This window comes from Phyllobates terribilis, unplaced genomic scaffold, assembly GCF_046119375.1.
Source record: "Phyllobates terribilis strain yellow unplaced genomic scaffold, ASM4611937v1 Scaffold_199__1_contigs__length_3552030, whole genome shotgun sequence".
In the NCBI taxonomy this organism is placed as follows: Eukaryota; Metazoa; Chordata; class Amphibia; order Anura; family Dendrobatidae; genus Phyllobates; species Phyllobates terribilis.
The window spans coordinates 3,111,591-3,183,679 of NW_027362959.1; positions in this window are offsets into that span (position 1 = coordinate 3,111,591).

The following is a 72,089-nucleotide window of genomic DNA, read 5'->3' on the forward strand; positions in this document are numbered from 1 at the left end:
TATGTAATCTATGCAGTGCGTCCGGTAAAACATACCTGCCACACGGATTGTGTCTGATTGTTGTGCAGCCTTTGAAATCTACGGTTATATCTCATTTAAAAAACGGATGGATGAGATAAGCGCCTGTAGCCATTATTCCCCCACAGTCTGGTGGTCAATCCATTCATGTGGAATATTACACTGGGTGACATGGACATCACACAGACCAAAAACACAAATGGAGGAAATCTTTCTTGATGGTGCGGCCAGAAAAAGCAAAAAGCCTCATTCACACATCATGTTGCACGTGGAGGTTTATCCCTTTTTTCATGGATACATCACATACCCAGTATAATCTATGGTGCTATTCACATGTCCGTCTGTCTGTCTTTTTCCGATATCACAGATGAAAAGAGCCGATACAAGTCTATGGGTCTGTGCAAAAACATTCAGCACCCGGATGGCAAAGAATAGGAGAAGCTCTGTAATTCAAGGATTTATTTATCCATCCGTCAAACATTGATGGGAAAAACGGACCCACAGACCAAACACTGATGACACACGGAACAAACACTGCTGACACCAGGGCCATTTTTTCCATGTAAGTGGTTAAATATGGACATGTAAATGAGAAAATTTGTCATACTTTAGACTCTTTTGCTGGCTTGCCTTGCATCACTTTTTTTGCCCCCCAATTTTCAAGCAATTTAGTGCATGCTGTTGTATTTAAAGCCATGCCCCTTCTGTCAAAGCCATGCCCTATCTTTCAAAACTATGCTCCTTCCTCAAAGCCATGCCCCTTCCTCAAAGTCATGCCCCTTCTTTCAAAGCAATGCCCATTCTTTCAAAGCAATGCCCCTTCCTTCAGAGCCATGCCCCTTCTTTCACAGCCATGCCCCTTCTTTCAAAGCCATGCCCCTTCTTTCAAAGCCATGCCCCTTCTTTCAAAGCCATGCCCCTTCTTTCAAAGCCATGCCCCTTCTTTCAAAGCCATGCCCCTTCTTTCAAAGCAATGTCCCTTCGGTCAAAGCCATGCCCCTTCTTTCACAGCCATGCCCCTTCTTTCACAGCCATGCCCCTTCTTTCAAAGCCATGCCCCTTCTTTCAAAGCCATGCCCCTTCTTTCAAAGCCATGCCCCTTCTTCAAAGCCATGCCCCTTCATCAAAGCCATGCCCCTTCTTTCAAAGCCATGCCCCTTCTTTCAGAGCCATGCCCCTTAATTCAAAGCCATGCCCCTTCTTTCAAAGCCATGCTTAGAAACAATTAGGCAGATATCTAAAAGTGTAGTTTCTATATGAATCGGTTGGAACTGTGGCGTCCCTGAGGGTTCAGTCGCCACAGGGGTACTGCACCTCAGATCGAGGTGTGGTATCTCCTCTCCGAGGTAAGGATGGAGCACCACACGGGACCCGGCCTCAGAACTCAACACTACACCACTCCTGTCCTGTGGGGGGCTTATATGCACCAGGGTGCAAAACCAGCCGGGATAGAGGAGATGGGGGGACGACCAAAGATAGGGGAAACCATGTAGTGGGTGAGGGTGGAGGACACACTTTTAGGTTACACTTACTGATACATATTTAATACATGGCCATCTTAGGTTCAAGGTCTTTGATTGTGATCTTTATCGCTGATAGTGGCTTTCTGCTGGAACCTGCAGCTTGTTGAAGATACACGGTCCTCGTACTCTGGGCTTGAGGTGAGGAGTGGGTTAGAGTTAACCGCTGTATCTACCCGGTCAAGGTCCCTACCTAAGAAGGCCTGGAGGGGAGCGGAGGAGTAAAGCTCCACAGGCAAAAGGATCCCAGGGGATACGGACGGAGCAGCATACACCATCTGTATTTCTTACTCTGGCCTAGTCAGAGGGATTCCTGCTGCAAGAGGGGTACCGGCCCCCGATATCTGACTCTGTTACTTCACGTCTCAGTCGGAAAAGCCCAGAGGCCTTCTGGATCCCTAAGGGGGATATGGACAGAGCGGCGTAGGCCACCCGTATCTCTTAAACTGCGCTGATGCAGCGGGAACCGGCGTTTCACCAAGTTCATACCACACACACAGTCAGGAGGAGACTTAATGGGAGAACTCACCAAGGAGAGGAACATTCTGGTCCAGGGGTCTCGTTAAGTGCACCTAAACTACCCGGAGTGTGCTGAACCCCTTCCTGGTGGTCGCAGCGCGCCGTGAGGAACAAGGAGAAGCTTTGTGCTTACTACTGAAACAACGTGAGTAAAGCTTGGAAGACTTCACCCCTTGCCTCCGTTATCCTGTCCTGCGCGGCACCGCACACACACCACCAACCTCCAGACTTTCCTCTCTCTCTGCCCTGAGGCCCTGCTCCGCCTGTGGGGAGTAGTACCAGCTGAGCTGCCACGACACCCGCCTCAGAGGACTGACGCAGCGCTGGTGGTAATCACCGGGAACCACAGGTGGTGTAGTCGACAAATAACCACTCATCTGCTAGCCCATATTTTTAATGTGTGCGCCCTGGGCACAGACCGGGTCAAGGCCGCGACTGCATCCCCCTCTTCCACCGGCCCACCGTCTGAGTACACCTTTCCCAGGGAGGGCTAACGCTACCTGAGTAGTAGTGGGTCACACAGAACCATTTGCTTTGGATCGTTATTAAGCCATAGTAAAAAAAAAAAAAAAAAAAGGTATTCACTTTTAAGAAAAAAATATATATAAAAAGTCAGGCAGATCTGTCACACGCTTTACAAATGATTTCATGCAGCAAATATAATCCCACAATGCGGTAACATCATTCACCTACTGTACCTCAGCCTCTTTACTGTCAGATAGCGTGGATCTTCTCACAAGCCGTGTTAATTATTTTATGATGGCTTTTTAACATTTAAATGATAAAATAAAAACCATTCCCTTACCAAAGCCGACTGCAGCTTCAGAGTTTTACTCCTCTTCAACACCAAAGTGTTAAAAAAGGTGAGATCTGGCTGTACTCCGTAGGCGTCCATAGTGGCCAGGACGGCAGATTCTGACCCCACTTCTGCTCTCATGACTGCCGCTAGGAGGGTGAAGGTCTTTATTGTAGGACAGACGTTGTCTTCTTTCATCTTCTGAAGAACGCCCCCTAAGTCGCCAATCACTGCCAATCGGTCAGATGGGGTATTGACATTTGCAAGTGACAAAATTTTTCCCGTATTTACAGACAGGTCCAGGAGGTTTGGCACATTACTGGCATCAAAAGAGGGCACGCTGGGAAAATGGTCAGCCGTACTCACCACGACCAGTGCCTGTGAGCCTGCCAAGTCCTCAGCTGGGCCATAGTTGCCACTTGGAATTGAGGAATGGCCCAGGAGCATGGGCTGCCCACCTCTCCAGGACTATCCTTTCTTTTCTTCACTTGCTGGCTTTTCCTGTCTTGCTTCTCTTTGCCTGCACTTAAAGTCAGGGCTGCCAGTTCCTTAGAGTGCGTGAGTAAATGTAGAGCGTCAGCGGTGTCTCCAATCCCACAGTCTCGGGGGGCACAAAGAAGCAGGTTATAGGTGATTACATGCGGCTTTACCCCCATGTGCCGCATCTGCCTCCAGACCTGAAGCACAAGATGGCGTATACAGTCATTATCCACATTACATTCACGCAAATATGTACACCCCGTCACAGAGAAAGCAGTAACTGGACACGGACTAGCTGGCATGTAAAGGCAGTACCCTATTATAATGATGCTCCCATATGTCAGAGGGTCACATTGGTAAAGCCGGTGCCCTCCAGGATGAAAAGCTTTGTGGAGGGCTTGGGCCATCTACTTATATCATTTCCAAACGTGTGTCTACATAATAAATAGGCAACTCCTACTAGTAAATTCTGTGCTATTTTCTGTATCTGTGAAGCCTTGCCCACTGGTTTTCCCATAGTCTCCGAACAGCGCGCCTACCCGTGTAATAAGACCCCGATGCCAGCGAGCCTACCCGTGTAATAAGACCCCGATGCCAGCGCGCCTACCCGTGTAATAAGACCCCGATGCCAGCGCGCCTACCCGTGTAATAAGACCCCGATGCCAGTGCGCCTACCCGTGTAATAAAGACCTGATGCCAGCGCGCCTACCCGTGTAATAAAGACCTGATGCCAGCGCGCCTACCCGTGTAATAAGACCTGATGCCAGCGCGCCTACCCGTGTAATAAGGCCCCGATGCCAGCGCACCTACCCGTGTAATAAGACCCCGATGCCAGCACGCCTACCAGTGTAATAAGACCCCGATGCCAGCGCGCCTACCCGTGTAATAAGACCCGATGCCAGCGCCTACCCGTGTAATAAGACCCCGATGCCAGCGCGCCTACCCGTGTAATAAGACCCCAATGCCAGTGCGCCTACCCGTGTAATAAGGCCCCGATGCCAGCGCGCCTACCTGTGTAATAAGACCCCGATGCCAGCGCGCCTACCCGTGTAATAAGACCCGATGCCAGCGCGCCTACCCATGTAATAAGACCCCGATGTCAGCGCGCCTACCCGTGTAATAAGACCCCGATGCCAGTGCGCCTACCCATGTAATAAGACCCTGATGCCAGCATGCCTACCCCTGTAATAAGACCCCAATGCCACAGCGCCTACCCATGCAATAAGACCCTGATGCCAGCACGGGTATTCCGACTGGCCATTACAGGTTGCAGATGGAAGTGCCGTTGGGGGGGGGGGGGGGTATGCCAACCGAAGACAGCGAAAATCATGCAAAACGTCAAAAAATAACTTATCAGCATGCTGCCTACTGTAGCAGTCCACCTAAAGTGGCCGACCGCGGTATTCCCTTTGTTACTAAAAATCTGGCACAAAATCCTTATCTACTAGCCAGTCTAATCACTAGCCAGTCTAATCACTGGCCAGTCTAATCACTGGCCAGTCTAATCACTGGCCAGTCTAATCACTGGCCAGTCTAATCACTGGCCAGTCTAATCACTGGCCAGTCTAATCACTGGCCAGTCTAATCACTGGCCAGTCTAATCACTGGCCAGTCTAATCACTGGCCAGTCTAATCACTAGCCAGTCTAATCACTAGCCAGTCTAATCACTAGCCAGTCTAATCACTAGCCTTGTGCCAAACTTCTGACAGAAATCTCCTATCAGAATCGCAAGAAAGGAATCAGCAGGCGATCTCTTAGACCAGTCTGAACTAGGACTAAGTAAAGGAGCTAATACAATATAAAGAGGTGAAACTGTTACCAAAGCCTTGTTATTCCGCTCACAGTAACGTCTGAGCCAGCGTCGCTGACACCTCTGCAGGCCGATTTATGCTTTTAGAAAAGTCACATGAGTATCACTACACATGAGACTTCTGCAGCCGGACAGGAGTCCTGCCCCGGCTTCTGCCCTCCGCCACGCGTCATCTACAAATATGACAGGCGGGTGGGAGACGCCACATCTCTACTTAGATAAATGTCCTGCTTTATCTCCTGGGCATTGGCACAAGGACGGGTATGTGCCTGCGGGCCGTCAGCATCTTCCCTGAGGAGAGCGGGCACCTTCCCGGCCGCCGCACACCGGAGATGCAGGTCCGGTGCAGGAATAACTGTGCTCCTTTGGCAGGATTGCCAGAACTTGTTCCCTCTACTTGTCGGCACCACCTGGACTAACTACACAGCAATAAATCTCCCCTCCTGGCAGTGATGTGGAGCAGGTTGCTCTGTAGCTGCACGCTCCGGCCCCCAGAGCCTGAGTAGTACAGACATACACTACATGGCTGCACTGACCACCAGAGGGAATAACGGACATAATAAAGGTGGACAGGATAGGGGGAAAATAACCACATGGATGCAATTAAAGGGTTATTGCCAAAATAGAAAATCATCTCTTATCCAAAGGTTAGGGGATAACTTACTGATCACTGAGGGTCTGACTGCTGGAACCCCTAGCAAACCCAAGAACAGGCAGCATGCTCAGCCTCCGCTCCATTCACTGTCTATAGGACTGCCCAAAATAGCCAAGAGCAGCGCTCCACTAGTTCTGGCAGTCCCACAGACGATGAGTACGACGCGCCCAGGGGATGGGGACGACTCGGTACCCGGGCCTTTGCCTGGTTTTGGGGATGTCGCGGTGGTCGGCTCCTGGGCCCGTACCCTGGGGTCACTCTTGAAAAAGGGGATTGAAACTTGGATAAAATAAATAAACAGTTTGTGACGCCACCTGTGGTACTTGGTAATAATTACCAGCGCTGCTTCAGACCTCCGGGGGGGTGATGGAATGGCAGCTGAGGTGTTTCTGCTTCCCACAGGTGGAGCGGGCCCCCGGGGCAGTGTGGAATTTGGTGGGAGGTGATGCTGGGACTTGTAGTGCAGGCGGGATGGCGCAGCAGGAGTAACTGACAGAGACAGGGGATTCGCTTCAATATCTTTACTGGTGCGGATGTCAGGTACGCTCCAGGGTACTCAGTAGGATGGGTGCACTTCAGGACTTCTCCCCAGTGAGCGGGTATAAGGCCTCCTGGTCCGTGTCTGCCTCTCTGTATGCTCCTGGCCAGCCTGCAACTGGGCCTAGCTTATGTGTCGTGCTGTTCCTTCACCTGTCGCTCGGTAGTAGAACCTTCTGCTGGCAACCACTATCCCTGGTAGTCGGGGCCATCGTGGTTCCTGGTCCTGTAATGGGTCTAGCTTCAGGTCTGCCAGGGACTTGTAGTCCTCCTGGAATGCCGGTTGTCCCTACTGGGTATAAAGGACCCTGTAGGCGCGGACCCGGTGTCCGGTTTGTATCTTCGGTGTGAGCCTTGTGATGCTCCTCTGCCCCCTCAACTCCTCTCATCTCTCCTCCTTACCGTCGGCCACACTCGTGGCCCTCAGAACCCAGCAGCAGACGCGCTGCGTCTTCGCTGCTCTCAGCGTCAGCACGCTCTCAGACTCTCTCTGTCTGACTACTAACTCTGACTGAACTGCCTGGCTCCACCCTCCATATATATATATCCCTAACGGGCTCCCTCTGGTGGTATGAGGAGGAAGGGTGGAGGTGTTTGTATGTAGTGAGGGCCTCTTGTGGAGAAGTCCATCCATGCACCCTGGGTCCTGTGGTACCTGTTGTAGCAGGGTGCCGCAAATGGAGTGGTGGTTGAGTATACTCACTGCTCCGTTCATTCTTAATGGGAGTGCTGAAGACCAGCCGAGCACAGAGCTTCAGTCGTCCCATAGAGAATGTATGGTGCAGCAATGATCGACCATCACATCAGTCACAAAGGACTCTTCAAATCCCCAGTTTTCAGGATTGGTGAGGCTCCCAGCAGTCAGACCCCATCCATCGGGAAGTTATCCTATGGATAGGAGATATCTTTTAAACTTTGTACACCCCCTTTGAAGGTTTATTCAATCTAATTCTAAAGTCGGGGGATACTGACAGCCGCCCTCCACTAATCACAGCATGTTGGCATATTGTAGTGATATCCCACCGCATTGTGATGGAAAGAAGAATATAACTGTATACAGAATAACATGGAGATGTTTGATAGAATCCAGCAGCCCGGAGGTTATGGGAGCGCCGCCAGCTTCTGTACCTCTGTACTAGATGGTATACAGCAGTGACCGTCCCTACACGGGACCCTGATCATCAGGAATATTGCCTCTTACACCCGAGCCCAGGGAATTCTAATTACTAGTGTACACTGTTATATCAGTTTATTATCACCTCCGGCCATGAAAGAATTGTCACATTATTTATTTTATAGTATTTTGTCTAGCATGGAAGTTATGAAACCTTACAAATCCATGCTCAGTACTCTCTATATACATGTATAAATTAGATACATTGTAAATGAAAACATCATATATTTAGGAGTTTGTGAGCTACATATCCTTATATACTCCCTGCAACCACTTTGATGTTGCACTTTACTGCAATGCTGTGGCAGCCAAAAAAACGTCATTCTGGCATTTTGATTTTTTCCCCATTACAATGTTTACTGATCAGATTAATTAGGAGACTTGGAGCGGCGATCGTCTGATCGCTTGTGCTGTACATACACTGCTATCTATAGCAGAAATCACCATCTTCTATGAACGCCGGCCCATAGGAGGGTCATAATGACATGTATGGGAGGTCATCAGCAGACCCCCAGCTGTCATGACAACCCATCGGTGCCCCACAATCACGTGGCAGGATGTATGACGCGCTTCCAGCCGACGTGCGCTATATCCCGCTGTCAGCGATTGACAGCTGGATTTAACGGGTTAATAGCAGCAGGCGGAGCAACAGTACATCAGCAGCTATTAAAGGCAGATGATGGTTGATTAAATCACTCATCATGTGCAGGGAAATATGTGGGCTCGGTGTGCGAGATCACATCAAAGGCAGGGACATGACCTTTGACGTAAATATACGTCAAAGATGGTGAAGCAGTAGAGCAAAGCACAGGTTGCAGCCTCTTCTCTAATATTCAAAGACTGGCTAAAAATACTCCTGAAAAATACTATGAGGAGGATTTTTACTCTTCTGTAAAAAATGTAGAGCGACCTCTGCAATGCGGTATACATTTCTTTACAATGGGTCCCAATAGTGGACGGATGCCTCATCATCCATCCTGACAGTGGCCACTAGGGGGCACACACCTTCTATGTGTATGCGCCCAACAATGGCCACAAACGTAATGTGCACCGAGCCCAACAGAGTCATCAGAGAATCCAAGAGTCCCACCCTCAGCCGGCATGCCCCATCGTCACTTCAGCAGAAATACTGCAGCAAGAAATATCTGTATTAGTAAAATGAACAGTTGCTCCATGATTCCTCAATGTTTTTGCGTCTCTCATCATGTCGGAAGTGTGAGACATAATTCCCAGGTAAGTGTGCACTGTACGGATATAGGATGTAGGATGTGTGCAGCAAGCCATACCTGCAGAGCTTGTAGGAAGCCCAGCTCTTCATCCCTTATGCATCCCATAAACAGGACGGTGAATGTTTCAGGGCCAACGACACGGAATTTTTGTGCAATTTCCTATAAACCCAAGAAGACCATATTAGCTTGTTATTATCCAGCTCGCGACATCACTGCTTGAGTATTGCAAGAGAAATCTAACCAAAATCAAAATCTCAGGAAAAGCGTCACTTTGCCGTTCCCAGAACAGCCGGGTGGCCAGTGAAAAACACAGTGAAGGGGGCGCAGTGCTGCACCAGTGCCCAGGATCAGTGGGGTCCAGCGCCGGACTGGAGTACCTGGGGCCCACCAGGAAAAAATCAATCTTGGGGCCCACCAGCACCATGCAGTTACCGTATATAGGAATAACATAAGTCCACAAACTCTTTCAAAATGAATCAACTTTATTAACCAATAAATAACCAATATAACGAATAAATAACAAACTAAAGAAACACTCCTGGCGAAAGAGGAACACTGTTATCTTATTCACACCAGTGTGTGATAAAGTGCCATAACAGAACAATAACAAGAAATACTTTCAAGGTACATTCTCTTAAAGTATAAGTGCCACAAATTGAACCTGCATCCATCTGGCATCCCAGCAGCCGGCATCATTGTAGCAGCACCAAACTTGGCCGCTGGGAAAAGTAAAAGAATTCTGTAAGCATTTTGGAAGTTTGTATTGCACGTTTTCCTCTCCTCTATAATACAATACCATTCAATTGTTAGTGAAAGGCCCAAAACAACAAATAAACTCACACTAACAGTCAATCAGCAGCAAAGTTACAAACGTTTTTTTTCAGAACAGAAGATGACATTGCATACGTATTAATAATGTCATCATAGTCTAAGTTCCTTGAAATGTCACACTCAATGTTCAACAGAAGGAGGGACTCTAAAAGCTCCTGTCCAATCGAAGCCCTCAGACGATTTTTTACAATTTTCAGCTTTGAGAACACTCTTTCACATGAAACCTGGGTGCAAGCAAGTGTAAGAAGGGTCTTGTAAACTGCAAAAATGTTTCCATAAGCAGCAGAATGTAAATTGTAGTCATATAAAAGTCTGTAGCAGCAGGAAAGACAGTTTTTTTGCGGGACGAGTTGTACTTTCAGATGCAATCATTTATTTTACCATATAGTGTACAGGGAAATGGCAACAAAAATTCCAAGTGCAGCAAAATTGCAAAAAAAGTGCAATTGCACGTTTGTTTATTGGGTTTTTTAGTCACCATGTTCACTATATGGAAAAACCGACGTGACAGGGTGATGCCTCGGGTCAGTACGAGTTTGTAGATACCAAACATGTATACCTTTACTGGTATCTAAGTGGTGAAAACAAATTCATAAGTTTGAAAAATCACACTTTTCACGCCATGTTCTGCGCACCGTAGTGTTCTCATTTTTTTGGGTCTGGGGCTTTGTGACGGCTTATTTTTTGCGTCTTGAGCTGACGTGCATCTCTGCTGCTCTGTAGTAGTCACAACACAGGGAGAGGTTAACCATCCAAGTATTTAATATGTATTGCAAATAAAGAATGTTCCCATTCTTAATATCCGAAAAAACAAATGACTGACAACTATCCCTAGACTAATAATACCATATAGAAGAGAGAAATACCGCCACACCATGACCAGAACACATACCACCACATAGTGATGAAATACTACCAAGTACAAGGTATATATACTGCCACACCATGAGAAGACCACATATTACCACCACATAGTGACTGTCCGAATAATACCACATACAAGGGACAAATTCCGCCACGCCATGACCATGGCACATAATGGCACCAGATAGTGACTGATAATGAAAATGTAAAAAAGCTCTGTATATAGAGTCAATGTACAGATAATGTAGAGATTATCAGTGACATTATGCACAGGAGTCCTGTGTATAGGGTCAGTGTAGAGGTAATACAGTGATCACCAGTGACATTACACACAGGAGCTCTGTATACAGTGTCAGTGTGTGTGTATAGGTAATATAGTGATCACCAGTGACATTACACATTGGAGCTCTGTATATAGTGTCAGTGTGTGTGTATAGGTAATACAGTGATCACCAGTGACATTACACACAGGAGCTCTGTATATAGTGTCAGTGTGTGTGTATAGGTAATATAGTGATCACCAGTGACATTACACATTGGAGCTCTGTATATAGTGTCAGTGTGTGTGTATAGGTAATACAGTGATCACCAGTGACATTACACACAGGAGCTCTGTATATAGTGTCAGTGTGTGTGTATAGGTAATATAGTGATCACCAGTGACATTACACATTGGAGCTCTGTATATAGTGTCAGTGTGTGTGTATAGGTAATACAGTGATCACCAGTGACATTACACACAGGAGCTCTGTATATAGTGTCAGTGTGTGTGTATAGGTAATATAGTGATCACCAGTGACATTACACATTGGAGCTCTGTATATAGTGTCAGTGTGTGTGTATAGGTAATACAGTGATCACCAGTGACATTACACACAGGAGCTCTGTATATAGTGTCAATGTGTGTGTGTGTGTGTGTGTGTGTGTGTGTGTGTGTGTGTGTGTGTGTGTGTGTGTGTGTGTGTGTAGGTAATACAGTGATCACCAGTGACATTACACACAGGAGCTCTGTATACAGTGTCAGTGTGTGTGTATAGGTAATACAGTGATCACAAGTGACATTACACACAGGAGCTCTGTATATAGTGTCAGTGTGTGTGTACAGGTAATACAGTGATCACCAGTGACATTACACACAGGAGATCTGTATACAATGTCAGTGTGTGTGTACAGGTAATACAGTGATCACCAGTGACATTACACACAGGAGCTCTGTATACAGTGTCGGTGTGTGTGTATAGGTAATACAGTGATCACCAGTGACATTACACACAGGAGATCTGTATACAGTGTCAGAGTACAGGTAATACAGTGATCACCAGTGACATTACACAAGCCAGCTCCGTATATAGTGTCAGTGTGTGTGTATAGGATGTACAGAGATCACCAGTGACATTACACACAGGAGCTCTGTATATAGTGTCAGTGTGTGTGTATAGGTAATACAGTGATCACCAGTGACATTATGCACAGGAGCTCTGTATACAGTGTCAGAGTACAGGTAATACAGTGATCACCAGTGACATTACACAAGGCAGCTCCGTATATAGTGTCAGAGTGTGTGTATAGGATGTACAGAGATCACCAGTGACATTACACACAGGAACTTTGTATATAGTGTCAGTGTGTGTGTATAGGTAATACAGTGATCACCAGCGACATTACACACAGGAGCTCTGTATATAGTGTCAGTGTGTGTGTGTATAGGTAATACAGAAATCACCAGTGATATTACACACAGGAGCTCTGTATATAGTGTCAGTGTGTGTGTATAGGTAGTACATAGATCACCAGTGACATTACACACAGGAGCTCTGTATATAGTGTCAGTGTACAGGTAATACAGTGATCACCAGTGACATTACACACAGGAGCTCTGTATATAGTGTCAGTGTGTGTGTGTATAGGTAATACAGTGATCATCAGTGACATTACACACAGGAGCTCTGTATATAGTGTCAGTGTGTGTGTATAGGTAACACACATACTCACCAGTGACATTACACACAGGAGCTCTGTATATAGTGTCAGTGTGTGTGTATAGGTAGTACAGAGATCACCAGTGACATTACACACAGGAGCTCTGTATATAGTGTCAGTGTGTGTGTATAGGTAGTACAGAGATCACCAGTGACATTACACACAGGAGCTCTGTATATAGTGTCAGTGTGTGTGTATAGGTAATACAGTGATCACCAGTGACATTACACACAGGAGCTCTGTATATAGTGTCAGTGTGTGTGTATAGGTAACACACATACTCACCAGTGATGTCTCTAGGTGAAGTTCTTTATCTGCCGCAGACCGATATATCACATCTTCTATGCAGGACTTATCTCTGCAGAAAATAACATAGTTCGCTATAACTGATCACTTCCAGAGCACAATCTACACTTTTCTCAAGATTTCTACACTGCATGAAATGACAAAAAAAGAAATCTAGTGCCGCACTACACAGTAACATTGCTCCAGTGTCATTCTGTGCCGGCTCATCTCTGTCAGCAGACATATTGTCAGATGGCAAAGATGCAGCAGAGCTGAAGACAGAAGACCTATGGATTACGTTGGATTGAGGATTTTTCTTTATTAAAGATGGAGTCCCTAAATGTGTTTTATTTTTAATAAAAAAAAAAAATTCTGTCTTTTTTTTCTGTTTACTAGAAATTCATGGTGGCTATGTCTAATTTGGCGTGACACCATGAATTTCGGGCTTAGTACCAGCTGATAATACAAAGCTGGCCTGGTACTAACCCTATTATTACCCAGGGTGCCACTCACCACCAGGGCCGCTGGAAGAGCCGGGTAAAGCACCTGGAAATGGTGCTATGAGGAATGCGCCACTTTCAGGGGTGGCTGCGGGCTGAGATTTTCAGCGTGGGGGGCCAAGAACGCTTGGGCCTTACCATGCTGCGAATCCCAGCCCCCAGCTGCCTTGTTTTATCTGGCTGGCGATCAACATATGGCGGGAGCTGGGCAATGGGCATGATTATCAAATAATATATACCTGACAGGGGCCCATAGATTCTGCTGCCTCCAATAATATATACCTGACAGGAGCCCATAGATTCTGCTGCCTCCAATAATATATACCTGACAGGAGCGCATACATTCTCCTGCCTCCAATAATATATACCTGACAGAAGCCCATACATTCTCCTGCCTCCAATAATATATACCTGACACGAGCCCATACATTCTCCTGCCTCCAATAATATATACCTGACAGGAGCCCATACATTCTGCTGGCTCCAATAATGTATACCTGACAGGAGCCCATACATTCTCCTGCCTCCAATAATATATACCTGACAGGAGCCCATACATTCTCCTGCCTCCAATAATATATACCTGACAGGAGCCCATACACTCTCCTGACTCCAATAACATATACCTGACAGGAGCCCATACATTCTCTTGCCTCCAATAATATATACCTGACAGGAGCCCATACATTCTTCTGCCTCCAATAATATATACCTGACAGGGGCCCATAGATTCTGCTGGCTCCAATAATATATACCTGACAGGAGCCCATACATTCTCCTGCCTCCAATAATATATACCTGACACGAGCCCATACATTCTCCTGCCTCCAATAATATATACCTGACAGGAGCGCATACATTCTCCTGCCTCCAATAATATATACCTGACAGGAGCCCATACATTCTGCTGCCTCCAATAATATATACCTGACAGGAGCCCATACATTCTCCTGCCTCCAATAATATATACCTGACAGGAACCCATACATTCTCCTGCCTCCAATAATATATACCAGACAGGAGCCCATACATACTCCTGACTCCAATAATATATACCTGACAGGAGCCCATACATTCTCTTGCCTCCAATAATATATACCTGACAGGGGCCCATACATTCTGCTGGCTCCAATAATATATACCTGACAGGAGCCCATAGATTCTGCTGCCTCCAATAATATATACCTGACAGGAGCCCATACATTCTCCTGCGTCCAATAATATATACCTGACAGGAGCCCATACATTCTGATGGCTCCAATGATATATACCCGACAGGAGCCCATACATTCTGCAGCCTCCAATAATATATACCTGACAGGAGCCCATACATTCTCCTGCCTCCAATAATATATACCTGACAGGAGCCCATACATTCTCCTGCCTCCAATAATATATACCTGACAGGAGCCCATACATTCTGCTGCCTCCAATAATATATACCTGACAGAAGCCCATACATTCTGCAGCCTCCAATAATATATACCCGACAGGAGCCCATACATTCTGCAGCCTCCAATAATATATACCCGACAGGAGCCCATACATTCTGCTGGCTCCAATAATATATACCCGACAGGAGCCCATACATTCTCCTGCCTCCAATAATATATACCTGACAGGAGCCCATACATTCTCTTTGCTTCCAATAATATATACCTGACAGGAGCCCATACATTCTCATGCCTCCAATAATATATACCTGACAGGATCCCATAGATTCTGCTGCCTCCAATAATATATACCTGACAGGAGCCCATACATTCTCCTGCCTCCAATAATATATACCTGACAGGAGCCCATACTTTCTCCTGCCTCCAATAATATATACCTGACAGGAGCCCATACATTCTCCTGCCTCCAATACTATATACCTGACAGGAGCCCATACATTCTCCTGCCTCCAATACTATATACCTGACAGGAGCCCATACATTCTCCTGCCTCCAATAATATATACCTGACAGGAACCCATACATTCCCCTGCCTCCAATAATATATACCTGACAGGAGTCCATAGATTCTGCTGGCTCCAATAACATATACCTGACAGGAGCCCATACACTCTCCTGCCTCCAATAATATATACCTGACAGGAGCCCATACATTCTCCTGCCTCCAATAATATATACCTGACAGGAGCCCATACATTCCCCTGCCTCCAATAATATATACCTGACAGGAGCCCATAGATTCTGCTGGCTCCAATAATATATACCTGACAGGAGCCCATACATTCTCCTGCCTCCAATAATATATACCTGACAGGAGCCCATACATTCTCCTGCCTCCAATAATATATACCTGACAGGAGCCCATACATTCCCCTGCCTCCAATAATATATACCTGACAGGAGCCCATAGATTCTGCTGGCTCCAATAATATATACCTGACAGGAGCCCATACATTCTCCTGCCTCCAATAATATATACCTGACAGGAGCCCATACATTCTGCTGCCTCCAATAATATATACCTGACAGGAGCCCATACATTCTGCTGCCTCCAATAATATATACCTGACAGGAGCCCATACATTCTGCTGCCTCCAATAATATATACCCGACAGGAGCCCATACATTCTGCTGCCTCCAATAATATATACCCGACAGGAGCCCATACATTCTGCTGCCTCCAATAATATATACCCGACAGGAGCCCATAGATTCTGCTGCCTCCAATAATATATACCTGTCAGGAACCCATACATTCTGCTGGCTCCAATAATATATACCCGACAGGAGCCCATACATTCTGCTGGCTCCAATAATATATACCCGACAGGAGCCCATACATTCTCCTGCCTCCAATAATATATACCTGACAGGAGCCCATACATTCTCTTTGCTTCCAATAATATATACCTGACAGGAGCCCATACATTCTCATGCCTCCAATAATATATACCTGACAGGATCCCATAGATTCTGCTGCCTCCAATAATATATACCTGACAGGAGCCCATACATTCTCCTGCCTCCAATAATATATATCTGACAGGATCCCATAGATTCTGCCGCCTCCAATAATATATACCTGACAGGAGCCCATACATTCTCCTGCCTCCAATAATATATACCTGACAGGAGCCCATACTTTCTCCTGCCTCCAATAATATATACCTGACAGGAGCCCATACATTCTCCTGCCTCCAATACTATATACCTGACAGGAGCCCATACATTCTCCTGCCTCCAATACTATATACCTGACAGGAGCCCATACATTCTCCTGCCTCCAATAATATATACCTGACAGGAACCCATACATTCCCCTGCCTCCAATAATATATACCTGACAGGAGTCCATAGATTCTGCTGGCTCCAATAACATATACCTGACAGGAGCCCATACACTCTCCTGCCTCCAATAATATATACCTGACAGGAGCCCATACATTCTCCTGCCTCCAATAATATATACCTGACAGGAGCCCATACATTCCCCTGCCTCCAATAATATATACCTGACAGGAGCCCATAGATTCTGCTGGCTCCAATAATATATACCTGACAGGAGCCCATACATTCTCCTGCCTCCAATAATATATACCTGACAGGAGCCCATACATTCTCCTGCCTCCAATAATATATACCTGACAGGAGCCCATACATTCCCCTGCCTCCAATAATATATACCTGACAGGAGCCCATAGATTCTGCTGGCTCCAATAATATATACCTGACAGGAGCCCATACATTCTCCTGCCTCCAATAATATATACCTGACAGGAGCCCATACATTCTGCTGCCTCCAATAATATATACCTGACAGGAGCCCATACATTCTGCTGCCTCCAATAATATATACCTGACAGGAGCCCATACATTCTGCTGCCTCCAATAATATATACCTGACAGGAGCCCATACATTCTGCTGCCTCCAATAATATATACCCGACAGGAGCCCATACATTCTGCTGCCTCCAATAATATATACCCGACAGGAGCCCATAGATTCTGCTGCCTCCAATAATATATACCTGACAGGAGCCCATACATTCTCCCGCCTCCAATAATATATACCTGACAGGAGCCCATACATTCTCCCGCCTCCAATAATATATACCTGACAGGAACCCATACATTCTCCTGCCTCCAATAATATATACCTGACAGGAGCCCATACATTCTCCTGCCTTCAATAATATATACCTGACAGGAGCCCATACATTTTCCTGCCTCCAATAATATATACCTGACAGGAGCCCATACATTCTCCTGCCTCCAATAATATATACCTGTCAGGAGCCCATACATTCTGCTGCCTCCAATAATATATAACTGAAAGGGCCCATACAGTGCTGCCAATATGATTAGCGAACCAGGGGGGCCCTCTGTTCTCTGTACAGGGCACAGGGGGGGTAGGGGGCGGGGCTTGGGGGCGTGGCCAATGGGACCCAGGGCCTACCGGGGGATTTCCTGATCCTCCGGTGGGCCAGAACGCCCCTGGTGGGGTCCCTGTGCCCCCCTAACAGGTGACATACTAACTAGCTGAAAATTTACACCCCAGCACCATCTTTCTATCTCTTAAGCTGACAGTGAATGTGTTGGTAGTGTGGCGCCCCTGAGGGTTCAGTTGCCACAGGGGTACTGCACCTCAGAAAGAGGTGTGGTATCTCCTCTCTCAGGTAAGGATGGAGCATCACACAAGACCCTACTTCACACTCAACACTACACCACTTCTGTCCTGTAGGGGGCCTAAATGCACCAGGGTGCTTCCCCGGCCCGGGATAGAGGAGATGGGGAGGAACCAAAGATGGTGGGAACCATGTAGTGGGTGAGGGTGGAGTAAGCACTTTACTTTAGCATCATATATATACAGCGGCCATCTTTATAACCTAGTCTTTTGTCGTGGTTCCTTGGGAAGGTCAGTCAGCACAAAGCTGCGGCCGGCTCAGGGGTCACGGTTCCCGGTCTCAGGCCTCGAGACGGGGGGTTGGGGCAGAGTTGAGTTATAGCTAGCTCTGTCCCCGGTCAGAGTCCAATCAAGAAGGCCCAGGAGGGGAGCAGAGGAGATAGGCTCCACAGACGAAAGGATCCCAGGAGGGTACGGATGGAGCGGAGTCGCCACCTGTATTCTTCACTCTGGCCTAGCCTGAGGGACTCCTGCCGCAAGAGGGGACCGGCCCCCGATATCTGACAGTGTACTTCACGTCATCGTTAGAAAAGCCCGGAGGCTTAGTGGATCCCAGGGGGATACGGACGCAGCGGAGTCGCCACCTGTATCTCTCAACCTATGTATATCTAGTGGGACCCGGCCTTACTCCACGTTCACATCACATACAGTCAGGAGAGGACTCAGTGGGAGAATCTAGGAAAGAAAGGAACACCCCAGCGGGGTCTTGACAGGTGCTCCTGATCTACCTAGGAAGTGCTGAACCCCTTCCTGGTGGCCGCAGCGCGCCACGAGAAGCAGAGAGAAGCTTTGCAGCTGCTACTTCATCAAAGTGAGTAAATCTTGGATGACTTCACATACTGCCTCCGTTTGCTCATTCCTGCGCGGCACTGCACCCACCACAACTCCCCAGATCCTCCATACCGCCCTGAGGCTTACTCCGCCTGTGGGGAGTAGTACCAACCAAGCTGTCAGAACATCAGCCTCAGAGGACTGCTGCAGCGCTGGTGGCCATCACCAGAAACCACAGGTGGCGTAGTCGAACATCCACTCATCCAATAGCCCATTCTTTTTATGTGACAGCCCTGGGCACGGACTGGGTCGCGGCCACGACGACACCCACATACCCCCACCATATATTGTCCGGCACCGAGTAACCCCACCGCTCAGGGAGGGCGTCGCAGTAGCAGATAGTTCAAAGCTGTCCACCTTTCTCGAATTTAGTAAGTGACCCCCTGGTCCCCACAGAAGAACTGAACTCTGGTGGTGCCTTCTGATGGCGGCTAAGTCCCCGGCCAGACATGGTGCACTGGTGATTCCCCGTGGAATGATTACAATGATGCTGTTCCCTCCCGGTTAATCTACGATAGGGGCATCTTATAAGGACTCCATTGTGGGTGACCAGGACTGTGACCTTGACTTACCTTAAATAGCTCACAGCTCCCCTGCAGTCCTGAGCTCAGCGTGCAGACCTTCAGCGAGCTCCGGTAAGTGATGGGATTAAGCGCAATGTTCTTGTCCATCAATTCTTTCCGCAGCTTCAGTGCGTGCTGCAGACCCGAGTCTTTCCATGGCGACTCCGCGCAGGCGTTGAACAGGGCAGTATATGTGGCATCTGTGGGAACCAGACCTCGCTTTTTCATCTAAATGATGTAACAAGAAATGAGTCTGTACTGTAAAAACTGTATGTAATAATAGCAATAATAATGTAAGTACATAATATACAGGGCATTATCAGATAATGTACAGGTACTTTACTGCATTACGTTATTGGTCCTCCCAATTAACAGAACAAATGGTCCATGGTGCTCACTGGGGCGCTGACGCCCCTTCACAGCAAGATCCATATAAGTGTGAGTGCCTGGTACTGCCGGCCTCGGCCAGATCCCCACAGCTTGTACACTGATGGACAGCGTACACAATGAATGTTATATTGAGGGCATAACAGTCATGTCAGGTGGCTACTGCTATGTGTATATTCTATTCTGGCCCCTGTGTGTCCTGCAATTGTCACCAGTTCTCCCCTCTGCAGGCTCTAGCGCTAAGCTTCAGTTATCTCTCAGCTAGTGGGTAGAGAATGCTGCACTGTCTGCTCACGTACACATCGCACACAGGCGGGAGGGATTCCCGCTTTCCATTCAGCACATGTTCAGAAGCAGTGGCAGTGATATGGTTGTGTAGAAGTGCTCAGCACTGAAGTGAGATAAACTCCTTACTAGAATAAGCTGCAGCACGATCTGCCCGTGTCTCCCTCTGATTGTCCTATCACTGTGCTCCTGCTCCAGCCTAACCTGATTTCATTAATCAATAGTGCAAGTAAAGATAAGACACTTTGTAATATACATTATCAGATAAACCTTCTTCTTTTGTCACTTAAAAGACATTTTTTGGTCTCCTGCACTAATCATTCACTCTCAATATCGGCTAAATCTGTGGGAGAAGGGAAGGGAACCTGTCACATGAAAAAACGCTATCAACCTGTAGATATGGGGTTACTCTGCAGGTTAATAGCATTCTGAACCTGCCCGGTGCCGGCATTTAGACTCCCTCTGCCAGGAGGAAATGAACTTTATCGTACCTGGTAGCGTTTGGGTATCAGTCATGGGGGCGGCACTGGTTCAGTCACCGCTCTGTGTATAGAGAGTGACGGCTGTCACCGTGCCCCCAGCCCTGATTGACAGCCGGCCCTAATGCTGAGCTGCCGCCAGTCACTACAGGGGTCGCAGTTACAGGCGCCACTTTCTATACACAGAGCAGTGCCACCCCGGTGACTGGAAGTCGAACGCTACCGGGAGGAACGTGACAGGTTCATTTCAACAAAAATGTCTGCGCTGCCCCTATAAACCTATGGAAGGGGGAGATGGAGGGAGAAAAAGCAGAGCACAGAAAAGGTAAATGCTGAGGCTTATAATGCAGAGAAAAAATGCAGGAGACCCATCATATAATGTACACTCCCCATACATTCATGTACACTCAGGAGTGTATAATGAGTGGCAATTATTCCTTATATAGTTCTCCTTATTCTAAAAAGTCATCAGAAAGTGCTGTTAAATCGTAAGGGAATCTGCCACCCGGTTTTAGATGCCCCATCTGAGAGCAGCATGATATGAGGGGTGAGACCCTGATTACAGTGATACCTCACGCTTTTTGCTGCTTACTGCTATTTTGATAAAATCAGTGTTTTATCTGCTGCAGCTCTAGTAGTTCTCTGAATGCTGAGCTTTGTATAACCCCCACCCACACCACTGATCGGCAGCTTTCCTCCAGTCAGTGGTGGGGATGGGGTTATACAGAGCACATGAATACCGAGGACTACTTAGCAGAATTTCATACAATTTGCCCAACAGAAGAAAATTCATATGTAAAAGAATACAACGACTATAATACTGCTCCCTATGTACAAGAATATAACTGCGATAATACTGCTCCCTATGTACAAGAATACAACTACTATAATACTGCCCTCTATGTACAAGAATACAACTACTATAATACAGCTCCTATGTACAAGAATATAAATACTATAATACTGCTCCTATGTACAAGAATATAACTACTATAATACAGCCCCCTATGTACAAGAATACAACTACTATAATACTGCCCTCTATGTACAAGAATACAACTACTATAATACTGTTCCTATGTACAAGAATATAACTACTATAATACTGCCCCCTATGTACAAGAATATAACTGCTATAATACTGCTCCGTATGTACAAGAATACAACTACTATAATACTGCCCCTATATACAAGAATATAACTACTATAATACTGCTCCTATGTACAAGAATATAACTGCTATGATATTGCCCCTGTATAAGAATATAACTACTATAATACAGCTCTTATGTACAAGAATATAACTACTATAATACTGCTACTATGTACAAGAATATAACTGGTATAATACTGCCCCTGTATAAGAATACAACTACTATAATACTGCTACTATGTATAAGAATATAACTGCAATAATACTGCTCCAGTATAAGAATATAACTGCTATAATACTGCTACTATGTATAAGAATAAAACTGCTATGATACTGCCCCTGTATAAGAATATAACTGCTATGATACTGCCCCTGTGTAAGAATATAACTGCTATGATACTGGTATGAGTGGCGGTATTGCCATCATTATTTGAGCTGTTTTTCTCCTGCATTAACCCCTCCTCGTCTTAAACCTGTTTTGGGCTTAGAGGAGGGCTCAGCTCTGGGCGCTTGTATGCGGTGACTTCTCTGGATGCCACATTTCCGGGCACGTGCTCTACAATGGCCTCACTTCTGTTCCTGTATGGCCTCCGCTGGGTGCGGCCTCACTCGCTGGGAGGATGTCAGTTACCGGACTCTGGGCTTGGACCTGGTGCCCTGTAGGTAGCAGGTGTGACTTGGAGGACCCCTGCTATGACTGACTCCTGACAGTGTTCAGGGCCCATCCTGCCGCTATAGTGACTGGCAGACCCGGCCGTACAGGGTTACTGGGCGTTCACCTCTGAGTGATGGAATCAGCGCGCAGACGATTATTGTCTCAGCCCGGAGCGGTGAGAGCCGGGACCCTATAATCCGGCACATTCCAGCCGTTCATCCTAATCCGCCTACAGCGGCCGCTAATGTGCGCCCTCCAGGCAGGAGAGGAGGCGAGTCCCCACACCGGCCTCACATGGAGGCTCGCACCATGGGGATCGAAGCTTCAGCATCCCGCCCGCCCGGAATAAACTGCACTCGCTTTCTTATATACCTTGCGTTTTTATTCTTCACCATTTACTTCGTCAGGGAATAAAAACATTTAAATAATTGTTACGGAAAACAGCGCCACCCTGACCCATGGGTTGTATTTGGTATTACAGCTCAGAGTCCTGCAATACCGGCTGTGAGCAGATGTGGCGCTGTTTCTGTACCAGAGCAGCCATGTTTTTCCACTCTGAGCAGGGCTGTGTCCAGGAAATCTCTAACCATAGGGATCTGGTTTGAGTGGGCATTTCCCCTTTAAATGTTATGGTCACCTTTGGGGTCTTTCTTTTGTATTTAAATGCATTTATTTTTGAGCCAAATATTTTTTGCAAATTGGTTCCATTAAAATTTTTCACCGTTTGGCTTTTACAGGCCTTTTAAGTGGCTGTGGAATGAGTCAACTGAGGACCTGTCAGTGAGCTCCTCTCACTGACACAAAGTTCTGCTCAGCTTTCATGTAGGCTCAGTAAAATGACAGCTTAAAAAAAAAAGCTGCAAGCTCACTGATAAATTCTCAGTTAACTCATTCCGCAGATGTCAGACGCAAAAAATTTAATAAATCCCATTTTTAATAAAATTAAAATATATGCATTTAAGAAAATGTAAAAAATGCCAGGTAAGTGTGAACGATGTCTTGTATGTGGCTAGGTGGATTGTCTGTACTTACTGTACAGGCAGGGGCGTACATAGGAATCATGGGGCCCCATAGCAGAAGCTCTAATTGGGCCCCCCCCCCCCAAAAAAAAAATGTAAATAATTGTCGGGGTCACCAAAGATCAGATCTCACAACTTTCTATCCTTTACATAGTAATTTTCCTCCTGCTGACGTCCTAGATCTCTCTTTCATTGCCCCATAAAGTGTGATGCCAAAAAAAGGGCCCCCCAAACACAGTATGAAACCCCCATGGTGAATTCCTCCATATGCACAGTATAATGACCCTACTGTACCCCAACTCAACTCCCAGGGTAAAATATGCTGACCCCAACACAGTATGATCCCCCAACTGTGAGCCGCTAGAGAGGATGGTACATAATAAGGGACGGCTCTATACATAATGAGTACACTATATACTAAGGGACTGTGCTGTACATAATAAGGCTACATTCCTGCATCTGTGTGCAGTGTCGGTGTGCTGGCCTGTTTTACTGACGCATTGAGCATGTCCTATTCTAATCCTCAAAATCGGATCAGAACAGGACATTCTCTGCCCTCTTAGATCTCATTCTCAGATCCGTGATTTTCATGGATGTGTGAATGGATCTATAAAACTGTACGAGTCCGTGGACCATCCGATAAAAAGATCTGGCAGCACACGGACATTTCACACAAATGTGAGAATGCAGCCTAAGGGATTTTACAGATAACATCATCACTGCAAGTCACACAGTGCAGATACAGAATAATATTTACATCCAGGCACTTACCGCAGACGTCTCATCTGATCAGAGCCGGTTTCTGCTGCTTCTTCTCCATCTGGTCAGACCTTCATGTCGACATCTCCCAGCCACGATGACCAGTACAGCCCTAAAAATAACAAGGTCAGATATTGTCGGCATACATGTGTCTCCCCCGCTCTGCGTCCTCGAATACAGATATGTAACACCCCCCCATTAATATACTATTAGCCACTTAGTAATCAAAATATAAAGTGATAAGCAGCACTGTGCCCCCCATTAACTATAATCTGCACCGGCCAATAAAATAAATTATTCAGTCTCTGTGACTCTCCCCAATTAACTGTAAGGCTATGTGCACACGGAAAACATACAAGGCTTTACAGTACAAGCAAAGTGAAACCCCCATCACTGCTCTCTACCATCACCCCCATCATTGCTCTCTCCCAGCACCCTCGCAATTGCTCTCTCCCAGCACCCCCGTCATTGCTCTCTCCCAGCACCCCCATCATTGCTCTCTCTCAGCACCCCCATCATTACTGTCTCCCAGCACCCCCATCATTGCTCTCTCCCACCACCTCCATCATTACTGTCTCCCAGCACCCCCGTCATTGCTCTGTCCCAGCACCCTCATCGTTGCGCTCTTCCAGCACCCCCATCAATTCGCTCTCCCAGCACTCCCATCATTGCGCTCTCTCAGCACCCGCATCATTGCTCTGTCCCACCACCCCCATCATTGCTCTCTCCCAGCCCCCATCATTGCTCTGTCCCAGCACCTCCATCAATGCTCTCTCCCAGCCCCCCCATCATTGCGCTCTCCCAGCACCCCCATCATTGCTCTGTCCCAGCACCCTCATCATTGCTTGCTCCCAGCAACACGTCATTGCTCTCCCCTTCCCTACCATCCCCATCATTGCTCTCCCCAGCCCTATCAGCCCCATTATTGCTCTTCCCAGCCGCATCATTCCCCTCCCCAGCCCCATTATTGCTCTTCCCAGCCCCATCAGCCCCATTATTGCTCTTCCCAGCCCCATCATTCCTCTCCCTAGCCCCATCAGCCCCATTATTGCTCTTCCCAGACCCATCATTCCTCCCCCCACCTCCCCTCCCCAGCATTTCAGTAAAAAAAAAAAAAAAAAAAAAAAAAAAGAACAACTTACCTCAGCTCGCTCGCCTGCAGCATCCTCCTGGTTGCCGGCAGCTTTCTTCCTGACCCAGGCGCGCGCTGCATGATGACGTCATCAAGCTGCGCGCGCCTGGGTCAGGGAGGAAGCAGAGGACGAACCCTCCAGCTCCGCGGCTATTCTCCTCCTGACAGCAGCGGAGCTGCAGGGATCGCTCCCTGACCGCCGCGTGCAGGGAGCAGCTGCATGGTGGAGACCCGGCGCTGCTGCACCGGCGGCGGTATGTCCACCCCTGGACTGCTATGGGGTCCCCCGGCTCACGGGCCCCATAGCAGTCGCGTGGTCTGCCGCCATTGGCGGTACGCCACTGCGTACAGGAGCTGGGAGCACTGGCTGTAGCCTCCTCCATCTCCTCGCACTCGTCTGCCGCCCTCTGGCGGTCGCTGTAGGTCATGGCGCACACGGCGGCTCCGGACTCCACCAGGAACTTACACACCTGGACGTTGTTGCAGGAGACGGCGCAGTGCAGCGGGGTCCTGACAGCGACACCAAGCGGAGAAAACGACAGAAACCGCCACAGAAAACCCCCTGAAAAACTAGACCGTCTGTCCTCAATCACCCAGACCCTCGGGGGCTCAACTTTTCTATTTCTTGGGCCAAGATTTTTTTTTCTTTTTCTCCCATTGATGCAATCTGGCCGGGGGCTGAGTCACGTGCTGGCCGGGGGGGCGGGGTAGTGCTTAATAAGTGCTCTCAGGCCTCTAACAAGGGATGGGGGGTTTTCTGCCGACCCCTTTAATGCGAGCCGATATTCGGGGCAGCAGCCGGCGCTGTCTGCTGCGTTTACCTTCACTCCGCACTGTACGAGGAACTGGACGATCTCGGTGTGGGGGGCTGTGAGACCCTCGTCGTTGGGCTGGCTGGGGTCTTCCACCTGCAGATGAGGGGGATGGAGAAGATACAACATTAGTGCTGGCAGAAATCCAGAGCACGGGAGTCATCAGCACAATAAGCGAAGGAGCGGGACGGGCCGAGGGGACGAGCGCGGTAATGAGGGGGACAAGGGCCGCATTCAGCAGAGGAAAGGAATGAGGGGGGCTTCTAATTCTACCAATCAGAGGCGGATAATATCTGGCTGCAGGACAGGAAGGACATCACCGCCCATCAGCTCTCATCACATTGCCCTCTGTTCACACCTGAGCTGTGTCCACAGTTTATAACTGAAGCAATAACTGTCATAAAGCCGCTGTAAATGGGACAGAAAATCTGCACCAAAATCTGTGCAAAACTTAACTGCAGATTTTAGTGCAGATTTGGCCACAGATTTCACTCTTTGCAAACCATTAAGTGAAATTAGCAGTGACAATCCACACTGAGAACTTGTGTGGGCGCTATATGATGTGTGTTGTAGGCACTGTATAGCGGTAATGTGTGGGCGCTATATGATGTGTGTTGTAGGTACTGTATAGCGGTAATGTGTGGGCGCTATATGATGTGTGTTGTAGGTACTGTATAGCGGTAATGTGTGGGCGCTATATGATGTGTGTTGTAGGCGCTGTATAGCGGTAATGTGTGGGCGCTATATGATGTGTGTTGTAGGTGCTGTATAGCGGTAATGTGTGGACGCTATATGATGTGTGCTGTAGGTACTGTATAGCGGTAATGTGTGGGCGCTATATGATGTGTGTTGTAGGTGCTGTATAGCGGTAATGTGTGGACGCTATATGATGTGTGCTGTAGGTACTGTATAGCGGTAATGTGTGGGCGCTATATGATGTATGTTGTAGGTACTGTATAGCGGTAATGTGTGGGCGCTATATGATGTGTGTTGTAGGTACTGTATAGCGGTAATGTGTGGGCGCTATATGAAGCGTGCTGTAGGTACTGTATAGCGGTAATGTGTGGGCGCTATATGATGTGTGTTGTAGGTACTGTATAGCGGTAATGTGTGGGCACTATATGATGTATGTTGTAGGTACTGTATAGCGGTAATGTGTGGGCGCTATATGATGTGTGTTGTAGGTACTGTATAGCGGTAATGTGTGGGCGCTATATGAAGCGTGCTGTAGGTACTGTATAGCGGTAATGTGTGGGCGCTATATGATGTGTGTTGTAGGTACTGTATAGCGGTAATGTGTGGGCACTATATGATGTATGTTGTAGGTACTGTATAGCGGTAATGTGTGGGCGCTATATGATGCGTGCTGTAGGTACTGTATAGCGGTAATGTGTGGGCGCTATATGATGTATGTTGTAGGTACTGTATAGCGGTAATGTGTGGGCGCTATATGATGTGTGTTGTAGGTACTGTATAGCGGTAATGTGTGGGCGCTATATGATGTGTGTTGTAGGTACTGTATTGCGGTAATGTGAGGGCACTATATGATGTGTGCTGTAGGTGCTGTATAGCGGTAATGTGTGGGCGCTATATGATGTGTGTTGTAGGTACTGTATAGCGGTAATGTGTGGACGCTATATGATGTGTGTTGTAGGTACTGTATAGCGGTAATGTGTGGGCACTATATGATGTGTGTTGTAGGTACTGTATAGAGGTAATGTGTGGGCGCTATATGATGCGTGTTGTAGGTGCTGTATAGCGGTAATGTGTGGGCGCTATATGATGTGTGTTGTAGGCGCTGTATAGCGGTAATGTGTGGACGCTATATGATGTGTGCTGTAGGCACTGTATAGCGGTTATGTGTGGGCGCTATATGATGTGTGTTGTAGGTACTGTATAGCGGTAATGTGTGGGCACTATATGATGTGTGTTGTAGGCGCTGTATAGCGGTAATGTGTGGGCGCTATATGATGCGTGCTGTAGGTACTGTATAGCGGTAATGTGTGGGCGCTATATGATGTATGTTGTAGGTACTGTATAGCGGTAATGTGTGGGCGCTATATGATGTATGTTGTAGGTACTGTATAGCGGTAATGTGTGGGCGCTATATGATGTGTGTTGTAGGTACTGTATAGCGGTAATGTGTGGGCGCTATATGATGCGTGCTGTAGGTACTGTATAGCGGTAATGTGTGGGCGCTATATGATGTATGTTGTAGGTACTGTATAGCGGTAATGTGTGGGCGCTATATGATGTGTGTTGTAGGTACTGTATAGCGGTAATGTGTGGGCGCTATATGATGTGTGTTGTAGGTACTGTATAGCGGTAATGTGAGGGCACTATATGATGTGTGCTGTAGGTGCTGTATAGCGGTAATGTGTGGGCGCTATATGATGTGTGTTGTAGGTACTGTATAGCGGTAATGTGTGGACGCTATATGATGTGTGTTGTAGGTACTGTATAGCGGTAATGTGTGGGCACTATATGATGTGTGTTGTAGGTACTGTATAGAGGTAATGTGTGGGCGCTATATGATGCGTGTTGTAGGTGCTGTATAGCGGTAATGTGTGGGCGCTATATGATGTGTGTTGTAGGCGCTGTATAGCGGTAATGTGTGGACGCTATATGATGTGTGTTGTAGGCACTGTATAGCGGTTATGTGTGGGCGCTATATGATGTGTGTTGTAGGCACTGTATAGCGGTTATGTGTGGGCGCTATATGATGTGTGTTGTAGGTACTGTATAGAGGTAATGTGTGGGCGCTATATGATGTGTGTTGTAGGTACTGTATAGCGTTAATGTGTGGGCGCTATATGATGTGTGTTGTAGGTACTGTATAGAGGTAATGTGTGGGCGCTATATGATGTGTGTTGTAGGTACTGTATAGAGGTAATGTGTGGGCGCTATATGATGTGTGTTGTAGGTACTGTATAGCGGTAATGTGTGGGCGCTATATGATGTGTGTTGTAGGCGCTGTATAGCGGTTATGCGTGGGCACTATATGATGCGTGTTGTATAGCGGTAATGTGTGGGCGCTATATGATGCGTGTTGTCGGGGCTGTATAGCGGTAATGTGTGGGCGCTATATGATGCGTGTTGTAGGCATTGTATAGCGGTAATGTGTGGGCGCTATATGATGTGTGTTGTAGGCACTGTATAGCGGTAATGTGTGGGCGCTATATGATGTGTGTTGTAGGTACTGTATAGCGGTAATGTGTGGGCGCTATATGATGTGTGTTGTAGGTGCTGTATAGCGGTAATGTGTGGGCGCTATATGATGTGTGTTGTAGGTGCTGTATAGCGGTAATGTGTGGGCGCTATATGATGTGTGTTGTAGGCACTGTATAGCGGTAATGTGTGGTCGCTATATGATGTATGTTGTAGGTACTGTATAGCGGTAATGCTTGGGCACTGTGTGATGCATGTTGTAGGTACTGTATAGCAGTAATGTGTGGGCGCTATATGAGGTATGTTGTAGGTACTGTATAGCGGTAATGTGTGGGCGCTATATGATGCGTGTTGTAGGCACTATAGCGGAAATGTGTGGACGCTATATGATGTGTGTTGTAGGCACTGTATAGCGGTAATGCGTGGGCTCTGTGTGATGCGTGCTGTAGGCACTGTATAGCGGTAATGTGTGGGCACTATATGATGTGTGTTGTAGGCACTGTATAGCGGTAATGTGTGGGCACTGTGATGCGTGCTGTAGGCACTGTATAGCGGTAATGCGTGGGCACTGTGTGATGCGTGCTGTAGGCACTGTATAGCGGTAATGCGTGGGCTCTGTGTGATGCGTGCTGTAGGCACTGTATAGCGGTAATGCGTGGGCACTGTGTGATGCGTGCTGTAGGCACTGTATAGCGGTAATGCGTGGGCACTGTGATGCGTGCTGTAGGCACTGTATAGCGGTAATGCGTGGGCACTGTGATGCGTGCTGTAGGCACTGTATAGCGGTAATGCGTGGGCACTGTGATGCGTGCTGTAGGCACTGTATAGCGGTAATGCGTGGGCACTGTGATGCGTGCTGTAGGCACTGTATAGCGGTAATGCGTGGGCACTGTGTGATGCGTGCTGTAGGCACTGTATAGCGGTAATGCGTGGGCACTGTATGATGCGTGTTGTACGTACTGTATAGCGGTAATGTGTGCGCACTATATGATGCGTGTTGTAGGTACTGTATAGCGGTAATGTGTCGGCGCTATATGATGCGTGTTGTAGGTACTGTATAGCGGTAATGTGTGGGCGCTATATGATGCGTGTTGTAGGTACTGTATAGCGGTAATGTGTGGGCGCTATATGATGCGTGTTGTAGGTACTGTATAGCGGTAATGTGGGCGCTATATGATGCGTGTTGTAGGTACTGTATAGCGGTAATATGTGGGCGCTATATGATGTGTGTTGTAGGTACTGTATAGCGGTAATGTGTGGGCGCTATATGATGTGTGTTGTAGGTACTGTATAGCGGTAATGTGTGGGCGCTATATGATGTGTGTTGTAGGTACTGTATAGCGGTAATGTGTGGGCGCTATATGATGTGTGTTGTAGGTGCTGTATAGCGGTAATGTGTGGGCGCTATATGATGTGTGTTGTAGGCTCTGTATAGCGGTAATGAGTGGGCACTGTGTGATGCTTGTTGTAGGCACTGTATAGCGGTAATGTGTGGGCGCTATATGATGTGTGTTGTAGGCACTGTATAGCGGTAATGCGTGGGCTCTGTGTGATGCGTGCTGTAGGCACTGTATAGCGGTAATGCGTGGGCACTGTGTGATGCGTGCTGTAGGCACTGTATAGCGGTAATGCGTGGGCTCTGTGTGATGCGTGCTGTAGGCACTGTATAGCGGTAATGTGTGGGCACTATAGCGGTAATGCGTGGGCACTGTGTGATGCATGCTGTAGGCACTGTATAGTGGTAATGCGTGGGCACTGTGTGATGCGTGCTGTGGGCACTGTGTGATGCGTGCTGTAGGCACTGTATAGCGGTAATGCGTGGGCACTGTGATGCGTGCTGTAGGCACTGTATAGCGGTAATGCGTGGGCACTGTGATGCGTGTTGTAGGCACTGTATAGCGGTAATGCGTGGGCACTGTGATGCGTGCTGTAGGCACTGTATAGCGGTAATGTGTGGGCACTATAGCGGTAATGCGTGGGCACTGTGTGATGCATGCTGTAGGCACTGTATAGCGGTAATGCGTGGGCACTGTGATGCGTGCTGTGGGCACTGTGTGATGCGTGCTGTAGGCACTGTATAGCGGTAATGCGTGGGCACTGTGATGCGTGCTGTAGGCACTGTATAGCGGTAATGCGTGGGCACTGTGATGCGTGTTGTAGGCACTGTATAGCGGTAATGCGTGGGCACTGTGATGCGTGCTGTAGGTACTGTATAGCGGTAATGTGTGGGCACTGTGATGCGTGCTGTAGGCACTGTATAGCGGTAATGCGTGGGCACTGTGTGATGCGTGCTGTAGGCACTGTATAGCGGTAATGCGTGGGCACTATATGATGCGTGTTGTAGGTACTGTATAGCGGTAATGTGTGGGATCTATATGATGCGTGTTGTAGGTACTGTATAGCGGTAATGTGTGGGCGCTTTATGATGTGTGTTGTAGGTACTGTATAGCGGTAATGTGTGGGCGCTATATGATGCGTGTTGTAGGTACTGTATAGCGGTAATGTGGGTTCTATATGATGCGTGTTGTAGGTACTGTATAGCGGTAATATGTGGGCGCTATATGATGCGTGTTGTAGGTACTGTATAGCGATAATGTGTGGGCGCTATATGATGCGTGTTGTAGGTACTGTATAGCGGTAATGTGTCGGCACTATATTATATATGTTGTACTGTATAGCGGTAATGTGTGGGCACTATATGACGGCATTTTGTATACTTATACAAATAAATATTGGCATCCTGCTTTGCTTTTTGCTCACGGCCCCGTCGCCTTCTCTCCTCTGCCGGCGCCCCGTCGCCTTCTCTCCTCTGCCGGCGCCCCGTCGCCTCCTCTCCTCTGCCAGCGCCCCGTCGCCTCCTCTCCTCTGCCGGCGCCCCGTCGCCTCCTCTCCTCTGCCGGCGCCCCGTCGCCTCCTCTCCTCTGCCGGCGCCCCGTCGCCTCCTCTCCTCTGCCGGCGCCCCGTCGCCTCCTCTCCTCTGCCGGCGCCCCGTCGCCTCCTCTCCTCTGCCGGCGCCCCGTCGCCTTCTCTCCTCTGCCTGCGCCGTGCCCCTTCCTCACTAATATTATTTGCTTTCCTTAGATTTGCTTTCTGACAACATTGTGCTTTCGCTGACCCACGCTGCAGCCGCAGAGGTCGTCCTGCAGATCATCTCGGAGTGTTACCCCCAGGTAATAATAAATACTATTAATTACAGCCCCATCTGTGATCTGAGCAGATCCACACTAGGCTATGCCACTGGAGATCCTTGGGGACCCTGCTGGGACCCCCACAATCTTTTTTGTCACTCTTGGGCTAATGATACATGGGGTAAGAACCAGCGCCCCCCTGTCCATAGGCTGCTTGTGAAATTCTCTATATATATTTTTGTAGCTTCAGTCTTTGGACCTGAGTTGTCGTCGTCTCTCCAAGCTGACTGGTTTTGCTCATCTCTTCTACCTGACCCGGCACCTGCAGAGTCTGAACCTCTCCTATAACGAGGTACGTCGCCTCCTTGCGCAGGGATCGGGTCTGCTGCCGTCGTGACGTCTTTTCCGATTACCCCGTATATGCCATCGATCGTGGGGTACCGGTGGGTAACAGTGGCAGTCAGTGGCCTCCTGAAGACCCCCGTCCTGCCATCTCTGTACATCTGTGTTCCCAGTATAGTACAAGAAATCAAACAGTCGCAGAGTCCAGGGCAAAAATAAGTAAAAATTTATTTAAAAATGAATAAATAAACTAAAACCCATAATTTTCATTTGTCTCGCTTTTCCCAATTAAAAACTAAAGAAATAAAAAAAAAATAAATAAACAGAAAAATTGGTAAATCGAAGCCGTAAAACTCCATCCTATGAAAATATAAAGAACCCAAATTGTAAACCTTTTAAAAAAATTAAAATCAAAATAATTGATTTTTCGATCGCTGCACTTCTCAAAAATGGAATAAAAAGCAATCGATCAAAATGGTATGAATAAAAATACAAAAAGACCCTCACCCAGCCCCAGCAACAGAAAAAGTTACAAGTCCCAAAAATGGAGGAATAGAAAGCCCATACTCATCCTGGGAAAAAAAAACCCAGGCCATATAGACGGAACAATAAAATGGTTTGTGGCTCTTGGAAGAAGGCGAGAAACAAACAAATCTCTGTGTTTTCTGGTGGTAGCTGGTGACGGGAACATGTTCTTTTTTAGCTTTGCAGAGTTGAAGAGCTGGATCTGATGCACAACCTGGAGCTGAGAGAGCTGTGGCTGGAGGGAAACCCTCTGCACGGGGCGGTGGAAAGCTTCTCCGCCTGCTACAGGTGCCCGCACCTCTCTGCTATCACATTATTATACAAATGCAAATCACCGATTCAATGCTTTTATTTTTATTTTTTTGTGTTGCACAGATTGGTAACTTATTTTCCCACCATTGAAAAACTAGTAAGTATACACCTAGGAAGACTGTAAAGCATCAACTGTATCCTAAAAAAAGGGGTATTCCCATCTCCAAGATCCTATCCCACTATGTAGTAGGTGTAATAATAATATTAGCAAATACCTCCAATTAAAATTGTAGTATTGTTCTTCTGATTAGCTATGTCGCTTACCCCATGTGCACTGCATTGTAGTAGTTTAGGTATCCATGATTATGACCACTAACAACTGTCGCTATGAGTGGTCGTGACCATAGATACCCAAGCTACTACAATGCCCTGCACATAGGGTAAGTGACATAGTGAATCAGAAGAACTATACTGTTTTCTAATTGGAGGTATTTTCGAATATTACTATTATTAGATCTACTACATATTGCGGTAGGATCTTGGAAATAGGCTGTATCTTTGCCTTTAAAAGGATAGTTCAATCTGCTGCATGGTGCGCTACCCCGTGTACCCCAGCTTTATACCTTTCCCCCTGTGAGCCTTCCATCATACCAGTCACCTTTCCTGTCCTGTATTATATCCGCTGTCTCCATTCTTGCAGGACGGACAGTTTTTTAAAGAGAATCTATTTTTTGAGCCAGAAGAACCCCAACCTCTCCCACAGGCAAAGGTAAGTTGTATTCTTCTTTCACTTAAAGGGGTTGTCCAGAGCCGTTCACTTCCACATCGGATACTAGCGGTGCTGATGACGTTGCGATCCGCAGACCTACCGAGACGCTAGCATGATGGGCAGGTATCGTGCACCCGTCCAGTTCATTAGAATAGGACATGTGCCCAATATCTGAACACACGGGTCATAACGTCAGCAGCACCGCTCACTTCCAGGGCGTTGGTAAGCAATGCTGAATTTCTTTTAATAAGCCCTTTAAAAGGTGTTCTCCCAATGGGATATTCTATGGCTATACCTTAAAGGGGTTTTCCAGTTTTGGAAACTCCCTTTTCTTTTGGTTGCAGTTTGTTAAAAAAAAAAAAAAAGCGCTTTACTCACCAGCCCCAGGTCCAGCACTGAGTCTCCGCCGCTGCTCCAGATGTCTGTTATTGCCTGCAGCTCTGACGTCACGTCAATAGTGCTTGGCCCTTAGCGTATTGTGCCGCTACTGGCTGTGATGGCAGCACTACTGATAATGACACACTAAAAGGCGCAGCGAAGACTCAGTACCGGACCCAGTGAGGATGAGTAAGGCACAGTTTCTTTAAAAAAAAAAAAATTGCAGAGGGGGAACAGGAGTTTTCCAAAGCTAGAAATCTATTTAAATATCTGAGATGGACCAACCCTTTTATTGTCCCTTATATTATAGGTTAGATCTAAAGTAGTAAGGTGGTGGGGTGCCATCTTTAGTTGCCTCAATATGTATGTTTGTGTATATAAATAAAGATATTTTTCTCTACGGCACAGGGCAAAAGTTTTAGTTGGAATAAATGCTGTAGAGTAAAGAATGCTTTCAGAAAGAGAAGTGCTAACGCCTTCACCCTCCAAACCTGTTTTCACCTTCATGACCCGGCCAAATTTTACCCTTCTGCCCAGTGTCCCTCTGAGGTAATAACTCTGGAACGCTTCCACGGATCCCCCTGATTCTGAGACTGTTTTTTCCTGACATATTGTACTTCATGATAGTGATAAAAGTTGTTCAATATGACTTGCATTTATTTGTGAAAAAAACGGAAATTTGGTGAAAATTTAGCAATTTTCCAAGTTTTAATTCTTATGACCTTAAATCAGAGAGATGTCACACAAAATAGTTAATAACATTTCCCACATGTCTACTTTACATCTGCATCATTTTGGAAACATAATTTTATTTTTGTTAGGAAGTTATAAGGATTAAAAGTTGACCAGCAATTTCTCATTTTTCCAACAAAATTTACAAAACCATTTTTTTTAGGGAACACATCACATTTGAAGTGACTTTGGGGGGCCTATATGACAGAAAATGCCCAAAAGTGACATAGTTCTAAAAACTGCACCCCTCAAGGTGCTTAAAACCACATTCAAGAAGTTTATTAACCCTTCAGGTGCTTCACAGGAATTAATGGAACGTGGAAGGAAAAAATGAACATTTTACTTTTTTTTTTCACAAAAATTTTACTTTATCCCCAATTTGTTTTATTTTCACAAGGGTTACAGGAGAAAATGGACCCTAAATTGTGTTGCGCAATTTCTCCTCAGTACACCGCTACCCCATTTGTGGAAGAAAACCACTGTTTGGGCGCACGGCAGGGCTCGGAAGGGAAGGAGCACAGTTTGACTTTTCAAACACAAAAATGGCTGGAATCGAGAGCTGCCGCCATGTCGCTTTTGGAGATCCCCGATGTGCGTAAACAGTGGAAACCTTCCACAAGTGACGCCGTTTTGGAAACTAGATCCCCCAAGGAATGTTAGCTGTGCGGGGTGCACCTTGTGCTCCCAGGTGCTTCACAGAAGCTTATAATGTAGAGCCGTGAAAATAAAAAGTTACATTTTTCCCACAAAAATGTTCATTTAGCCCCAAATTTTGCATTTTCACAATGGTAACAGGAGAAAATGCACTGTAAAATGTATTGTGCAATTTCTCCTGAGTACGCCAATACCCCATATGTGGATGAAAACTACTGTTTGGGCGCACGGCAAGGCTCGGTAGAAAAGGAGTGCCATTTGACTTTTTAAATGCAAAATTAGCTGGATCATTAGCCGACGCCATGTTGGGTTTGGAGAGCCCCTGATGTGCCTAAACAGTGGAAACCCCCTCAGAAGTGACACCATTTTAGAAATTATACCCCTTTGGGAATTTATCTGCAAGTGTAGTGAGTTTTCCAGATACAAGCAGCAGTGGATGTTGCTGAGTGAAAATTGCAAATCTGCATTGTAGTGACCAGTACGTTGTAGTCCTCAGTACGCTGTAGCCCCCAATACATTGTAGTGACCAGTACATTGTGTCCAGCCCATGCTTCTGGAGACACACACCTGTAATTTAGGCCGGCTGTCATCACTACAGAAAGGCCAAACATTTGGACGCTAAATGTGATTTAGGCTCAGATGACTGCCTTCTGGACATCTGTCAAGTCAGCAGTCTTCCCTATGATTCTGGAGCCTACTGAAACAGACTAAGGTGCCTTTTTAAATGCTTCGGAAGCCTTTGCAGGTGTTTTTTGTTAATTATTCTAATTTACTGAGAGAATGATTTTTGTGTTTTCATTGGATGTAACCCATAATCATCAACATTAACAGGAATAAACGCTTGAAATAGATCACTCTGTAATGACTCTATATAATATGAGTTTCACTTTTTGTATTGAAGAATTGAAATAAATTAACTTTTTGATGATATTCTAATTGTGTGAGAAGCACCTGTAAATGCGAGTATTATAACACTATTGCAATACTGCACCCCTGTATATTCCCCCTGGAGTTCACCAAATTCTGTACTATACATAGTAGACGAAACATAATAAATTCAGATACACGGCTGCTAGATATTAATTGAATTCTTTATTGGCTTCATACAAGATATCAAATGTAGAATTTCCCACCAGCCGTGTGGGGCAATAGTCATGTGGCCCTGATGATGATGGGCTCACGGAGAGTCGTCCGTCAGAACTCAGGAGAGGAAAAACCCCCGGTGGAGGAAACCTCTAGGGAACCATGTCTGAGGGCCTGCCCTTCCCTTGGGCGGTGCTGGATGATGGCAGCTTGTGTTGTAGATCGGGGTTGATGCAGCAGAAAATTCACTTATTCAGTGATTACATCTGACTGCAGAAAGTAATGAGAACAGAGACCGAGCCCGGAATCTGCCTCGTCCTGAAGTGCGGCTCCTCTGCTTCTGACATGGCGGCCGCCACATCATTGACTTCTTATAGCCGTCACCTCCAGCTGTACCCCGTCTTCTTAGTGGGACCCCAGCTCGCTTACAGTGATCTGTAGAAAGAGGGAACAGAACTGATCATGGAGCAGCCGAATATTTAATATCCGAGACGTTCACACGATTTACTCCCGGTCACTGCTGCTCAGTACACTCCTCTTACCTGGATTATATTTGGTCCATGGTGATGACAGAAACACCGACACTTGTTATAGCTGCGGGGGTCATTCTTGTTCTGGTTCACACCCCTGTGTGCAAAATAACAGAAAACCCCTTATAATCCTGCTATAATTAATCTCTTAATACATCTTTATAGGGGCTGGAGCTAAGCTTTACTGATAAACGGCTCCAATAATTGCAGCGCCCCCCCCCCCCCATCATATTTATACATTCACTATATTGAGGGTATTATGGAAAGTCCATGGTTACTTACTGGTGCAGGCTGGTCTGTGGTCCCGGGTCGTGTCCGGTTGAAGGTCAGGGCGATCTTGTGGACAGTCATTGACTCTACATGCCGTTTATAGGCATGGAGTCACTTCCTGACCTTTTTGGGAAATGCGCTGATCCTGCCGGTCTGCAGGCAGGATATCAGATGAGTCCTCATCAACCGATGCCGGAACTCTGCTCTGGGTTCACCGCCATCTGCTATAAGCTCGTAGGCAAACGCTATGGCGAATAAGCCACAGTCATAGCTGTTCCTCTGCTGATCCACATCGATAAATGTCAGATGTTTCAGGGGCTCTTCGACCACTTCACTGTACAGGTTGATAATCTGCTCACAGATGGACGGAGTCAGATTTCCGGAGTTGATGCTGTCGGCCACAAAGATTTGGCCATTTTTGTAGCAGGTGGTCAGCCAGTGCACCCTCTCCTCATCATAGTGGATTTGTACAGCATTCTTCAGTACACTGTACCCTGGCACTAGAAGAGCGCAGGGGGGCTGCAGGCCATCAAAACCCTCAAACTGACTCTGCAGCAGGTCCTGGGCCATCATGACGATCTCATCATCCAGGAAGCCTTCCTCCCCTTTGCTCAGCAGGATGGTTAACTGCTCTGGAGACAGGATGTCCTCCTGTTTCCCGATATCGGGCATCTCCACTTGTGGGGTCTCCATCTCCGGGGTTACCTCTCTCAGTAGATCAGAAAAGTTTTCTGTAGCAGCTCTCTTGGCCGGTGGCAGCATCTTGGGCTGACTGTCCTCGGAGGTTGGTGCTTTTCTTTTTAGATTGTCCCGGGGTCTTGTTTGTAGCAGCCCCTCGTGTGCACCTTGTGCACATTCTGGATCGGCAAGATCCTCTCCACTTTCTGCAATGCTGGCAGTGGATTCAGTATCACCTACTATGTAGGTTGGGCTCTTCTCACCGCTGTCTTGGCTGATGACTTGGTCTTTACGTCTGGTTATAGCAACTGACCTGAAGCGCCTGACTGCTGTAATGGTGGCAGATTTCGTGGCCAGGAAGGAATCCTTCAGCAGTGTTCTCCAATTGCGATGGGATTTCCTGAATCGGGTCAGAAGGCTAAAGCCAATTGACTTGCAGGAAGAGAGAGCCTTGACCAGCAGCCGCTGGCCATAACGGGGACGTCCATGAATCCTCATGATGGCGTCGCTTTCTTTCTCCTTCTTTCTCCTTTTATTCCTTTAGCTTTGTGTATCCATTAAAGAGTCACACAAAAGACAGCCCCGGCTCTGCGCTCAGGCATTCTATACACTTTACTCCCATTGTGATGTCATAGAGCCGATGATGACACCAGAGTTCCATGTAGATCGTGACATCACCGCCATGTAGATGATGACCTCACAGCTCCAGGCCCAGCTGCTAAGGGCTCCCCAGTAAGATTGATGGTGACTCTACAGCTACATGCAGTTATTTTCTAACCCTTGTTCACACATTTTCAGCCGCATTCTCCATATATTGGAATGAGGAGGCGCGTCTGTGTGTAGCCAAATCTCCACCGACGTATATAGAGATTGCAATAGGGGGGTATTGGTGGTTTATGGCACTTGCTGTAAAGAGTAAGTGCACAATATGACCCATGTTACATGTAGTTTTACCAGAAAGGTTTGCAATTGAACTTGTTAAAGGCGTCATGTTTTTACAGTATGTTCACACGTTGCGTTTTTGCTGCTGTTTTTTTCTGCAGCCAAAACTTGATGTCTTGATAGTAAAAAAGCTGCAGACAAAAAACAGTTTTTTATTGCGTCTTTTTGCTGCGTTCTTCAGGATCCCAAAGTTCAGCTTTGCTTCCACCATACAAGCATGAGCAATGCAAGGTGTTAGGCCACCAACAACAGACGGATGTGACACCAGAAAACATTTTGGGGAAAAGGGGCAATTTGATACAATTATTTAGTGGAACAAGATTTTTATGTCTGAAAAACTAGTGACTATTCATGAAAAAATACACAATTGGAAGTGTAAAAACAGCTAGGGGAATTGGTCAGTCATAGTTTACCCAAGACTTGGCGGTGCATTGAGATATCAGGTATTGTTTCCTTTTACACATATCACTAATTTAATTAAAATGTACTAATCCTATCTGCCATCTCGGGTGATGAAACCAAGACATTTAGGTTTAAATGCGGGAAAATCACAGAAATAAATGGGTTTCACGTCCAGCCATACCTGTGTTTTTTTTTGTTTTTTGTTTTTTTTTTCACTAAAAGCGCTGCAAGAACTGTTGGCAACGTTTTCTGCTGCATTTCTGCTGCTTTTTTGCACTTACTTGTAACTTTCTATGAGTGAAAGAATTAACATGCATCAGTTTTCCAATTCAGTCAGGAAGAGTAAAACAAAAAATAAGCGTGAACCTGAGATTTCTGAAATCTCCTAGCTTTTGCCGACATTGTAAAAAGCAGCTTTTAATTTGCATAAAAACACAATGTGTGAACATAGCCTTAGGCTGCACTCACATGCTGCTTTCTCTAATCCCCTCCAGGACAGCACCAACAGGAGGTTGCCTCCCCATCCTAATTAGGGACAGGAACCAAGAGGTTAAATAGCCCTTCCCTTCCCTCTAACCTCAGTGTTTTTCTTGTCCCTAAGGGATGAAGAGGTTTCCTTCTGGTGGGGCTGTGGCCGGCAATCTACTTCCCCAAAAATCAGTACCTTTCAGCCGGGTAGCCGTGGATCGATCGCCCTGTGCCTTCCTTCCATGTCCGCTGCTCTTTCCTCCCGGCGGGACAGCACCTTCCTCCAGAGCTCATTCAATGCTGGATGGTGAGAAGATATTGGCTGGGGGCCTCCTGTAGCTCCCCAGCCAGTTGCGATGTCTCCCCCTCTCCCTGAGCGCAACGCTCTCCTCCGGTGTATAGCTGGCCGCATGGAGAGCTCATAGGAAGTGACGCGCGCCGGTCCATTCAATGGCCGCGTCGTCACTTCTGGTTGCGTTCCAGGGTGGAATGCACTGCCATTTTGGAAATTTGAAATTTCAATTAAAAAAGTGCAATAATCAGGATTGGTGGACCTGATATCAGGAGAGGGGGGGCCTCATCCTATTGGATGAGGACAGTGCTGGATCTCAGTTCCTGTATAAAAGGACCCTGATGGAAGACACCATAAGGAAGGACTGAGGTTCTAAAGATGGATGTGTCTGCCCCTAAAGCTGCATCTGCAGAGCCCAGCACAAACTCTGGCCCAGTGAGTATGTCTGGTATGGGTAAGTCCGTCTCGGTGCAGGATCCATTCTTATGTTTTCCCCATCGCCAGGAGGAGCTGAACGATCACGAGTGCACCCTGCTGCTCCTTTCTGAATCTATGGATCGGCGATCTTCGTCCGTGCCGTGGACTTGGTATGTAGTGTCGGAGTGCATGTGTGACCAGTATGCTCCTCCTGGCGGTGGTCTTGCAGCCATTGAAGGGCAAAGGGCATGTGCGACTGGCCCCTCTGTTAACTCCTCCTGGCGGAGGCAGGGTGCATGTGTGGCTGACTGCTCTGTTAACTCCTCCTGACTTAGGCTGGGGGCATATGTGACCGGCCCCTCTGTTAACTCCTCCTGGCAGAGGCAGGGTGCATGTATGACCGGCCGCTCTGTTAACTCCTCCTGGTGGTGGTCTTCTGGCTACAGGAATACTGAGGCCGCCAGTGGTGGTATCCGCTGCATACGTTATGATTGATCTCGTCTCTTCCAATCATCATCTAATTCACCAGATTTTTAATATACCGTATATACTCGAGTATAAGCCGAGTTTTTCAGCACATTTTTTGTTCTGATAAAGCCCCTCTCTGCTTATACTCTGGTATATACTCGAGTATATAGAAATTCTGGTGGTGTGTAGTGGTGGGGCAGGTTGTGACGGTGGAGGAGCGGGGCACACGCTGTAGCCGCTGCTGCAGCTACCACGTGTGCCCGCTGCTAAAGAGAAATTAATATTCCCTCTTCTCCACTCCCATGGAGAAGGATGAATATTCATTCTCTTTAGTAGCGGGCACAGAGAAGCGTTGAGCCGCAGTTCCTGCTGACAGTGCCCGCTACTAAAGAGAGTGCATATTCACTCTTCTCCACGCCCATAGTCCCGGCGTGGAGAGGTGTGAATGTGCCAGCAGCTCAGCGTCTGAGAGCGCATGGCAGTGACGTCATGCGCTGCTCAGATGCTGACATGAGCTGCTGCAGCAGAAAAGGAAGCAGAGCAGAGGTGAGGAAGGAAGGTGAGTATAAGGGTATGTGCACATGGGCGTTATTGGAAGCGCTTTGAACGCTGTGTACTTTATTGGGGATTGGGGATGAGGGGGCATGCATACCAGAATTGGGGGATGAGGGGTGCCATACATACCAGAATTGGGGGATGAGGGGTGCCATACATACCAGAATTGGGGGATGAGGGGTGCCATACATACCAGAATTGGGGGATGAGGGGTGCCATACATACCAGAATTGGGGGATGAGGGGTGCCATACATACCAGGATTGGGGATGAGGGGTGCCATACATACCAGGATTGGGGGATGAGGGCTGCCATTCATACCAGAATTGGGGGATGAGGGGTGCCATACATACCAGAATTGGGGGATGAGGGGTGCCATACATACCAGAATTGGGGGATGAGGGGTGCCATACATACCAGAATTGGGGGATGAGGGGTGCCATACATACCAGAATTGGGGGATGAGGGGTGCCATAAGTACCAGGATTGGGGATGAGGGGGCCATGCGTACCAGGATTGGGGATAAGGGGGCCTCCTCAGGACCAAGGGGTGAGATGCTGCTTCTCGAGAGGCCCTGACCTCCTCAAGACGAGGGGGTGAGACGCTGCTTCTCGAGAGGCCCTGACCTCCTCAAGACGAGGGGGTGAGATGCTGCTTCTCGAGAGGCCCTGACCTCCTCAAGACGAGGGGGTGAGACGCTGCTTCTCGAGAGGCCCTGACCTCCTCAAGACGAGGGGGTGAGACGCTGCTTCTCGAGAGGCCCTGACCTCCTCAAGACGAGGGGGTGAGATGCTGCTTCTCGAGAGGCCCCAACCTCCTCAAGAAGAGGGGGTGAGAGGCCCCAACCTCCTTAAGACGAGGGGGTAAGACACTGCTTCTCGAGCCCCAACCTCCTTAAGACGAGGGGGTAAGACACTGCTTCTCGAGCCCCAACCTCCTTAAAACGAGGGGGTAAGATGCTGCTTCTCGAGAGACCCCCGACCACTTCAGGAAGAGGGGGTGAGACGCAGTGAAGACCTGCTACGGTATTTATTGTACAAGAATGAAGTATGAAAATTGTACAAAGTACCTTCGTCCTCGTCCTCGCTGACGTGCATGCTCACAGCCGTGTTTGGGGAGTCTGTCCATTCAAAGTAAACCCCAAAACCAATGTCAAAGTTATCTGTGGCAAACTCCCAGAAAAGATAGGAGCCCTCCTCGTGTGTGGGGACCCGGACTGTGACCATCTCTCCTCTTCCGACGGTGATGACTGAATCCGCGTCCTGCCGGATCTTCTCTTTGAAGTCTTTAATTTGGGGTCTTGTCCACATGGATGGGGCAGCAATGACCGGCGTGGACTCTGTAGAGAGAAGGAAGTGGAAAAATAAACATAAACCATTAGCCAATGTCCAGGTATCGTCTGTTTGTCCACCCAACAGACTCCAACCCCACTGAGGTCAATAGGACGCACCTTTAGGCCCGTTCTCCAGCAGGTCTTCCAGCGGGGTCGGCCTCCAGTTCTGTCTCAGCATTGTCTATGTGTGGGTGGGTTTGTCCGTTGACCGAGGGGGCTTCTCCGGAGCCGGTGATGCTTCCCATGTTCATCTTGGATGGAGAACTGACAGGGGAGCTGGTTCCAGCCGAAAGTGCCTCCTGCTGTTTCTGTAAGGCCGAGAGGGTAAGGAGAGGGTAACACCACGTCATTTATGAGCATTCTTCATTTCTTGTATGCTGCGAAGCAAAACTGCAGTGTAAAGCATGAGGGGAAGAACAAAGAAGCTTAACTTCTAATGAGGCAGCGTTTCAGACAACCACAGGCTCCAATAGACGCTGCACACAAATCCCACTGTCTTCCACTTATAAACGCTGCATCTAATCAACCAGCTACTCAGCGCACCGCCATCATCAAGAGCAAAACTCAGCCGCGCAATTTTTTTCTTACTAAAAACAATTAGTTAATTAGTTCAGGTTCCAGGGAGCGTAAAGTGCAGGGTTTATTTTCTACATCAAAACCCGCAATAGCAATCTACTCTGATTATTGTATTTTTACAGCTGTTTTTACCCCATTTATTGTTGAAGATCTGAAGGTTTTATTAATTCTGTACAAGAAGCGAGGGCATTTTTTCGACTCCACAGGAAAAAATAAACAAACCAAAAAAACACAAATTTCAGCAACGTCTTTAGATGCACAGCGGCCAGGAGTTTTCCGGGAAGCACAAGAAGTTTGCTCTAACTTTTAAACCAGTGTTTCCAAAACTCCAGTCCTCACGGCCCCCACAGGTCATGTTTCAGGATCTCCTTCGTATTACACAGGTGAGAGAATTCCTGATGCCTTGATAGTATTACACAGGTGATGGAAATACTAAGGAAATCCTGAAAACATGACCTATGGGGGCCGTGAGGACTGGAGTTTGGGAAACACCGTTTTAAACACAGGGGATTTTCTGCAAAAAAAACCAAACCCTGCAGCATTTATGCTACGTGGGAACATGGTCCGACAGGTAAATGCAGCTCAGAGCAGCGAGGCTCGGGGGTCTGTGCGCTGCGTCTACCTGTTGCTGAGCGAGCTGCACTTGGTACAGCTGCTGCATGTACTGCTGGTAGTGCTGTTCCTGCAGCTGCCTGATCAGGAGCTGCTGTTGCTCGAAGTTCCCCGGGTACTGCTGCGCTGCGTACTGCTGAAACTGCACCGCTGTCTGCGAGTTCAGGGCGGCCGTGATCTGCTGCCTGCAAAAAAAAAATAGAATTAAGATTTGAAACACAAATGCACGGTCCTGCCCTAATGACTGCTGCACCCGCCATTGCCTGTGGCGGGCAGAGCTTTAGTAATTTTCCATTAAAATGAATGTGACAGGGCTCCGTGGACCCCATTGTTGGTGACCCCAGCGCATGTACCCTCCAACCGGTCACCAGCATTGCATACAACAGACTGCTCCTTGCACTATGGCTCATACTACGAGGGTCCTGAATGAGTGACCCACCCAAAAATATCCTTTAAGAAAGATGAGTGACTTCCGATGGGAGTACTTACTTCTGCTGTTCCATTCTACACCGTTCATCCTCCGCTCGCATCCTCTCTTCCTCCTCTCTCCGCAGCCTCTGCTCCTCTTCTTTCCTCCGCTTCTCCTCCTCTCGCTGCAGCCGCTGCCGCTCCTCCTCTTCCCGCCGTCTCCGCTCCTCCTCTTCTCTCCTGTAAAGTCAGCAGATGACGCTTTACACTGAACTATGTCGGACATGATTTTTGCAGCAGCGTCAACCGTTCTCACTTCCTGGGACTTAAAGCAGAAGTCCGGTCCATGATCCCTCCGGTCTTACATGCCGACTGCTCCGTAAATCCATAATCACCGACTCCAGCTACAGTGGTGGCCAAAAGTATTGGCACCCCTGCAATTCTGTCAGATAATACTCCGTTTCTTCCTGAAAATGATTGCAATCACAAATTCTTTGGTATTATTATCTTCATTTAATTTGTCTTCAATGAAAAAACACAAAAAGAATTGTCCTAAAGCCAAATTGGATACAATTCCACACCCAACCTAAAAAAGGGGGTGGACAAAAGTATTGGCACTGTTTGAAAAATCATGTGATGCTTCTCTAATACGTGTAATTAACAGCACCTGTAACTTACCTGTGGCACCTAACAGGTGTTGGCAATAACTAAATCACACTTGCAGCCAGTTAACATGGATTAAAGTTGACTCAACCTCTGTCCTGTGTCCTTGTGTGTACCACATTGAGCATGGAGAAAAGAAAGAAGACCAAAGAACTGTCTGAGGACTTGAGAAACCAAGTTGTGAGGAAGCATGAGCAATCTCAAGGCTACAAGTCCATCTCCAAAGACCTGAATGTTCCTGTGTCTTCCGTGCGCAGTGTCATCAAGAAGTTTAAAGCCCATGGCACTCTGACAGAATTGCAGGGGTGCCAATACTTTTGGCCACCACTGTATACTGCAATTTGTACTGGAGTAGAAGGTAACCTGAAAGATGCCTCATGTCCTGTCAGTCTCATACTGCTGTTTTGTCCCCCATGCTTTACACTGCAGGTTGGATTCTATGTATTGAACTTAGTCACAGTTTAAGAACTCCTGCGGCTTTAAGTTAGTGATATGATAGGGATTTGATACCACTTAAGGCAGTTGGAAATTTTACAAAATTGACCCATAAAAAACAAATATTTCTCGCCTGATGACTCCTTCACTTCTCCCGTGCTCACACTCTGGCGGCCATCACTTTTTTTCCTGCAGCGATGATGTTGTATATAATCCATGTGACTGCTGCAGTCGATCACTGGTTTCTACGGTCTCATGCTGTACTTGCCAGTGATTGGCTGCAGGAAACAGAAAGCTCCTTTAAACTAACAGACAACCCCTTTAAGTGTGGAAAAACGTGACCCAGATGTCGATCATCATCTATCTTGTGAGATAGCGACTGCTGTTAACCTCTGCTATAGACTGGAGCGGAAAGATTTGCAGGACCCTGGTCCGGCATCCATAGAAAACCGCTGCAAACCATCTCCTATCTATCAGCATCACCAGCGCCTCTTCTGGTAGAGTTGGGTGGGTTCACTGCACAATCTGCAGAGCGGTCCCTTTAAGAACGTCTCCAGTAACTATTAGTGCTGGAGTTGTCTTCAGGTACCTGTCTGCAGGTTGTGCGTCACCTTGCCGCTCAGCCCCATTCACTTTAATAGAACTGAGCTGCAATACCAGGCACAGCCTGTGGACACGTGTGGCGCTGTTTCGGGAGGAAACCAGCAGTTACCGTGCCCCACCGATGCCGGATGTACGGATTGGAGGGATTAGTACCTTTTTCTCTACTGCTCTTCTTTCTCTATTTTATGGGACGTGACGTATGTGGAGAAGAGGTGGCAGCATCTGTTCAGGAGGGTGACAAACTCCGTCATGGCTTCCTGCTTGCTCAGGTTGCCCACGGCCGTCCATTCTTTCCTGTGAGAAAGACGACAGTGTGTGAACGACGCTCAGAGGGAGCAAAGGCTTCTATGAAGAGGTTAGAAACGCATCGTCGTTCAGTTTTATGCAAGAAACAGTCTGCAGTTTTCTATTAAACTTTGCATTTCAATTCCTATTTTTTTTTTTGGACACATCAGATCGATGCATGCCCATGATGGAAAATCTGTTGCCGTTTTGCGTACACAGCTCCCATAAATGCTCATGGTAATGAGGTTCACCCTGCAGTCCCTGACTGCTACTTTAGTGGTGAAAAATATACAATGGCAGGATCAGACTACATATGTAGTGTAGTCTAACCATGGAGACACACAGATCTGCATCAGTGCTGTGTATACAAAACGATAAGAAAGCGTTAGGCTATTTACAAAGTGGCTACTTTTTTTATAGGAATGTGATACACAAACAAAGCACACGACGTTCGTTACCTCCTATCGTTGCCCAGGACATCGAAGAAGCCGACTTCGGGGCACGTGTCGGGGTTGTACGGTCCCAGGAGGACTTGTTTGTGCAGAGCCACCAGCCTCAGCTTCTCCTCGTAGGTTGGATGGAAAGCCTTCCCGTCCTTCTCTGTAAAAAAATACAGAAGGAAAATGGTTAGGAGACCCATCACATGTACCAAACTGCGTGTGCCGCCATATAATGCTCCACAAAAACTGTAATAAGACAGTGATAGGACCACTAAAGCCACCTGACCCCAGTGTGCAGTAATCAGACCCTGCAATACTGAGTAATATCTGTGCACAACACATAATACAATCCACTTTCCAGTAATTGGACCCAGAACGATAAAATTAAATTCTTACAGGGTGATTCCTTAAATACCTTGTAAAAGTCCCTGAGCTCCCCCGATTCTGCAGCTCTTTTTCGTTTTTTGCTGCGTCGCTCCATTGCAGAGATATTCACATTTGCGTTTTTTGGAGCGCTGCATGTGAAATCTCTGCTTGTAGTGCAACGGGCTGTTTCTTCTCTGCTTCCACAGATCAGGAGAAGATCTAGTAGTCGAGCATGTGATCATTGGCAGCGTCTTGGAGGGAGGGGTGAAAGTGCGCACTCCAAAATAAGACTAAAAAAATGCAAAGTTGTACTGCAAAGCAGAGATTTCACATACTCACTCACATTTGTTGCTTTCGGAGTGCAGTATCTCTGCAATGGAGCGACGCAGTGCAAAACGGCAGAAAAGCAGCAGGGTTCAGGAGGGCTCAGGGGTTTTTACCAGATATGTAACTAAATTTTTTGAGGCCGAGTGACAAAACCAAAAATATTTTTATATGCATCTCCAAAAGTACAGCCTAGTTTCCCTGCAGCCACATTAAATGTTGTGATACTGTACTGTGTGCCAAATGATAAAGGCAGCTCTGCTAAACCTGACTGTATGAATACAGTAGCCACCAAAAGTTTTGCATTTTTTTTTTAAATTGTGATTGCTTCTGTTTGGTTGTTGTGAGGCCATTTTTCTGGTGATTTTAGTTAACTGGAAGCAAATGATTGTCAGCTATCAGGACACAAATTGTGTTGGACATTGTTTTATCCCTTTATGTGTTAGTTTTCAACATTTGCTGGAACAAATGTTTTGCATATTTTGTTATGGGCAGTCGAATTTTGCCTAAATTTTTTTTTTTTGCGTTTTTAGGTTAAAAACATGGCAGAGACAAAGCCAAATTTATCACCAGATGTCAGGAAGCTTATTATTCTGGGAGTGAAGTCAGGGAAAAGCCATAAAGAGGCAGCTATGGAATTCACCTGTTCTCAGAGTCAAGTGTCAGGTATATTAAAGAAAGAAAAAGAAGGTTCTGGAACAGCCGACAAACCTAGAAGTGGACGACCAAGGAGAACTTCCTCCAGAGTTGATCACATTATAAAGAAAAAGTCAGTATCTGATGTCCACAAAATGAACAAAGAATATGGGGTCAAAGTGAGTCGCAACGACTAAGCAGTAGGGCTGAATGCACGAGTTCCAGTCAAGGAGCCTTTCATCTCTGCAAAGAAAAGGAAGGTCCGACTTGTGTTTGCCAAAGAACACGGCCAACGGAAAGAGACAGATTGGTCTAAGGTGTTGGGGTCGGATGAATCCAAGTTCAATCTGTTTGGTAGTGATGGCAGCAATGTATATACTGCAGAATTGGAAAACGTAATGATGTAAGGTACCAAACGCCTACAGTGAAACATGGTGGTGGCAATCTCATGGTTTTGGGCTGCTTTTCTGCATCGGCCATTGGCATAGAATTGATGGAAATATGAATGCTACCATGAACAAGGATACAGTTGTGCTCAAAAGTTTACATACCCCGGCAGAATTTTTCCTTTCTTGGTCTTGTTTCAGAGAATATGAATGAGAACAAAAAAACTTTTTCTCCCCTCATGGTTATTGGTTGGGTGAAGCCATTTATTGTCAAACTACTGTGTTTTCTCTTTTTAAATCTTAATGGCAACCAAAAACATCCAAATGACCCTGATCAAAAGTTCACATACCCTGGTGATTTTGGCCTGATAACATGCACAGAATTTGACACAAATGGGATTGAATCAGGGCCGGCGTCAGCAAATGGAACGAAGCAAGATCCCTCAAGATGTCTTGAATACCCGAGTGGCTTCAATGCGGTGCGGCAGGAACTAAAGCAAGAGGTTATGTTACAAAATACTAAGTTATGGCATTGTAAAGAATGAATTACTCTCTATGTTGTGATCAATAAATAGTAGATGCAAAACTTTTGGCCGTCAGTTTTCTTTAATTAAAAGACCATTCCTATATTCAAAAGCATTTTGGTTACAATTAAGGTCTTGTATGATGACAACTTCATGCACTTTCAATTCCTCACCAGGGAAATGGCATCACAACAACCAGACAGAAGTCATCACATTAAAAAAAGAAAAAGCAAAACTTTTGGACTCTATAGTATAATCTATATGTGCGCTGTATCGGCAATAGTATCAGAGATAATGCGGTGTCTGACTATCTGTATGATCTGAATCTAAGTGAAGGAGGCAGGAAACATTTCCGCAAGAACGGTCCAGTCACGCTAAAATTCACAACAGAACTTTAATCATTGCAAAATGGAATTTTCTGAACTTTCTAACACTGTTTCAAATGCTTCACATTTCTAGATCTCTGCTTTCCGGCAGTGAATGAAGACTCGTTCTGACCAAATACTTTTCACACTGGTACATTCTTACAGATCTTATCCTGGTACAATATATCAATACAGAAGGAAGAGGCTCAGTCTGATGGTTTAGAACAGATACAACTGTAGCAAACTCCCAGCTATTATTATTATTTATTTATATAGCGCCGTTGATTCCATGGCGCTGTACATAAGGGGTTACATACCAAGTAAAAATATCACTTACAGTAAAGAAACTAACAATGATAGACTGGTAGAGAGGGAGGAGGACCCTGCCCTTGCGGGCTTACATTCTACAGGAGTGGGGAGGAGACAATAGGTTGGGGGTTGCAGTAGCTCCGGTGTTGTTGAGGAGGCAGCGGGGTCATTGCAGGCTGTAAGCTTTCTTGAAGAGATGGGTTTTCAGGTTCCGTCTGAAGGATCCGGATGTGGAGGATAATCGGACGTGTTGAGGCACAGAATTCCAGAGGATGGGGGATATTCGGGAGGAATCTTGGAGGTGATTGCGTGAGGAACGGATAAGTGTGGAGGAGAGAAGGAGGTCTTGGGAGGACTGGAGGTTACGTGAGGGAATATATCGGGAGATTAGTTCAGAGATATACGGAGGAGAGAGGTTATGGATGGCTTTGTAGGTCAGTGTTAGTAGTTTGAACTGGATATGCTGGGGGAATGGGAGCCAGTGAAGCAATTTGCAAAGGGGCTTAGCAGAGGAGTAGCGAGGCGAGAGATGAACAAGTCGTGCAGCAGAGTTGAGGATAGACTGGAGGAGTGCGAGAGTGTTAGCAGGGAGGCCACAGAGGAGGATGTTGCAATAGTCGAGGCGGGAGATGATGAGGGCATGCACAAGCAGTTTAGTAGAGTTAGGGTTGAGGAAAGGACGGATTCTGGAAATATTTTTGAGCTGGAGGCGACAAGTGGTGGCGAGAGCTTGGATGTGGGGTTTGAAGGACAGGGCGGAGTCAAGGGTTACTCCGAGGCAGCAGAATGTCGGTACAGCGGAAAGAGTGATGTCATTTATTGTGATAGAATGATCAGGTGGGAAGGATATGCAAGGTGGTGGAAAGATAATGAGTTCAGTTTTGTCCACATTGAGCTTGAGGTAGCGGGAGGAGAAGAAGGAGGATATGGCTGATAGACATGCTGGGATTCTGGACAGCAGAGAGGTGACGTCTGGGCCAGAGAGGTAGATCTGGGTGTCGTCAGCGTACAGATGGTACTGGAAGCCATAGGATTTTATCAGCTGTCCCAGGCCAAGGGTATAGATTGAGAAGAGTAGGGAGTCCTAGGACAGAGCCTTGAGGGACTCCAACAGAGAGGGGGCAGGGTGAGGAGGTAGCGTGGGAGTGGGAGACGCTAAATGTGCGGTTAGAAAGGTATGAGGAGATCCAGGATAGGGCAAGGTCTTTGACGCCAAAGGAAGAGAGGATCTGTAGTAGGAGGCAGTGGTGTATCGAAAGCAGAGGACAGGTCAAGAAGAAGGAGTACAGAGAATTGTCTGTTAGCTTTGGCTGTGAGCAGGTCATTAGTAATTTTGGTAAGGGCAGTTTCGGTGGAATGGTGGGGGCGGAAGCCGGATTGTCAGTTGTCGAAGAGAGAGTTAGATGAAAAGTGGGAGGAAAGTTTGGCATGAACGTGTTGCTCAAGGAGTTTGGAGGCAAATGGGAGCAGCGATATGGGGCGATTGCTGGACAGGGCGGATGGGTTGAGGGATGGCTTTTTGAGGATGGGCGTGATTGTGGCATGTTTGAAGGCAGCAGAGAAAGTACCAGAGGATAGTGATAGGTTGAAGAGATTGGTTAGGGATGAGACGAGTGTGGGGGTGAGATTGGGGAGGAGGTGGGATGGGATGTGGTCGAGTGCACATGTGGTGAGGTGTGATTTGGAGAGGAGATGAGTAAGGTCTCTTTCCGTGATGTTGGGAAGGGAGGTTATGGGGTTAGGGAAATGGTGTGGAAAACAAAGGGGTTGTGGTGGTCGGACAGTGAAGACTTGTCGTGTTTGGTCAATCTTGTTTTTGAAGTGTGTGGCAAACTCCTCGGCGGAGATGAGGGAGGTCGGAGGGGGCAGTGAAGGGTGGAGGAGAGAGTTAAAAGTGTTGAATAGCTGTTTGGGGTTGTAGGATAGGGAGGATATGAGGGTTGTGAAGTAGGCCTGTTTAGCAGAGGTGAGTGCTGAGTTGAATGCGAGCGTTGCTTGTTTGAATGCAGTGAAGTCTTCTTGAGTATGTGTTTTCTTCCAACGCCGCTCCGCAACCCTGGACGCTTGTCGAAGCTGTTTAGTGAGGTTGTTGTGCCAGGGTTGCCTGTTGGCTCGTCGCGCTCTGCCATGCATAAGAGGGGCGACCGAGTCAATAGCTGATGCGAGAGTGGCATTGTAGAAAGCAGTGGCGCTGTCTGTGTCATGGAGTGAGGATATGGATGTCAGTGGTAGAACAGAGTCAGAGAGTGTGTGAGTGTCTAGATGTGCAAGGTTTCTGCGGGGGTGTGCTAGCTGCCGGACATGGGTGACAGGTGAGGAGGACAGGGATGAGAAGGCGAGTAGATCGTGGTCAGATAGGGGTAGGGGGAGGTTTTGAGGTTAGATAGGGAGCAGAGTCGGGTGAAGATGAGGTCTAGTGTGTGTCAGTCTGTGTGGGTGGCTGAGGAGGACCACTGAGTAAGTCCAAAGGATGAAGTAAGCGACGACAAGAGTTTTGATGCTGCTGACTGGCGAGTGTCAGTGGGGATGTTGAAATCGCCCATGATGATTGTGGGAATGTCATCAGAGAGAAAGTAAAGAAGCCAGGTGGAGAATTGGTCGATAAAGGCAGTGATCGGGCCCGGGGGTCGGTATATGACAGCCACTTGGAGGTTGGAGGGAGAGTAAATGCGGACAGAGTGGACTTCAAAAGAAGGGAGAATAAGGGAGGGAAGAGGAGGAGTAGGGCTAAAGGTGCAATTGTTAGGAGAAGACCCACTCCTTCACCATGTCTGTTTCCAGGGCGAGGAATGTGGGTGAAGTGGAGGCCACCGTAACACAGCGCAGCAGGGGAGGCAGTGTCAGAGGGTGTTAGCCATGTCTCTGTGATGGCCAGGAAGGAGAGATGACGAGAGGTAAAGAGGTCGTGGACAAAATGGAGCTTGTTGCAGACAGAGCGTGCATTCCACAGTGCTCCAGAGAGAGGGAGCAGCGGGGTGGGCGTCAGGGGGACCGGTTTTGCATAGGAGGGGTTGCGGTAGTTTGCAGTTGGTTTGGTGTGACAGGTGGGGGAGTTGGTGGAGGGTGCAAGCTGTGGGGGTCCAGAATTGGGAGATATGTCGCCAGCAGTGAGGAGAAGCAGAGAGAGGGAGAGCAGGTGGGAGAAAGAGAGTGTCCGGCTTGTTTTATGTTTTGGGAGGATTGATCTGAGGTTGAGGAGCAGGTCTGCGGATGAGGTTAGGTGGGGAGGAAGGAGGGAAGGAGAGATGATGATTTGGTTAGAGGGTGCTGGGGTGAGGGGATAGCGAAGGAGAGTGAGGATTAGGGGGGCAAAAACAGTAAAAGCATATGTAAGCATGTTGAAAGTGTAAGGGAGAATGAGAAAGAGAATCTAAGTACAAGTAGTAAATAGTTCTTTGTACCTTCTGGTCACTTCTGGCCCATTTCAGGCCTATTTAATTTCTAGCCCCTTAAAAAGTGACCCTTTGTCTATGCCAGACCTGGCTCTCTTTATCTATGAGAAGGACAAAGTCTGCGTAAAAGTCAACCTGCAGAAAATAGAACTAGAGTTATTGCCTCCAATTTTTTGTGCCCTCTCCAAAATAAAAAAGGGAATAAAAAGGAATTTTGTGTATTAGCTAGTTAGCTCGACTCTATATAAAAAAAAATGTACAAAATGTTTCACATTGATAAAGAATTTAGAGATCACAAAATGTAAAATACAGATTTTGAATAAAAAAAAAAATAATTGTTAAAACCATTTCTGACTAATTTGCTCTTTATTATGGCCTAAATCCGGAAAACGAGCAGAGGAGCGATTATCTTTCAGTGTAAATACAACTTTAATTGGATCTCGGCAAAAAAACAAAAAGCTACAAACTATTATCACATCCGAATATTCCCACATTAATTCCTTCTGTCTCTGGGATGGACTAAACCTCCCCAACCAACCTCAGGAAATATATACAACCACATACATGGTGCACAAAATACATCTTCTACTGCCACATTAAAAGGGTTTATCAGAATTTCATACAATTTGCCCAACACACGAAAATTCATATGTAAAAGAAGACAACTACTATAATACTGCCGCTATGTACAAGAATACAACTACTATAATACAGCCCCCTATGTACAAGAATATAACTACTATAATACGGCTCCTATGTACAAGAATATAACTACTATAATACTGCTCCTATGTACAAGAATATAACTACTATAATACGGCCCCCTACGTACAAGAATATAACTACTATAATACTGCCCCCTATGTACAAGAATACAAATACTATAATACAGCTCCTATGTACAAGAATATAACTACTATAATACTGCTCCTATGTACAAGAATATAACTACTATAATACTGCTCCTATGTACAAGAATATAACTACTATAATACGGCTCTTATGTACAAGAATATAACTACTATAATACGGCTCCTATGTACAAGAGTATAACTACTATAATACTGCCCCTATGCACAAGAATACAACTACTATAATACGGCTCCTATGTACAAGAATATAACTACTATAATACGGCTCCTATGTACAAGAATATAACTGCTATGATACTGCCCCTGTATAAGAATATAACTGCTATAATACTGCCCCTGTATAAGAATATAACTGCTATGATACTGCCCCTGTATAAGAATATAACTACTATAATACTGCCCCTGTATAAGAATATAACTGCTATGATACTGCCCCTGTATAAGAATATAACTGCTATGATACTGCCCCTGTATAAGAATATAACTACTATAATACTGCCCCTGTATAAGAATATAACTGCTATGATACTGCCCCTGTATAAGAATATAACTGCTATGATACTGCCCCTGTATAAGAATATAACTGCTATGATACTGCCCCTGTATAAGAATATAACTGCTGTAATACTGCCCCTGTATAAGAATATAACTGCTATGATACTGCCCCTGTATAAGAATATAACTGCTATGATACTGCCCCTGTATAAGAATATAACTGCTATAATACTGCCCCTGTATAAGAATATAACTGCTATAATACTGCCCCTGTATAAGAATATAACTGCTATGATACTGCCCCTGTATAAGAATATAACTGCTATGATACTGCCCCTGTATAAGAATATAACTGCTATGATACTGCCCCTGTATAAGAATATAACTGCTATGATACTGCCCCTGTATAAGAATATAACTGCTATGATATTGCCCCTGTATAAGAATATAACTGCTATGATATTGCCCCTGTATAAGAATATAACTGCTATGATACTGCCCCTGTATAAGAATATAACTACTATAATACTGCCCCTGTATAAGAATATAACTGCTATGATACTGCCCCTGTATAAGAATATAACTGCTATGATACTGCCCCTGTATAAGAATATAACTGCTATAATACTGCCCCTGTATAAGAATATAACTGCTATAATACTGCCCCTGTATAAGAATATAACTGCTATGATACTGCCCCTGTATAAGAATAACTGCTATGATACTGCCCCTGTATTAGAATATAACTGCTATGATACTGCCCCTGTATAAGAATATAACTGCTATGATACTGCCCCTGTATAAGAATATAACTGCTATGATACTTCCTCTGTATAAGAATATAACTGCTATGATACTGCCCCTGTATAAGAATATAACTGCTATGATATTGCCCGTGTATAAGAATATAACTGCTATGATACTGCCCCTGTATAAGAATATAACTGCTATGATACTGCCCCTGTATAAGAATATAACTGCTATGATACTGCCCCTGTATAAGAATATAACTGCTATGATACTGTCCCTGTATAAGAATATGACTGCTATGATACTGTCCCTGTATATGAATATAACTGCTATGATACTGCCCCTGTATAAGAATATAACTGCTATGATACTGCCCCTGTATAAGAATATAACTGCTATGATACTGCCCCTGTATAAGAATATAACTGCTATGATACTGCCTCTGTATAAGAATATAACTGCTATGATACTGCCCCTGTCTAAGAATATAACTGCTATGATACTGCCCCTGTCTAAGAATATAACTGCTATATACTGCCCCTGTATAAGGATATAACTGCTATGATACTGCCCCTGTATAAGAATATAACTGCTATGATACTGCCCCTGTATAAGAATATAACTGCTATGATACTGCCCCTGTATAAGAATATAACTGCTATAATACTGCCCCTGTATAAGAATATAACTGCTATGATTCTGCCCCTGTATAAGAATATAACTGCTATGATACTGCCCCTGTATAAGAATATAACTGCTATGATACTGCCCCTGTATAAGAATATAACTGCTATGATACTGCCCCTGTATAAGAATATAACTGCTATAATACTGCCCCTGTATAAGAATATAACTGCTATGATACTGCCCCTGTATAAGAATATAACTGCTATGATTCTGCCCCTGTGTAAGAATATAACTGCTATGATACTGCCCCTGTATAAGAATATAACTGCTATAATACTGCCCCTGTATAAGAATATAACTGCTATGATACTGCCCCTGTATAAGAATATAACTGCTATGATACTAACCCCTGTATAAGAATATAACTGCTATGATACTGCCCCTGTATAAGAATATAACTGCTATATACTGCCCCTGTATAAGAATATAACTGCTATGATACTGCCCCTGTATAAGAATATAACTGCTATAATACTGCCCCTGTATAAGAATATAACTGCTATGATACTGCCCCTGTATAAGAATATAACTGCTATGATTCTGCCCCTGTATAAGAATATAACTGCTATGATACTGCCCCTGTATAAGAATATAACTGCTATGATACTGCCCCTGTATAAGAATTATAACTGCTATAATACTGCCCCTGTATAATAATATAACTGCTATAATACTGCCCCTGTATAAGAATATAACTGCTATATACTGCCCCTGTATAAGAACATAACTGCTATATACTGCCCCTGTATAAGAATATAACTGCTATAATACTGCCCCTGTATAAGAATATAACTGCTATAATACTGCCCCTGTATAAGAATATAACTGCTATAATACTGCCCCTGTATAAGAATATAACTGCTATAATACTGCCCCTGTATAAGAATATAACTGCTATGATACTGCCCCTGTATAAGAATATAACTGCTATGATTCTGCCCCTGTATAAGAATATAACTGCTATGATACTGCCCCTGTATAAGAATATAACTGCTATAATACTGCCCCTGTATAAGAATATAACTGCTATAATACTGCCCCTGTATAAGAATATAACTGCTATGATACTAACCCCTGTATAAGAATATAACTGCTATGATACTGCCCCTGTATAAGAATATAACTGCTATGATACTGCCCCTGTATAAGAATATAACTGCTATGATACTGCCCCTGTATAAGAATATAACTGCTATGATTCTGCCCCTGTATAAGAATATAACTGCTATGATACTGCCCCTGTATAAGAATATAACTGCTATGATACTGCCCCTGTATAAGAATTATAACTGCTATAATACTGCCCCTGTATAAGAATATAACTGCTATAATACTGCCCCTGTATAAGAATATAACTGCTATAATACTGCCCCTGTATAAGAATATAACTGCTATATACTGCCCCTGTATAAGAATATAACTGCTATATACTGCCCCTGTATAAGAACATAACTGCTATATACTGCCCCTGTATAAGAATATAACTGCTATAATACTGCCCCTGTATAAGAATATAATTGCTATAATACTGCCCCTGTATAAGAATATAACTGCTATGATACTGCCCCTGTATAAGAATATAACTGCTATGATACTGCCCCTGTATAAGAATATAACTGCTATGATACTGCCCCTGTATAAGAATATATCTGCTATGATACTGGTATGAGTGGCGGTATTGCCATCATTATTTGCGCTGTTTTTCTCCTGCATTAATCCCTCCTCGTCTTAAACCTGTTTTGGGCTTAGATGAGGGCTCAGCTCTGGGCGCTTGTATGCGGTGACTTCTCTGGATGCCACATTTCCGGGCACTTGCTCTACAATGGCCTCACTTCTGTTCCTGTATGGCCTCCGCTGGGTGCGGCCTCACTCGCTGGGAGGAGGTCAGTTACCGGCCTCTGGGCTTGGACCTGGTGCCCTGTAGGTAGCAGCTGTGACTTGGAGGACCCCGGCTATGACTGACTCCTGACAGTGTTCAGGGCCCATCCTGCCGCTATAGTGACTGGCAGACCCGGCCGTACAGGGTTACTGGGCGTTCACCTCTGAGTGATGGAATCAGCGCGCAGACGAATATTGTCTCAGCCCGGAGCGGTGAGAGCCGGGGCCCTATAATCCGGCACATTCCAGCCGTTCATCCTAATCCGCCTACAGCGGCCGCTAATGTGCGCCCTCCAGGCAGGAGAGGAGGCGAGTCCCCACACCGGCCTCACATGGAGGCTCGCACCATGGGGATCGAAGCTTCAGCATCCCGCCCGCCCGGAATAAACTGCAGGCGCTTTCTTATATACCTTGCGTTTTTATTCTTCACCATTTACTTCGTCAGGGAATAAAAACATTTAATTTTTTCTTAATTCTGCAGAAATAATTGTTACGGAAAAGAGCGCCACCCTGACCCATGGGTTGTATTTGGTATTACAGCTCAGGGTCCTGCAATACCGCCTGTGAGCAGATGTGGCGCTGTTTCTGTACCAGAGCAGCCATGTTTTTCCACTCTGAGCAGGGCTGTGTCCAGGAAATCTCTAACCATAGGGATCTGGTTGGAGCGGGCATTTCCCCTTTAAATGTTATGGTCACCTTTGGGGACTTTCTTTTGTATTTAAATGCATTTATTTTTGAGCCAAATATTTTTTGCAATTTGGTTCCATTCAAATTTTTTCACAGTTTGGCTTTTACAGGCCTTTTAAGTGACTGTGGAATGAGTCAACTGAGGACCTGTCAGTGAGCTCCTCTCACTGACACAAAGTTCTGCTCAGCTTTCATGTAGGCTCAGTAAAATGACAGCTTAAAAAAAAAAAGCTGCAAGCTCACTGATGAATTCTCAGTTAACTCATTCTGCAGATATCAGACGCAAAAATTTTAATAAATCCCATTTTTAATAAAATCAAAATATATGCATTTAAGAAAATGTAAAAAATGCCAGGTAAGTGTGAACGATGTCTTGTAGGTGGCCAGGTGGATTGTCTGTACTCACCGTACAGGAGCTGGGAGCACTGGCTGTAGCCTCCTTCATCTCCTCGCACTTGTCTGCCGCCCTCTGTCGGTCGCTGTAGGTCATGGCGTACACGACGGCTCCGGACTCCACCAGGAACTTACACACCTGGACGTTGTTGCAGGAGACGGCGCAGTGCAGCGGGGTCCTGACAGCGACACCAAGCGGAGAAAACGACAGAAACCGCCACAGAAAACCCCCTGAAAAACTAGACCGTCTGTCCTAAATCACCCAGACCCTCGGTGGCTCAACTTTTCTATTTCTTGGGCCAAGAATTTTTTTTCTTTTTCTCCCATTGATGCAATCTGGCCGGGGGCTGAGTCACGTGCTGGCCGGGGGGGCGGGGTAGTGCTTAATAAGTGCTCTCAGGCCTCTAACAAGGGATGGGGGGTTCTGTCGACCCCTTTAATGCGAGCCGATATTCGGGGCAGCAGCCGGCGCTGTCTGCTGCGTTTACCTTCACTCCGAACTGTACGAGGAACTGGACGATCTCGGTGTGGCCGGCGCACACGGCGGTGTGGGGGGCTGTGAGACCCTCGTTGTTGGGCTGGCTGGGGTCTTCCACCTGCCGATGAGGGGGATGGAGGAGATACAACATTAGTGCTGGCAGAAATCCAGAGCGCGGGAGTCATCAGCACAATAAGCGAAGGAGCGGGACGGGCCGAGGGGACGAGCACGGTAATGAGGGGGGACGAGCGCGGTAATGAGGGGGACAAGGGCCGCATTCAGCAGAGGAAAGGAATGAGGGGGGCTTCTAATTCTACCAATCAGAGGCGGATAATATCTGGCTGCAGGACAGGAATGACATCACCGCCCAGCAGCTCTCATCACATTGCCCTCTGTTCACACCTGAGCTGTGTCCACAGTTTATAACAGAAGCAATAACTGTCATAAAGCCTCTGTAAATGGGACAGAAAATCTGCACCAAAATCTGTGCAAAACTTAACTGCAGATTTGGCCACAGATTTCACTCTTTGCAAACCATTAAGTGAAATTAGCAGTGACAATCCACACTGAGAACTTGTGTGGGCGCTATATGATGTGTGTTGTAGGTGCTGTATAGCGGTAATGTGTGGGCGCTATATGATGCATGTTGTAGGTGCTGTATAGCGGTAATGTGTGGGCGCTATATGATGTGTGTTGTAGGTACTGTATAGCGGTAATGTGAGGGCACTATATGATGTGTGCTGTAGGTGCTGTATAGCGGTTATGTGTGAGCACTATATGGTGTGTGCTGTAGGTGCTGTATAGCGGTTATGTGTGAGCACTATATGGTGTGTGCTGTAGGTGCTGTATAGCGGTTATGCGTGGTCACTATATGGTGTGTGCTGTATAGCGGTTATGCGTGGGCACTATATGGTGTGTGTTGTAGGTGCTGTATAGCGGTAATGTGTGGGCACTATATGATGTGTGTTGTAGGTACTGTATAGCGGTAATGTGTGGGCACTATATGATGTGTGCTGTAGGTGCTGTATAGCGGTTATGTGTGAGCACTATATGGTGTGTGCTGTAGGTGCTGTATAGCGGTTATGTGTGAGCACTATATGCTGTGTGCTGTATAGCGGTTATGTGTGAGCACTATATGGTGTGTGCTGTATAGCGGTTATGCGTGGGCACTATATGGTGTGTGCTGTATAGCGGTTATGCGTGGGCACTATATGGTGTGTGTTGTAGGTGCTGTATAGCGGTTATGCGTGGGCACTATATGGTGTGTGCTGTATAGCCGTTATGTGTGGGCACTATATGGCGTGTGCTGTATAGCGGTTATGCGTGGGCGCTATATGGTGTGTGCTGTAGGCACAGTATAGCGGTAATGTGTGGGCACTATATGGTGTGTGTTGTAGGCACTGTATAGCGGTAATGTGTGGGCACTATATGGTGTGTGCTGTATAGCGGTTATGCGTGGGCACTATATGGTGTGTGCTGTATAGCGGTTATGCGTGGGCACGATATGGTGTGTGCTGTAGGTGCTGTATAGCGGTTATGCGTGGGCACGATATGGTGTGTGCTGTAGGTGCTGTATAGCGGTTATGCGTGGGCACGATATGGTGTGTGCTATATAGCGGTTATGCGTGGGCACTATATGGTGTGTGCTGTATAGCGGTTATGTGTGGGCACTATATGGTGTGTGCTGTATAGCGGTTATGCGTGGGCACTATATGGTGTGTGCTGTATAGCGGTTATGCGTGGGCACTATATGGTGTGTGCTGTATAGCGGTTATGCGTGGGCACTATATGATGTGTGCTGTATAGCGGTTATGCGTGGGCACTATATGGTGTGTGCTGTAGGTGCTGTATAGCGGTTATGCGTGGGCACTATATGGTGTGTGCTGTAGGTGCTGTATAGCGGTTATGCGTGGGCACTATGGTGTGTGCTCTAGGTGCTGTATAGCGGTTATGCGTGGGCACTATATGGTGTGTGCTATAGGTGCTGTATAGCGGTTATGCGTGGGCACTATATGGTGTGTGCTGTATAGCGGTTATGCGTGGGCACTATATGGTGTGTGCTGTATAGCGGTTATGCGTGGGCACTATATGGTGTGTGCTGTAGGTACTGTATAGCGGTAATGCCTGGGCACTATATGGTGTGTGCTGTATAGCGGTTATGCGTGGGCACTATATGGTGTGTGCTGTATAGCGGTTATGCGTGGGCACTATATGGCGTGTGCTGTAGGTGCTGTATAGCGGTTATGCGTGGGCACTATATGGCGTGTGCTGTATAGCGGTTATGCGTGGGCACTATATGGCGTGTGTTGTAGGTGCTGTATAGCGGTTATGTGTGGGCACTATATGGCGTGTGTTGTAGGTGCTGTATAGCGGTTATGGGTGGGCACTATATGGCGTTTGCTGTATAGCGGTAATGCGTGGGTACTATATGGCGTGTGCTGTGGGTGCTGTATAGCGGTAATGCGTGGGCATGATATGGCGTGTGCTGTATAGCGGTTATGCGTGGGCACGATATGGCGTGTGCTGTATAGCGGTTATGCGCGGGCACGATATGGCGTGTGCTGTATAGCGGTTATGCGCGGGCACTATATGGTGTGTGCTGTAGGTGCTGTATAGCGGTTATGTGCGGGCACTATATGGTGTGTGCTGTAGGTACTGTATAGTGGTTATGCGCGGGCACTATATGGTGTGTGCTGTAGGTACTGTATAGCGGTTATGTGTGGGCACTATATGGTGTGTGCTGTAGGTACTGTATAGCGGTTATGTGGGCACTATATGGTGTGTGTTGTAGGTACTGTATAGCGGTTATGCGCGGGCACTATATGGTGTGTGCTGTAGGTACTGTATAGCGGTTATGTGTGGGCACTATATGGTGTGTGCTGTAGGTACTGTATAGCGGTTATGTGGGCACTATATGGTGTGTGTTGTAGGTACTGTATAGCGGTTATGCGCGGGCACTATATGGTGTGTGCTGTAGGTACTGTATAGCGGTTATGTGTGGGCACTATATGGTGTGTGCTGTAGGTACTGTATAGCGGTTATGTGGGCACTATATGGTGTGTGTTGTAGGTACTGTATAGCGGTTATGTGTGGGTATGCTTTGATTTTTGCTCACGGCCCCGTCGCCTTCTCTCCTCCGGCCGCGCCCCGTCGCCTTCTCTCCTCGGCCTCCGCCCCGTCGCCTTCTCTCCTCGGCCTGTGCCCCGTCGCCTTCTCTCCTCTGGCCGCGCCCCGTCGCCTTCTCTCCTCCGGCCGCGCCCCGTCGCCTTCTCTCCTCTGCCGGCGCCCCGTCGCCTTCTCTCCTCTGCCGGCGCCCCGTCGCCTTCTCTCCTCTGCCGGCGCCCCGTCGCCTTCTCTCCTCTGCCGGCGCCCCGTCGCCTTCTCTCCTCTGCCGGCGCCCCCTCGCCTTCTCTCCGCGGCCTGCGCCCCCTCGCCTTCTCTCCTCTGCCGGCGCCCCGTCGCCTCCTCTCCTCTGCCGGCGCCCCGTCGCCTCCTATCCTCTGCCGGCGCCCCGTCGCCTCCTCTCCTCTGCCGGCGCCCCGTCGCCTTCTCTCCTCTGCCGGCGCCCCCTCGCCTTCTCTCCTCGGCCCGCGCCCCCTCGCCTTCTCTCCTCTGCCGGCGCCCCGTCGCCTTCTCTCCTCTGCCGGCGCCCCGCCGCCTTCTCTCCTCTGCCGGCGCCCCCTCGCCTTCTCTCCCCTGCCCGCGCCCCGTCGCCTTCTCTCCTCTGCCGGCGCCCCGTCGCCTTCTCTCCTCTGCCCGCGCCCCGCCGCCTTCTCTCCTCCGGCCGCGCCCCCTCGCCTTCTCTCCTCTGCCGGCGCCCCGTCGCCTTCTCTCCTCTGTCGGCGCCCCCTCGCCTTCTCTCCTCGGCCCGCGCCCCCTCGCCTTCTCTCCTCTGCCGGCGCAGTGCCCCTTCCTCACTAATATTATTTGCTTTCCTTAGATTTGCTTTCTGACAACATTGTGCTTTCGCTGACCCACGCTGCAGCCGCAGAGGTCGTCCTGCAGATCATCTCGGAGTGTTGCCCTCAGTTAATAATAAATACTATTAATTACAGCCCCATCTGTGACCTGAGCAGATCCACACTAGGCTATGCCACTAGAGATCCTTGGGGACCCCCACAATCTTTTTTGTCACTCTTGGGCTAATGATACATGGGGTAAGAACCAGCGCCCCCCTGTCCATAGGCTGCTTGTGAAATTCTCTATATATATTTTTGTAGCTTCAGTCTTTGGACCTGAGTTGTCATCGTCTCTCCAAGCTGACTGGTTTTGCTCATCTCTTCTACCTGACCCGGCACCTGCAGAGTCTGAACCTCTCCTATAATGAGGTACGTCGCCTCCTTGCGCAGGGATCGGGTCTGCTGCCGTCGTGACGTCTTTTCCGATTACCCCGTATATGCCATCGATCGTGGGGTACCGGTGGGTAATAGTGGCAGTCAGTGGCCTCCTGAAGACCCCCGTCCTGCCATCTCTGTACATCTGTGTTCCCAGTATAGTACAAGCGATCAAACAGTCGCAGAGTCCAGGGCAAAAATAAGTAAAAATTTATTTAAAAATGAATAAATAAACTAAAACCCATAATTTTCATTTGTCTCGCTTTTCCCAATTAAAAAATAATGAAATTCAAAAAAAATAAAAAGAAAAATTGGTAAATCGAATCCGTAAAACTCCATCCTATGAAAATATAAAGAACCCAAATTGTAAACCGTTTAAAAAAATTAAAATCAAAATAATTGAATTTTCGATCGCTGCACTTCTCAAAAATGGAATAAAAAGCAATCGATCAAAATGGTATGAATAAAAATACAAAAAGACCCTCACCCAGCCCCCGCAACAGAAAAAGTTACAAGTCCCAAAAATGGAGGAATAGAAAGCCCATACTCATCCTGGGAAAAAAAAACCCAGGCCATATAGACGGAACAATAAAATGGTTTGTGGCTCTTGGAAGAAGGCGAGAAACAAACAAATCTCTGTGTTTTCTGGTGGTAGCTGGTGACGGGAACATGTTCTTTTTTCGCTTTGCAGAGTTGAAGAGCTGGATCTGATCCACAACCTGGAGCTGAGAGAGCTGTGGCTGGAGGGAAACCCTCTGCACGGGGCGGTGGAAAGCTTCTCCGCCTGCTACAGGTGCCCGCACCTCTCTGCTATCACATTATTAAACAAATGCAAATCACCGATTCAATGCTTTTTTTTTTTCTTTTTTTGTGTTGCACAGATTGGTAACTTATTTTCCCACCATTGATAAACTAGTAAGTATACACCTAGGAAGACTGTAAAGCATCAACTGTATCCTAAAAAAAGGGGTATTCCCATCTCCAAGATCCTATCCCACTATGTAGTAGGTGTAATAATAATATTAGCAAATACCTCCAATTAAAATTGTAGTATTGTTCTTCTGATTAGCTATGTCGCTTACCCCATGTGCACTGCATTGTAGTAGTTTAGGTATCCATGATTACGACCACTAACAACTGTCGCTATGAGTGGTCGTGACCATAGATACCTAAGCTACTACAATGCCCTGCACATAGGGTAAGTGACATAGTGAATCAGAAGAACTATACTGTTTTCTAATTGGAGGTATTTTCGAATATTACTATTATTAGATCTACTACATATTGCGGTAGGATCTTGGAAATAGGCTGTATCTTTGCCTTTAAAAGGATAGTTCAATCTGCTGCATGGTGCGCTACCCCATGTACCCCAGCTTTATAACTTTCCCCCTGTGAGCCTTCCATCATACCAGTCACCTTTCCTGTCCTGTATTATATCCGCTGTCTCCATTCTTGCAGGACGGACAGTTTTTTAAAGAGAATCTATTTTTTGAGCCAGAAGAACCCCAACCTCTCCCACAGGCAAAGGTAAGTTGTATTCTTCTTTCACTTAACCCCTTAAGCCCCGCGGGTGGTTTGCACGTTAATGACCCGGTCAATTTTTACAATTCTGACCACTGTCACTTTATGAGGTAATTACTCTGGAACGCTTCAACTGATCCTCCTGATTCTGAGACTGTTTTTTCGTGACATATTGTGCTTCATGATTGTGTTAAAATTTCTTCGATATCACTTGCATTTATTTGTGAAAAAAACGGAAATTTGGCAAATTTTGAAAATTTAGCAATTTTCAAAATTTGAATTTTTATGCCCTTAAATCAGAGAGATATGTCACACAAAAGAGTTAATGAATAACATTTCCCACATGTCTGCTATACATCAGCACAATTTTGGAACCAAAATTTTTTTTTGTTAGGGAGCTATAAGGGTTAAAAGTTGACCAGCAATTTCTCATTTTTCCAACAAAATTTACAAAACCATTTTTTTAGGGACCACATCACATTTGAAGTCACTTTGAGAGGTCTTTATGACAGAAAATACCCAAAAGTGACACCATTCTAAAAACTGCACCCCTCAAGGTGCTCAAAACCACATTCAAGAACTTTATTAACCCTTCAGGTGCTTCACAGGAATTTTTGGAATTTGGAAGAAAAAAAATGAACATTTAACTTTTTTCGCAAAAATGTTACTTTAGACCCAATTTTTTTTATTTTCGCAGGGGTAACAGGAAAAAATGGACCCCAAAATTTGTTGTGCAATTTCCTCTGGGCACGCAGATACCCCATATGTGGGGAAAAAACACTGTTTGGGTGCACGGCAGGGCTCGGAAGTGAAGGAGCGCCATTTAACTTTTTGATTGTAAAATTTGCTTGAATAATTAGCGGATGCCATGTTGCGTTTGGAGAGCCCCTGATGTGCCTAAACAGTGGAAACCCCCCACAAGTGACCCCATTTTGGAAACTAGACCCCCCAAGGCACCTATCTAGATGCATAGTGAGCACTTGGAACCCCTAGGTGCTTCACAAATTGATTCATAAAAATGAAAAAGTTTTTTTTTTCTCCACTTTTTAATTTTTACGAATCAATTTGTGAAGCACCTGGGGGTTCCAAGTGCTCACTATGCATCTAGATAGGTGCCTTGGGTGGTCTAGTTTCCAAAATGGAGTCACTTGTGGGGGAGCTCCAATGTTTAGGCACACGGGCTCTCCAAACGCAACATGGTGTCCGCTAACAATTTGAGCTGATTTTCCATTCAATTTGTTAGCGGACACCATGTCGCGTTTGGAGAGCCCCTGATGTGCCTAAACTGTGAAGCTCCCCCACAAGTGACGCCATTTTGGAAACTATACCCCTCAAGGATTTTATTAAGGGGTATAGTGAACATTTGGAACCCAGAGGTACGACACAGAATTTGATAACATTAGGTCATCATATTGAATAAGTTGTCATTACTCTTGAGCGCAAGTGCTCGCTACTTGAGTTTGCATCGGGTACTCAGGTATGCACCATGTATCACGGGTGCTCAAGTGAAATGCTCGAGTCCCCGCCCGCATGTTTCACGGTTATTAGACACCCCAAAAAACCATGCGGGGATCGCTCGTGCATGGCAGGCCATCCCCGCGAGGTTTTTTTGGCCGTGAAGCATATTGGACGGAGACTCGAGCACCCGCAATACTCAGTGCATACCCGAGCAACCGATGCAAACTCAAGTAGCGAGCACTTGCGTTCAACACTAGTCGCCATATCGTCATCTTCTTTTTTTTTTGTTTGTTTTTTTTTTTTTACTTTTGAAAAAAAAAAAAACATCCCCAGCCCTAGCGTTTATTTTTTACGCCGTTCCTCGTGCGGTATAAGTGATGAGATTACTTTATTCTTCGGGTCGGTGCGATTACAGCAATACCAGAATCATATCGGGTTTTTATGATTGACAGCTGTCACACACTAAAAAACACATATTTTGTAAAATCTAGTTTTTGCATCGCCATATTTTGGCCGACAGTCATGTGACGGCTTTTTTTTTTGCGGGATGAGTTGACGTTGTTATTGGTGCCATTTTCAGGCATGTGACATTTTTTGATCGCTTTCTATTCCAGCTTTTGGGAGGCAGAATAAACAAAAACCAACAATTCAGGATTTGTTTTTTTTGTTTTTTTTTATTCTGCTCCGGGTGTGGTAAAATTGATAAGGTAGCTTTATTCTTCGGGTCAGTAGGTTTACAGCGGTACCACATTTATATTGTTTTTTATGTTTTGGCGTTTTTACACAATAAAAGCTATTTTATAGAAAAAATTATTTTTTTGCATCGCTTTATTCTGAGAGCTGTAGCTTTTTGAATTTTCGGATGATGGAGCTGTATGGCGGCTTGTTTTTTGCGGGACAAGATGACGTTTTTAGCGGTACCATTTTTATTTATATTCGTCTTTTTGATCGCGTGTTATTCCATTTTTTGTTTGGCGGTATGATGATAAAGCATTGTTTTTTGCTTTGTTTTTTATTTTTATTTTTTTACCGTGTTCACTGAAGGGGTTAACTAGTGGAACAGTTTTATAGGCCTGGTCGTTACAGACGCGGCGATACCAAATATGTGTACTTTTATTGTTTTTTTTTTTGTTTTTTTTCATAATAATATTTATTGATGGGTACATTATATTTTTATTTTTAGTGGATTATTATTTTTTTCTTTTTTTTTCACTTTCTGGGAGTTTTTACACTTTTTTACTTTGTCCCACTGTGGGACTTTCACTTTTTTTATTCTGATCGCCTGCACAGCATAGGGATGCAGCACCATCCCTGTGCCGTGCAGGCAGTCAGCGCTGGACAGGGAGAAGATAGTTTGATGATGCACTGCGCATGTCCAAACAATCTTCCTGCTGTCTGGTGACCCGGATGTTGTCATGACGACATCGGGTCGTCATGGCAACACCCGGGAAGCCGCGGCAGACAGCGCTGGAGGCCGGAAGAGCAGGTGAGTATACCGATCACCTCCCCTTGCCTCCGCAATGCTGTGATCGACTTCGATCGCAGCATTGCAGGGGTTAATGTGCTTGGGGCGGTGCGGGACCGCTCCCTGCACATAGTACCGGGTGTCAGCTGTGACAATCAGCTGACACCCGGCGGCGATCACGCCCGCACAACCTCTGTGCGCGCGCTATCGCTATGACGTACTAATATGGGTCAGGCTCTTAAATCCCAGGGCACAGACGCGTATTAGTACGTCATGGGCTTTAAAGGGGTTAAAGATGCATTTTTTTGTTCTTCATCATCTATGTGTTCTCCATTATAAGTGTATTGATTTTTGGCAATTATATGCAGTGTGTGCGTTAATGTTATGTTTCCCTTGTCGTAGTTTAGTCCTAGTCTGCATGGGGGTGGTCCCGCCTCTGTTCAAACGGATGACGTTGCATACATATGTGTTATGTATACCTGGACCATGCACGCAGGGGCATCGTCGTCCCCACACGCTGTTTTCCCTTCGGCATCCATGGGCTATCAGCCGCGATGCCGTCGGAGTCCCGTGTCTGGGTAACGGCGATGCTCTCTGCGTCACTTCTGGTCCGTTGCGAGGCATCTCTGGGTAGCGTTGTGGTTCACATGGTGACAAGTCACATGATTAGTATCATCCACCCCCAGCGTCTCGCGGTGTTTACGCAAGACACTATTTAAATGACCATCTGTGATACTTGAGCAGTCCCCTTGAGAAAGGCACATAGCGCCGAAACGCGCGTTGGGGATACACACATGGAGTGTGCTCTTTTCCCCCTACAGAGGTAAAAAAAACTTTTTTGACTTGTATCCATCTATATATTGTGGTGATAGGGAATGTGACCATCGGTTCATGGTGATGATGCTGCTCTTCCTGACTGAACATAAATGTTCGTATGTATATTTGATTCATATAGCGCAGCATTTTGTCCATTTCAATTTACTTTAAATAACGGACACCTTCAATGTAATAGCCACACTTCATGTGATGTAGTGCTTGATTTTAATGCTTTTATGCAATTGTGTATTGATCTATGCAACTATATGTGGATTTATGTGTATTTATCGTCTCCCCAGATTCTCTGATGTTTAATATTCAATAAAGTATTTTTCTAACAATTGGGCTATTATCGTTGTTTGTGCTTTGCACTCCTTCTTTTTCCTATATGTTAACGATGGCCCCTATATAATCCAACTAGAAGATTGCAATAATGATAAATGTGGATATACCATATATTACTTAGTTACATAATAGTGGCAATTCTAAGTCTGATTCTAATTTCTTTCTCTCTACCACTGAATGATAGCAGCGTAACATAAACTCAAATACAGTGTCTTATTTTTGGGAGGTCTAACTGTATTCCCATGCACCTCTGTCTTCACACCCAGACATGGGTATACGCTTCCTGATTTTGTCTATTTGCTCTTGTCCTCCTCCTTCTCCTCATCCTTCACATCCTCCTCCATATCACTACCATATCTACCATATCACCATATCTACGTCTCTTGCAAGGGGCAGTGGAGTTCCTCCAAATTTTTGACAGCCGTTGCATTCACTGCATAGGCAAACAGTATGGGAGACCCACTTCCTAATAATGGGAAAATTGTTATCAGGAGGCCCTCCAACCTCTACATCTCTTGCAAGGTCATTGGAGTGCCTCGTAATTTTTGGCAGCCGTTGCATTCACTGCATAGGCAAATAGTATGGGAGACCAACTCTTTTTTAATGGGAACATGTCGTACTCATTACTGTAGCCCAGCTCCATGTGTCTTTAAATTGTTAATTGGGTTTTTTCTAAATTTTGGCAGCCGTTGGACTCACTGCATACCCTATAACTGGGTACATGTCGTTTGTAACCTCTCTGGCGGCGTGCTTGCATAGTGCACCACCTCCCACTATGCAAGACCACAATCTTACCTGTCAGTCCAGCCTGTAAACCGTGCTCCAGATTCTTGCTGTGTGCATGTCTCTTGACTGACTGCTTAGGGTGGCGGCCCGGTTACTTCCTGATTCTTATAGCTGCTGTGGTGCACCTCTATTGCGTCTCTAGCCTTTTGCTGTGAGTCTCTGGATATTTAAACCCCCTCCACCCAGTAGGAGGTGCCTGAGCAACACTAACATTCAGTGTGTGCTTTTCTCTGAAGTTGCCAGGTCCAGTTCTATTTCTGTCTGTCTCGCCACTCTGGGGGCTGCATTCCCAGACCTGTTATCTGTGACTTCTAGTCAGTTTCTGCCTCTGGGGGCCGTATACCCAGGCTCATTCCTGTAATTCGCTGCAGTAACAGTTCCTGTCTGAGCTGTCTCCTAGCCTCTTATCTGTTTTGTCTCTATGTCCATTTCCTCCCTTTTTCTGCAGTGTCTGAACCAGCACTTGGCTATACCTAGGCTCGTTTCTGTATTTCGTTGCAGTAACAGTTCCTGTCTGAACTGTCTCCTAACCTGTTACCTGTTTTGTCTCTGTCCGTTTCCTCCCTTTTTCTGCAGTGTCTGAACCAGCACCTAGCTCCAACTCGTTGTCTCTGTACTTCTGTTTGTGAGTTTTGTGTCCACTCGCTACTTCATAGGAAGTACCTTGTGTGTATCTGGTTCTGCTTGTTCCCTTTGCCTTCTTTGGTATCTTTCTGTATTTTCCAGTCTGTTCCATGGGAACAGGGCTCTGTCCTTTCTGTCTTGTTCACTGTACGTGCGGTTCCGCTCTGCTCTTAATTGCCCACCGCTCCGGCGGTTCCCCTCTGCTCTGCCTTGCCCACCGCTCCGGCGGTTCCCCTCTGCTCTGCCTTGTTCACCGCTCCAGCGGTTCCTTTCTGCTCTGTCTTGCATACCGCACCAGCGGTTTTAGCTCTGCTCTGCTTGTTCACCGCGGTTGCTGGTTTCTGCTCTGCTTTGCTTGTCTACCGCTTCTGCGTTTTTTTGCTCTGCTCGGCTTGTCTACCGCATCTGCGGGTTTTGCTCTGCCCAGCTTGTCTACCGCATCTGCTGCTTTGTCTCTGTCTCCCAGTCTGTATTGGACTCTATCCTGCTTGCGCTCCAACCTGCTAGTACCCGCCTGTTTGCACTCCAGCTGTGCTTGCCAGTATTTCCCTGTCTGTACACCAACCGTGCTTGCCAGTACCCCCCCGTCTGCATACCAGCCGTGCTTGCCTATACCCACCTGTCTGTATGCCAGCCTGGCCTGCCTGTTCCAGCATTCCCCGGTGTGGGTCAACAGCTGTGACCGGGGTCTAACCTGGTGTAGCACCTGGTCCCTCTGCTCGGTTCCTCCTTGGTTCACGGAGTCGTTAGCCGCCGTGCGACCTTGGTCGGATCGGGTAGATACTTAGTTGCGCCCCTCCAGGCACTCCTCGGTTCATGGTACAGTGGGACCACTAATCACACTCACGCCAGACAGTCAGGCCGCGAGTGTAACATCGT